Source organism: Rhipicephalus sanguineus, chromosome 1 (genome assembly GCF_013339695.2).
Source record: "Rhipicephalus sanguineus isolate Rsan-2018 chromosome 1, BIME_Rsan_1.4, whole genome shotgun sequence".
In the NCBI taxonomy this organism is placed as follows: Eukaryota; Metazoa; Arthropoda; class Arachnida; order Ixodida; family Ixodidae; genus Rhipicephalus; species Rhipicephalus sanguineus.
In genome coordinates this window covers 246,464,373-246,525,320 of record NC_051176.1, presented here as the reverse complement: position 1 = coordinate 246,525,320, position 60,948 = coordinate 246,464,373, and the positions used below count along the sequence as shown (strand labels likewise).

The window sequence follows — 60,948 nt, the reverse complement described above, 5'->3', positions numbered from 1 at the left end:
GTGCTCGATTGCTGACCCGAAGGTCGCGGGATCGAATCCCGGCCGCGCCGGCCTCATGTAAGAAAAGGCTGTATTTTTTCCTCTTCCATGCTTTTCGCCTGTTCTTTTATGGTCATAACTGGAATCATAGGCGTGCGCTGGTTCCCCTTCAGGAGGGGGCGAAGCATGGGCGAAGGTTCATCGCAGCCCCCCCCCCCCCCCGCCCCAACTCGCCGTCACGTCACAGATTTGGACGCGTCGATCGTTACATAATTCTTTATTGGTGAAAATGAACATTGTGAAGTTTTAGGAAATTTTCTTGAGCCAAGGCGGGTAAAAGTTCGAAGAAGAAAAAAAGTACATTGAAACCCATGACGTCCCTAACCACGTTCAGCTGCTGGGATTTGGCGGGAAATTCAAAAAATGCTCTTTGCTCAAAAAATGTCGTGCCCACTGGGACAAATGTACAGAGAAAGGGGAACAAAGGGAAAGGGGACGACATATCTTATCAGGGGCACCGAAGGTCAAAATTAAGGTATCTGGGAGCACATTTAATTAACTTACGCTTGAATTTGTGCGTTTTCTTTTTTCTGAAGCTGGCATCATTATACTTGCCATGCGACGAGAGACTTGCACATCAGGATAAAGTTTACTAATAATCGCGAAACGCGTGTGCAGACCACTCGTGACAATATGACATTCGTGTTCTGCGCGTAATACTCCTGTTGCCTTCTTTACTTCCTTATTTCAGTTTAATGAGACTTACCTGCAGTGCATACAGCGCAGGTTGGTGCAGGGACTGCGCCACTCCAGAAATTCTGTTATATTAACCTAAGAAGGGAATTATTGAGGGCTAGTTTCTTTGTTTGATACATTACCTTCATTAAGATTGTATGTTAACCTACTTACGTACGGGCAGTTAATCCGCGGCCTAAAAATTGCAGATCGCGTGCTCGATCGCGATCAAAAGTGCCAGGGGCGTATAGCCAAGGGGGGGGGGGGGGGGGGTTGGGGGGGTTCAAACCCCCCCCCCCGAAATTTTTTCAGTTTTGCTTGCGTATATAGGCACGCACACATACAAACGCACGCACGAACATACATAACCCAGGTGAAAATGAGTAACTGGGAATCCAACTGGTTTCAACTGGTATCAACTGGGACCAAATGGTTCCAGTTGGGAAACAACTGGTCCCAGTTGATTCCAGTTGCAACTGGTCCCAGTTAGCAGCTGGTCCCAGTTACAACTCAACTGGTCCCAGTTAATTCCAGTTGCAACTGGTCCCAGTTAGCAGCTGGTTCCAGTTACAGCTGAACTGGCCACCAACGGGAACCATGACCAGTTGAACTGGAAGAAGCTGATCCCAGTTGGAAACCATAACCAGTTAAATTGGAAGCAAGTGGTCCCAGTTGCGCCCTAACTGGAAGTGCGACCAGTTGTCTTGGTTGTACGGTTCTTCAAAGTGAAAGAAGAAAGATAATTGAACGCATACGCAGAATTGCTGCACTTGAGTAAATGGGTTTTATCTAAGAGCTTTTTGTGTCCTATTCGCAGAAGGGTACCATCACTGGCCTAGTAATATTCCTAGGACAATGAGAGAATAAGAAAATGGCATCTCATGGTTTGCGAATGAATTATCTTTTCTTGTTTAGACGTCATCCTCTTCGTGTTGTTTAAACCCCATTACATTAATATATACAGCCTTACCTCACCTGATATATATGTATTTTTTAAAATCATATTATCGTGGATTATTCCGTTGCGCAAATGCGGAACACAGTGCACACAAGCGTACGCTTGTTTTAGCATCGGTACATTCAACTAACATTAAAAAGCTGTTGTCAATCTTTTTACGTCCATCACGGTGACAATACGCGCAACCGAGGCGGGCCCAATTGACGTTGGGGTGTTAATATTGCCGTCGTCTCGCTGGGAGCATGCCATGCTTAATAGTCTTGTGTGCAGCACAGCGGTTACTTCCGTACGAGAACGAAAAATGGAGTAGTGCCAGTGCCGAAAGCTACCACAGCTGAGACTGCCGACATGCTGCCGACACAAACCCACCCACAAACCGCTGCACAAACGCAGCCTCTCTACATCGACTGCCGTCACATTAGTCCCGTATCTCATAGGCTCAAACATTGAACGAAGCAGTAAAGCAATCAAGCATAAAGATTACATATAAAATAAACTGAAATGAATTATTTCGTGCCAATTTGGCAATATTTAATGGAAGAAAGAAACTGGATAACAAAGACATAAAATTTAGAAAAACAGCGATGCTAGTTTCGTACACCACATGGGACGAGGGCTAGCTACCGAGCGCTCGGTGGTCCGTGGTCGCGCTGCTTAGTTGTGCTGTTTTTCAAAAGGAACGTGCAGTCATGGCGTGCGTAAATTAGACTTTGTCGAATTAGTGTTCGGCAGCTTCATCTGTGGAAGACTTTGACTTCAGGCGAACGCCGGACAAGTGTTTACGCCTGTGACAAGACGGATATATGGACCCATTGTGTGAGGAATGCTGCCTGCCAATTGTCAGCGATGCAGCCGTTTGAAGGTAATTATACCATTTATGCTTCGAGTGCTAGTTGTTCAGTATCCTAGAGAAGATGTAGATATAATACAGGCAGAGTGCTTTGAGTGTTGAGACGATGGAACGTTGCATTGTAAACAAATGCTTTCTATACTGCTCTAGCTAAGTTTGTTTATGGGTTTGTGCGGAGTGCTCGCAAACTTGCTGCCATTTGTTTGGGAGCATCACAGAAAATGAGTGCCGTGCAATACTTGTGCTTTGAACGGCATGCTAAATAACTATGAAGTGTACTCGTAACTCTGTACGCGACGTTCAAAGAAAGCGCTAAGGGCCCGTATTTGCACTCTAAATGAATATTTCTGAACCTGTTGCAGGTGTAGGCATATGAATTCGAGTGAAAATAATGGTGTTTTTTTATTATTTTTTGCTGATGATATATAAACTCGACTTCTAAAAATTCGGAATAGATGCAGCGCATGATCTCTGTAGACACTGTTTGTCGTGTGAATTGTTAGAAGGTAGGTCTGCTGTGTATATCTATAAATTGATATGACTGTTCTGAGACATGCATGAAACATGTTACCTCTTATTTTGCAGCAACGCTGTTTCATTGGTCTCGGGTGAATGGCACAGATTCATCAGCTGCGCAGCCCGAAACTTCACCAGTATATTGGTTGAGAAAATACAGCACTGCATGAAAGCCGAGCGGAGGAAATCTTTGCACTGAATGTGCACCCACGCAATAGGAACCTCGGCGAAGACCCCAAACCCGCACTGACCCCGGAGAAGGTCAACGTCGTTGGAGGTTGGTCTGCTGTGTATATACCTTGTGGTGAATTATTATTACTAATACTTTTAATCTGTTTAACAAGGTATGAACTCTTTATTTTTCAGCGACCCTTGCCCATTGGGCCCGCTCAACAAAAAATGAAGCGCTGGCGGCAGCAACCAACTTGACCAATGTGCTGTCTGAAAAAATCCAGGATAGTGTGAAGGCTGAGCGCCGAAGAGAAAGGGAGGTTGTGCGCAGTCCGGCATTATGAACATTTTTTTTTCCCGCAAGCTTATTTTGAACTGTAATTTATTGGTTTCAATAAATATATATTAAAACCTTAAATGCTTCTTTCGAATGTCTTAGGTGTTATCACAGTAATCCACAAGTTCAAGTGTACTTGAGCTGACTGGAGTATGATTACATCGGTGGAGACAGGTCCCTGATGGCATCTGGAACCAGTAGGCAACTGGAACCAGAAGGCAACTGGAACCAGTAGGCAACTGGAACCAGTAGGCAACCGGAACCAGTAGGCAACTGGAACCAGTAGGCAACTGGGACCATTTGGCAACTGGGACCAGTTAGGTACTGGAAATGTGTTCCTTAAACCATTTGAACTGGAACCAGTTGAAACCAGTTGGATTCCCAGTTACACATTTTCACTAGGGAAAGCATGGTTGAACCCCCCCGAAAAAAATTTCTGGCTACGCCCCTGAAAAGTGCACATTGTGAAAGTGTACCGATACGTATATATACGACATTGACCAGCTCATTGGCATCGTTACTCTAAACATTCTCGGACCTTTTGGTCACGTCCGCTTGCTGAAGTTGATTGAGAGAAAGGGAAACTGCTAAATGAAAGTGTAATACAAAAAAAAGCGTATACGATCGATAACCACGTGAGAATGTGTGACTGGGAATCCAGCTGGTTTCAACTGGCATTAACTGGAGTTGGTTCTCAACCAGGGAACAGTCGGTTCCAGTTATTAGCTGGTCCCATTTACAACTCAACTGGCCACCAACGGGAAGCAAGAGTTGAACTCCATGGAAGCCGATGGATCGTTTATTATTGCAGCGGCGTAGCCAGAATTTTTTTTTCTTGGGGGGCTACTGCATGAGGGGTTCGACTCCCCATCATGTACGTTCGTGCGTGTGTCCGTGTGCGTGCGTAATTCGTGAACCCCTCATACCTTTGGCTATAGTACGCCACTGGTTTATTCTGGCTAGAGACACGTGTACGCTTTCCAGGATTTCCATGCCGACCCCTCCTCCTTCTTTTTATTGAACATTATCCTCTTGACCAATGAAGGTAGCGTGCAACGATGCAGCTTGACGAATTGGGACTTTTGAGAACGAAACGCGACAACAGGATCGCGCAGCGCTCCTCTGTGCATTTGAACGAAGAAATGACAGCAATGGACGGATGGGCTTTACTGCAACACTATTCGCGCATAGCACACAAAACAAGAACAAACGCGCGGCCAGGGGATTTCAACTGGCATTACATGTAAGACCTGACGTGACAAGACGACAGCCGTGGCCCGTGTGCTGCGTGTGCTGCCATCTATGGGAAGTGCAGCACTACAATATGTTTATATTTTTTCGCCCCTCACTAGCTGTGCACTTGGTAAGGCGTGTACGAGTATTTATCGTCCTTATCGTTGTGCATTCGCTAATGCTCGGAGGTCACTTTGAGTGTAAGCTCGTGTTTAGCAGAAGTCGCTTACTTTAAGAAACCTCGCCCCTTTTGCCACTGTCAGCTGTCACGGTATGCATATTACACAGATATTCTTGACGCGGAGTTGTGTGCTGTGCCCCAAGTGCACGTAGTGTCGATTGGTGTTCTGAGGTATCATCGTCATCCTTGAAGTGCTTGAAGTGTGTGTCCGTGCAGTAGGTGACTAGAAATTCATGTTTCATGGGGACGAATGACGTGCGGTGTTGTTTCCGCAGTGATGCTGGTGATGCTATCTGTTGTTGCAGTCCCCCTCATCATAGATGCTTCGTCGAGAACCCTGAATGCTGCTGAGTGAAGTTCATTTTACTTGAAAGTGGGAGAGGTCATTGCTCCAAAAAGTTTATTTGTCGGCGCGTCTTCTTTCTTCACAACAGGATGGCGTCACGTGTGATGCTTAGGCGGTCTCTGAGCGTCACGGGCGCATTGATGTCTCGACCCAACACCATGGCGAAGGCACGCAAACAACCCAGCTCAGACATGGCAGCATTTCGCGAAGTGTTCAAATCGGCCCAGCACGTAGTCGCACTTACGGGAGCCGGCATCAGTGCCGAAAGCGGTGTGCCAACGTTCCGTGGTGCAGGAGGCCTCTGGCGAAAATATAATGCGCAGGTGAGTTCTTTCGCTTGTCCATGAAGCGGCTGCTGTTTGGTGCGGTCATAATTTTGTTTTCAGTATACGCTGTAGAATAGCTGGCTATTACTTTGTCGCTTGCTGTAAAACAGCGATGACATTCAAAAGTCTGTTTATAAGTGACAGAAGTTGCGGGCGTATGGCCTTCATATTAGGGAGCTTTCGAATAGTTGCGCGAAAAGCCAACGCAAAGCTTTGCGTACGCTATTCGAAAGCTCCCTAATCTGCCGTTACATGGATCTCGTTTGCTTGTTGCGCTATTCGCGAATGTCGTAATGTTCTGTTACCACATAGTCACTTTCAGCGTCGTAATATTCTGTTTCCGCGTAGTCACTTGCAGTGTACTTACTACCTTTTGTTCATTTGACTTCATGTAACGTCTGCCAACATCTTTTTTTTGTATAAAAGGATCTTGCTACGCCTACCGCTTTCTTGGCTAACCCGTCTCTGGTGTGGGAGTTCTACCACTACAGACGAGATTTAGTGCTACAGAAAAAGCCTAATGCGGTGAGATGTATGCTCCTTCAATGTAGGTTCTTATAGTGTCTGTGTTTGCGAGATGCGCATATGCCGAAACATCTGCACTGATCTTGCATTTTTAATGAGGCAGCTGTGCGCATTCAGCTGTGGTAGCTTCTTTCATATAGAAAAGTATTTCCTATTGAGCGAAGCCCACATTAAGTGCAGCTGAGAAATGTCTGCCCATAAAAACCAGATTTTGCTGTGCCCCAAGGCAAGGGGCACATTGTACTATGTGATACTGTGACTATGCTATGATGACTTATTGTATGTGTGCTGCTAAGCACGAGGGCGCAGGTTCAATTCTAGGCCATGTGGCCGCATTTTGGTGGGGCAGAAAAGCGAAAATGCCTGCAAAATTAGATTTAGGTACATGTTAAAGAACCCCTGCTGGTCAAAATTAATCAGGCGTTTCCACTATGGCATGACTCACAATCACCTTGTAGTTTTGACACAAAATTTTGAATGTAAATTTTTTTTATGTACCACTGTATACAGGGTCACAGATAGGCGTGACTTGATGACTGGCATGTTGAGACATTCTTATTATTAACATGCATTAGCTTTCATAAACATGATCACATTGCTTTCTTTCTGTTAGATGTAGGTGGCATATTTCTTTATAATACCAAAACTGTTGAATTGCGCAAACAGGACAAGGACTACAGTAAGGGACGACGACACACAGAGCACAAGCATTTGCGCTCTGTGTGTCGTCATCTCTTCCTGTAGTCCTTGTCCTGTTTGTGCAGTTCAACACTTTTGATCATCAAACAACATGCCCAATTGTCTACCATTCTTTATAATATGTTTCTCATCTTTCCATAACTCTTTGAACCCCAAGGTCTTCACGAGGAAACTGCAGAAGATTTCCACGTATTTTTTTTTTTTTGCCAGGATTTTACATGTGTGCTCACTGAAAAAAAAGCGCACATATGTATATGTGTGTCTGTGTTCTGTATTCCTTGCACACAGTGAGAACATTGAATGGCAGACCATCTTTTGAGAGAAACAGTTTTTCATACAACTCATTACAACCTTGAATAACATTTTCTCAGGACATGACAGTAAAACAAACCTAAACTGTGAAATAATCTGCATAAACTTGTTGCTCAATCTTGGCATTGGAACGTAAACATGTGCATCACTTGTTCACGGTGATTAAAGCTGTGAAAATCGTGTGTGGATGATTAGGGCTTGTCTTTGGCGATTTTGGTATAAATGGGTACGATGAGTTTAGCTTAGCCTCACGTTTTAAAGGACTCATGAAGAGTTTATTCTTTTGTCTCTGCGAGAATATGTACCCCATGTGTGTCTGTTTTTTAAATAAATAAGTGTAAAAGTCATTATTAAAATGCATTAGCTTTCATAAACATGATCACATATCGCTCTTCCTCTATATTGCTTTTTTCCGTAGGCACACAAAGCTTTAGCAGAAGCAGAAAGTCACTTTGAGAAGGAAGGACGGACATTTGTCGTTATCACACAAAACATTGATGAACTACATAGAGCAGCTGGAACTAAAAACCTGTTGGAGCTTCATGGTACGTCTTTGCAAATATATTTTGGCAATCATTGAATGCCTAGGAACTCCACTCTCATATTACACTGATGCTGTAGTGTTGTAGTTTTGTAGTGAATAAATATTGGATGGGAAAATGGGCACCTGGAATTGGCAGTGGGGATTCCAATGATGTTACTTGCTTTATATTTCTAAATCAGGCATTGCATAAAGTGACTCATGCGTCAATCGTTTGTGTGTGAAAAGAAGTGGAGGTGTGCGAGGAAAAAGCCACAGATGGTGTTCCGAATAATCTTCAGCCTTTTACTTGCAACCATTGTTGTAACCCCTGAGAAAGGTTGGTGGTAAATGTGATGGTTTTGCCTTCTTTAGGGACTTTGTTCAAGACCAGGTGTACCAAGTGTGGGCACATAGAAGTCAACAGGGACAATCCAATCACTCCTGCCCTTGCTGGCAAAGGGTGGGTGTATCTGTTTCATCTTAGGCTTGTACTACAAGTGTTTAGTATATTGTATTTAAAATCGATGTGGAAGAATTCTGGCATGGCAATATATGCCAGTACATATTCAATTTAGTAAAAATCTCCCATGCAACGTCACTGACATCTTAACTTGTTCATGACGTTTTTGTAATCTCAAGTCGTCTCAAGTTTCAAGTTTATTATTAGCGAAATAACGATACACAATATGTAAGGAGATATTACAGACTAGGGTCCCATAGTCCAAAGATCATTGGGGGATCCATGATGAAAAATGCATGGGTTGCGAAATGCATGGGCAAATGGCAAGAAACATTAGTGAAGCAGTGGTACAACTGCTACACCAAAAACTACACTATAAAAAACAGCAAGAAATACATAAACTAAACACTACAATAACTGCATCTTAACTGTGTTTTGTGAAGTGGTACAACAGCTGTGTGCTCAGCTGAACTGATACTAATGGGTTGTGCTAAATAGCGTTAGTTGCACACGGCAGCTTGTTGTTCTTGCAGCTCTCCCAAACCGAAGCTGAGACTTGTCGGGAATAAACAGACTGTAATTAATTATCTGTCATGCGCTGCAGCAAGTGATGTGTAGTGTTATGACTAATAGGCTTCCAGCAACATATTGCAGCAATCAAGTGCCATACCAAAATTTTTGTGTCAATACTAGGGGTGTGTGAATATTCGAAATTTGGAATATTTTTCGAATAGTGTTTGCTATTCGATTCGATTCGCACTGGAATTTTACTATTCGAACTATTTGAACTATTCGAACTTCCCAAAAACAAGTACAGTCAACGTCCGATTGAAAGTGACCCCTTCAGATTTTCAATATGCTTCACCTCATTGCACTCTAGTATTGCGGCAAAGCAATACGAGAGTGTACTGTGTCTTGGCAAAGCAACTTTGCCAAGACACAGTCAACGTCCGATTGGAAGTGGTCCCTAGATTTTCAATATGCTTCACCTCGTCACACCCCGGTATTGCGGCAAAGCTGCCTTTCAAGCTCCGTTACGGTCGAGCTTTGCCAAGAGACAACGTCCGATTGAAAATGGTCCCTAGATTTTTCAATATGCTTCACCTTATTGCACCCCTGTATTGCGGCAAAGCTGCCTTTCACGCTATGCTACAGTCGCAAATGTCTTAACTCAAGAAAACACCGGTTCCAACATGGAGATGAAAGATGAGACAGAGTTGAGGGCTCAATTAATGCCATTTTGGACCTGAAATTTGGGCAGGAAGTCTGAAAAATCGGAAGCCGAAGCTTTTTAGCATCCGAAATTTCAGATGTTCTTTTATATCGACGTGTACGACGCAGAATTGGAACTCTGGACTTGAAGGGAGCACACCCTTGTCCGCCACATCAGTTGCACTTCTACAAAAGCTGAAAGAGGAGGAGAGCCTAAGGAAATGGCATCTTTGCCTGTCACCTGTAAGGTGTTGTCAGCAACACTTTGGTTGCACCAAATCATGTACATAAATACAATTCGGCCTCTACATTGCCTCATTCTTGATAAGACAACTATGAAACACCACCCCGCCAGCGCTTCATCAACCTAGCGAAAAGAAATACTTTCATGTTGGTATCTCATAAGAATATGCTTAGATATCCTCTCTAACTTTTTTTGTGCAATTTCGCTTTGAAGTATTCGAAAAATATTCGATTCGATTCGCACTCGCACTTTAATATTCGAATTCGTTTTGCACCCAAAATATTGCTATTCGCACAGCTCTAGTCAATACCCCTTTAAGTGAGCTAGCTCAGTGCATAGATTACATGACTCTAGTGATATCTGCCGCCTACTGCAGCGCTGCTGCAGTTTAATTTTCATATGTTAAAGTTATGTTCACAAGTGAGTGCCCTGTAATCATAAAACAAGTTTTTACGTTGAGAGTTGTTCGTTGCCTTCTAGCCACTATTTAGCCACATCGAAGCTCAGCCTTGCTAAACGTATGTGCGCAATCTTCATTTTCAGGGCTCCCGATCCTGATGCTCCCGAGGCTGCGATACCAGTGGGCGAGCTGCCAAGGTGTGCATTACATTTTTATGCATGCAGCAGCTCTTTACAACTTGCATAGTGATTGCTGGCTGCTGCTTTTTCAAACATGAATTATATGCCCATCAAAATTGAAGTACAGTAAAATATTGTTAATTCTGATTTTGCAAGACAGGAAAAAGAATGTCCACATTAAGGGGGGACACTGATCTTAAAATTGTTTTCTCATTTCTTGATCGATTTTGATGTTACTTGGTGAGTTTACGTATATTTGTGTGCTGATTTCAAATATGCAATTATTTTTCTAGTATAACCGGTAGTTTTTAAAATACAATATATTTCATGTGCCTTTTGGTAAGGAAGATTTTTTTTTTAACAGAGAGAGTTACAAAGTAAATCAGCATATCACAATAACCTTTAATCAGAACTGAGTGCAATGAAACAAAAACTGATGTTCTAAGCCCATTAGAACAAAAGTTATGGTATGTTGAACATTCGCAAAGGAAATCGCAGCTTGAAATTGACGCACTCGTAAATCTTCAACATATTGTAACTTTTGTTCTAATGGGCTTAGAACATCTATTTTTGTTTCGTTGCACTCAGTTCTGATTACAGGTTATTGTGATACGCTGATTTATGTTGTAACTCTCTTTGTTGAAAAAAAAATCTGCCTCCCCAAAAGGCACATGAAATATTTTGTATTTTAGGAACTACTGGTTACACTGGAAAAGTAATTGCATATTTGAAATCAGCGCACAAATATACGTAAACTCACCAAGTAACATCAAAATCGATCAAGAAATCGATCAAGAAATGAGAAAAAAAAATTTTAAGAGCAGTGTCCCCCCTTAACTGAATGTTGAATCTATCGGGTATCAAGAAAAGCATAAACAAATGTCTTCTACAACACATTTTTATTTATAGAATGAATCTGCAAGTCCTGTTATTTTTCATAAAAGCAGTGTGCATGCTGCGATTCTCGTCATCTTGCAACTTCCTTTTTGATGCGACCGCAGAGAAAGACTGCCATGTTTTCATCTGAAATGTGTTCTTCATCAGCTCCCACCTCCTTTTCCTTACTACTGCCTCCACTACCACCACCACTGCACATAATTTTTTCAGTGGTAACTTATCCAACAAGAGATATTTTATTAGTAATCATAATGTTGCTGGGAAACTTTGTGGCAGCTTCAGACCCTGTGCAGTCGAATCATTCTTTCAACATCTTCCACTGTGTTTTGTGATTTTTGTGAAATTACGCACATTGTACAGAGTCAAAATGAAACTATTAAGCACCATATTTATAGTGGAAGAACCGTGATATCTGGTAACAGGATCATAGATAGCTTCCACAAAGTTCACCTACGCTGAGTCAAAACGAAACTACCGTTTGCTGCAGCCATAGCGAATGAACCTTAGGCTGCTAACAACGCAATAATGGATAGCAGCCGTTCATTTCTGAAGGCTCATACAAATGTGATGACAGATGCAGTGGTAAATGCAAATAGGCACGAGGCGTTCTGGCTTTCCTGTTGTTACCATGTGGTTCACGCTGACAACAACGATGATGCGGTCTTTACCCCTTGTTTTTATTGCTTGCAATGCAAACAAAGCGACTGATTTGCGGCGACCATCCGAATTAAGAGGGTTGCGACCAGATATATCCGAATTAACAAGACTGATACCACTAAGTAACGCACATTCTTGTTGGCACCGGAAACAAGTCCGAATTATTTGGTTGTCCAAATTAGCGAAGGCTTGATTAACAAGCTTTTACTGTACTTGCATACGTACAATCTAACAGGCCAAAGCTCGAGTAGTATACCATCGCGTTGCGGGACTGCTTGTGAACCAGTTCATAATGAACCATTTAAGTAATTATGTAAGCCAGACTTCAGAGACACTAATTCTGTGAACAGCACTCATGAGCCCCAATTTTGTGATGTGTTTAGACAATGCCACACAACGTTGAGATGAACGCCCTGGTACAGTAGGACCCCGTTGTTACGTTCCCTGGTGCTGCGTTTTCCTGGCTGGTACGTCATCTTCGGCCGGCCCCGGCATAGCTCCCATAGAATCCAATGCATTAGGAGCCCCGCTGTTACGTCACAGCTGCGGGACTATTCCTGCATTGTACGTTGCGAACCGGCCTTCCGAGATGGCCCAGGCGGCCATGCTGACTTTTCATGTGGCCTGGCTTAGTCTGCTTGGCGGCTCGACGACCGAATTGGTCATCGAATTGGACCGAAAGGGCGACATCTATGATGCATTTTTAAATCCCGCCACCGGAAACACGACCTCTGAGATCCGTATTTTCCATCGACGATATCGTGGCCGACTGTGCCGATGTGTGCGTGAGTGATGACGACGTTCAGGAGGTGGAGCAGGTGCCGGAGCAGTTACTGGAGCCAACGGCTTCGTCGGCCATAACAGCGCTGAATTTGTTGCAAAGATATGCGCGCACTGACAACGCAGAAAGCCACATCGCACTGCACGTGCTTGAGAGACGGCGTATACTGATCGGGCATGAGAAAATGCACCAGGCGACGCTGCACGATTTTTTCAATCGAAAGGATTGAAATAAAATTGTGTGCTTCTTGCTTCTTGCCACTACTCTTTTTCTCCCCCCCCCCGTTTTTCGGCTCTTACGTTTCCCGGCTCTTATCTTCTTTTTTTTTCACGATCCCATCAAAAGTGTATCGGCGGGGTTCTACTATACACCAGAAAAACATCCAGGTGCTCCGATGCCACAGGTAGAACACTTGGAATCTCTTGGACAGTCCTAAGCGGCCCTTGTGGGAAATACAGTGCTAATACTAATTGTTAACTATAACATTAGTGAATTTTGTGACATTAGTAACATTAGTGAATTGTAAATTTTTAGCATGTACTTCTCAAAAACTGGTAACACTCGCAGGATTTCTGCTTAATTCATTTTAATTAACTACTAGTTGGCTCCAATTTCACTTGTGCTGTAGCTAATTCATATTTCTATTAATTAGCTAATGCTAATCTGCAATTTTATCTTGGAAGGAGTGTTGATTTAAGTAACGCAGTCAAGGTGATGGAATGCTAATCTGCCTCAGGAATCTTTAACATTGAAAAAGAAAGCCCATTATGTTTCTTTGTATCCATGTGCTACTTCTGGGTGTACTACCGTATTTATTCGAATCTAAGCCGATGTTTTTTTTTTTTTTTTTTTCCGAAAAAACAATGTGCGAAAGTGGGGGAGTCGGCTTAGATTCGAGTACAATGATTAAGTTTTTTCTTTTTTCTGGCCTTGCAAATTTCAGGGATCAGCTTAGAATCGGGGCCGGCCTAGATTCGAGTAAATACGGTATTTACCAAGATTGCCAAAAATTTTTGAAAGATCACCTTTGGCAGATAGTGCCATTCTAGCCTCTGAGCTGGATTGCTCAAAGAATAAGCTATTTGCTTGACAAATGGAGATGCATAATTGAAGAATTTCTAAAGATCACTAATTAATCTTTGACTGATTACACATCTAAACGATGACATCATAGTCACCATTGCCCTTTTGCCGCGCTTGGTAGCAAATGGTAGCAAGCGAGTTCACAAGGCAGATTCACGTGGAACAAATATATACAATATGAAGCCAGTTTGTACATAATTTCCAAATTTTTTTTTTATTATATTTGAGCAAACAGTTTAAATTTGACATGCGATAATAGGCGCATAGGTGCTGACAAGTCAAGTATCTTATTGCATGGTTCAGTGCAGAATATGTGACAAAATATTTGCTTGTGTTTTAAAACAGGTGCAAAAAGTGCACTGGACTGCTGAGGCCACATGTTGTTTGGTTTGGAGAGTCACTAGAACCCGATGTTCTTGCCAAGGCAAACGTTGAACTTGAGAGGTGTGATCTCTGCCTTGTGGTGAGTGGCTGGATGGAAACTGCATTCTGAATTTCTTTGTCGTTTAAGCACTAATGAGCGACCCTATAAAAAAAAATGAAGAAGCAACTCTGTTACTGTGGTGAAAAAAAAACCGGCAACTACTTATGGTGTAAAGAAATGTGTACAGGTAACAGGAAATACATCTTCTGCATAGATATGCAACATTTAATACGCTGCATCTGTGAGCTTTAGTTGTAAGCTGAAACTGCTGGCACTGCAGCCACCTGAAGTTAGTTTGCTTGGCACCAGCGCTATCTGGACGGTGCACCTATACACAGTGGGCATTTATGTTTTCCTATCCATGTCTCGCCCCGCCACGGTGGTCTAGTGGTTATGGCGCTCGACTGCTGACCCGAAGGTCGCGGGATCGAATCCCGGCCGCGGCGGCTGCATTTTCGATGGAGACGAAAATGTTTTAGGCCCGTGTACTTAGATTTAGGTGCACGTTAAAGAACCCCAGGTGGTCGAAATTTCCGGAGCCCTCCACTACGGCGTCTCTCATAATCATATCGTGGTTTTGGGACGTTAAACCCCAGATATTATTATTATTATTATTATTATTATTATTATTATTATTATTATTATTATTATTATTATTATTATTATCCATGTCTGAAAAGGGAAGGAGTTTGGCACATAGGACTATTAAATAGTACCTTGAACTAGCCATTGTCAGCAGCACAATTCGTGTTTATGATGCATTGTTTGTTTTTCTTGGTATATGCCACTGTAATTGCATGCATTCTTTTGTGAGCCGTGATAGTGAGACGCATACCTAAAGCGTGTAACTACCTTGAAGAAAGCATTTTAAAAAGTATTTTGCCTTATTGTTAATATATTTAGTACCCCTAGAAATAGAAAATAAGTGTTAGAGAAACAATTTTTCTACCTTCTTACCTTTTTGTTAGGCCTGTGTGACAGTATCAAATTTTTATTGCAAGGTTAATAAAATAACATTTGTTAATAATTTCAAAGTGAATGATTTAAAATAGTTGCAGGGCTTGCATAAAATCTTGACCAATCTGAAAAAAAGTTATACTGACAAATTCTTAAAAGAAGGCTCTTGCAGATGAAGTGTCATCTCTGAAATCATTTCATTTTCAGAATTCTAATATTCAAATATTTTCTAGCAAAAATGCTAGTTGATCAACATTCTCTGCAATATGAGCAGCATAACATTAATGCACAGGCCTCTGCTCAGTGTTGTGTTTAGTGTGTTGGAAGCTTTGTGATGGTTGATGGGCTGATAAGATACTGTGAATGTTGACCACGGTACATAGGTGGCACCAAGTGCAACGGCAAGCATGTGCAGTCATTCGTGGCACAAGTGCCAAGGCACTCAGTGTCAGCCATATCCATGAGAAAATAGCATCTAAGCTCGAGGATGTGGGTTCAACTCCCAGACGCCATGGCCACATTTAAAAGGGAGCAAAATGCAGGAACACCCGTGTACTGAGATATAGGTGCATGTTTAAGAAATCCAAGTGGTCAAAATTAATCCGGAGCTCTCACACTAAAGCCCCTCCATCGCCTCTGCTGCTGCTTTTTTAAGTAGCGCCATCTATTGTTTTGTCGCCGCCGGCCATTTCCGATTCCGGAGCTTCCAGAAGGAAGTTCTTGAGCCACTTCTTTCAACTCTTTCTTTCCATCGTTTTCTGCACACGCATGTGGACACGCGAGAAAGCAAATATTTCCTCCTCCGTTTCGCAAGTGCTGTTGCTTTGAGGTTCGTCCTAAACTGCTCGCTGCCGAGTGAGTTTTCGCTTGGTGTTTCTGCATCGCGAGGGCATGGGCGGCCATGGGGCAGTTGCATCAACTGGAAAAGCAGCAGAAACATCATGGCGGCACTTCGGCTTCCGCTGGGTGGGGAACAGTGTAACGGGAGAGGGGGAGGACGAGTTGCCGCTACTTAACCTAGCCGGCGAAAAATGCATGGAGGGGCTTTATCTCAGACTACAGCTTGCCTCATAATCTTATCGTGGTTTTGGCAGGAATTTGTATGCGACTTCAGGAGTTAATGAAAGAAGGAACGAGAGCCTAAATTGCGATCACTTATTTCATTCAGCAGCGCTCTATGTTTACAGTGTTCTGCAAAAGATGTCCATTTTCCTCTGGGTAACCTGCTCCAAGATCAAGATAATGTCGTTCCAAAATGAAGATCTTTTTTCTTCTCCAGAAATCGCACCAAAAGCTGTCTAAGCTATCCCATCCCTATACATATTCAAATGCTGTTGAATATAGGTAAATAATTAAAGCTGGTGTTTGAACACTTCCAAAATACCCGCACAAATTTTCACTTTGACGGGTTTATATAGTTTCATCTGCCAGTGAGAGCACCACATGATAATTGTGTTAAGGCCATCTTGCGCAGTAAAGACAGGCCATTTGGGGTTGAGAAACACAGCCATCTGCTAATCATACAAAGAGTGAGGCCAGCTGGTAGATCATTAATGAAAATTAAAAGGAGAGAGTCAAGAGCTGACTTGTGCAGGACACCGAATATTGATTGCGCTTGTTGTAGTTTGTGAATTGAGACGATTGAAACGCAAGCTTTGAATCTATACTAAATTAGGTGGTGAGGGACAGGCACGCAAGTTTGTTAATTAAGTGACAGTCAAATGCCTTTGAGAAGTCTAAATATATGACACTAGTTTGCTGGAGGCACCCAAGTGCCTGGAAGCTTCGAAAATTTGGGAAAATTAAAGAGACAATCAAGACGACTTGGTACACGCGAGTAGATTATGTGCCATGTTAACTTGCAAGTAATGCGGGCTATAAATATGGGCTTCCAATGACTGCAGTCAAAGTAGCAGTTTAGCTCGACTTATTATTTACTGTTAGTTTTCTCATAAAGGTGCACTGATATGCTTTCCAATTGTTGTTTTTTTATGTGTGCACTGAATAATAGAGCAAGTCCTCTAATTCCTATAAAAATAATGCATTGTAGTGTCAGAGTGCCCTTGTGATACATAGTACTTAATTTCAAGAGCCAGTTTTGGTAGGTCTATACCCAGCATGTCGATACATCGTGACACATTGACTTGCTCTGTCACTGCACTTGCTGCGTCAGCCACATGCCTGCACACAGCCAGAAGGAATGCGCACAGCACTCTCATAAAATGTTTGATGAGCAGCGTCATCATATCTAGTCTTGCTACACAATAGCATTTTTTTTCTGTGTTGTGAACTGCAAGAGCATGATAATGTTGATGATGTCTGGCATTTCAAAGCCAGCTTTGTTATCAAAATAAAATGTCTTGTTTCCCAACGTTCATATTTGTTAATTATGCATGAAATGCACGAGTGTAGTTTTTCCAACTTCAGAAATCTGACATTACTGCTAAAGTATTTGACATAATGTCATTGAAGCAATTTGAGTGCCACTCACACATTGTACACAGAAAAATGCATGATTTCCACACAAAGTGAAAATTTTAACATTGAGTGTTCCTTGTTTTTAACGCATAGAAATCGTGAGATAACTGTCTTGCAGTGTTTTTAAATAGGTGCGTTGGTAACAGGCATTCTGCCCAATCTAGTTATTCCATCTGTACACCCCCAACTGTGCCAGAGTGTTTGGTGCATTCATGTGTGACTGTTTCAATAGTGGTGCATGATAATCATGCTACTAAAAGGTTATCTTGGAAAGGCATGATCAAATTAGCACCTAATTTGTTAGTATGTGCTCGAAAGTTTGCTGCACACCATAATATGCAAAGCATGTAATACAGTAGAACCCCGCTGATACGTTTTTGAAGGGACCGTACGAAATAAACGTAAGAGACGGGAAACGTAAGAGCCGAAAAACAGGAAAAACGGCAAAATATTTAGTGGTACAGAATTTTATTTCAATTCTTACGAGCAGCACGAAAATTGGCTCGCTCAGCCGCGATCTAGTCGATGGATAGAAACGCGGAGCTTAGGACGGCCTTATCCACAGAAATGTAATCAACGTATGTGATTTTTTTAACACCAACAGCTGTAGGCATGAATGAACTAAGCACACGCAATCACGACCGGCGCGGCGAGTCCGACCGCGAACCGCACGCACGACCCTGCAAGCTCCAACCAGCTCGAACTCCTCCCGTTCTCCGACAAATAACGATGATGATGAGTCTACGCGAACGCGATGGCAGAAGTGAATGCCAATCTCGAAGGCCTTGTTTTCGCAAGCAATTACGTCATACACGCCATGTTTGTGCAATGCAAATCTCAGAGGCTATGCTTTTGTCAATAGTAAATGCCAATCTCGAAGGCCTTGCTTTCGCGAGCAGTTACGTCATAGACGCCATCTTTGCAATTTGAATCTCGAAGGCCATGCTTTTGTTTGCATCAATTGAAAGATTCTGTTGCTTGTGCCTCTCATGCGGCTAATATTACGGTCAAACAAGGCCAAGCTGCGTGAAAATGCACCATGGCCGCTCTCTTTGGTAGTCACTCGGTCGGCTCCGGGCGCACTTCGCGACGTATCATACGGGAACGGTCCGACAGTTACGACGTAACAGCGGGGTTCCCAGTACATTGTATCCTATGGGAGCTATGCCGGGACCGGCGGAAAACGACGCAACAGCCGGGAAAACGCAGCAGTGAGGAACGTAACAGCGGGGTTCTACTGTATAAGGCAAATTCACCGACAACTCAAAGCAACTGGACACGTATTTTTCAGCGACTAAGAGGCTTTATTTCTGAGAAATCCGTATGGGATTTCCTTGTGGCTTCGTGCTACAAACGGGTGGTTGTCTATTTTCCCTTTCTCACGTAATATATGGTTTAATACGAGTCATTGACGGGCTAGGTGGTGCTTATACATAGTAAATTTTTAATAATAATAAAAAAAATGGCTCAAGAAAGACTATCGCACACAGTGCTACTAGTTGCAAGTATCGCTGTGTCCTGTCGTCTTTCTTGTGCTAAAAGTCACTGTGGATATCATTGATGTTTGTGCTTATTTGGCAGTTTTGGTTTGTTTCAGATTGGTACTTCATCTGTAGTATACCCAGCAGCAATGTTTGCTCCTGAAGTTGCGGCTCGAGGAGTTCCTGTTGCAGAATTTAACCTGGAATCTACTCCTGGCACTGAGAACTTTGGGTGAGGAAAGGTGCACTTTGATGTAAAGCATATGGTATAAAGCAGATAGTTATAAAGTAGTAGTAGTAGTAAGACTTTATTTCGGGTGGGTTTCAAGAGGTGGAGGCTCCCCGAATGGGGGCCATGGCTGGGTGGGCTCCTCCTTACAGGAGTCCATTGGCAGTAGCCGCCACCCGGGCGCGCGTGACCAGGGCCTTCTGGCTGGCCAGGTCCGAGCAGTCGAGCAGGGCCGCCTCCCAGTCCTCTCGGGTGGGATGGGGTAGGGGGGGGAGGTCTGGTGTTAATTGACACGCCCACACCATATGGAAGATGTCCGAGGACCCTTCCCCACAGTATGGGCACTTCCCTGAACACGCAGGGTCGAAATATTTTTGGACTGCCGGGCACAGTATTGTTTTGGTGTACAGACGGAGGAGTAATCGTTCCTCCTCCCTCGTGAGCCCTTTGCAGGGTTTATGAAAAGTTGCATGCTCTAATTGGTAGTAGTTTATAATTTCTCTGAACGTGAAAACTGGATTGAAATCGGAGTCCGCATCGGAGTGAGGTGAGGGCGTGGCCCGGTAAGTAAGCCCGCAGGCCGCGGCGTTTGCCGCTTCATTACCCTCGAGACCCACGTGTGCGGGAGTCCATACTATCATTCGGGGCGTAGGTGCTCCGGTGTAGTCGCTGTTTTGCAAAATTTTATACGCGAGGTATGGGGCGTATCCTCTTTCAATGTTTTTACAGGCTCCCCGTGAGTCAGCGATGATGACTCTCGAATCCCGATTAGCGGCTGCGAGAGCAATGGCCACTTCTTCTGCATGTGTTATATCTCGTGTTTTGAAAGTTAGTCCGTTTATTACTGTATTTTGGTGGACTACCGCGGCCGTGTACCATCCCCCGTGGTGTGGGCCGGAGGCGTCCACATAAAAAACACCGTGTTTGTCCCCATAGTGGTGCGCCAGAGCTTTGGCTCTTGCTAGGCGCCGACCACTATGGTTTTCTCTTGTTATGTTGTTAGGAAGGGGGCATACACCGAGGGCGCGTCTCCAGGTTTCCGGGAGGCGCACTCGTTCTTCCTCTAGTGTTGGGTGATGAATGTGCAATCGTGAAAGAAGGCGGCTTTCTGATTGTGTTTTTGAGAGTCTCGTGTACTGGTTTGTTAGGTGCGCTTCCCTGAGCTCCTCGAAGGTGTTAGTCATTCCTAGGCCGAGTAGACGCTGGGTGGATGTGTTAATCGGTAGGTCGAGGGCTCGCTTGTATATTTTTCGCAAAATTACCTCAGTGGCATTTTTGTCGAATTTGCGAAGGTGTAGGTAGGGGGTCGAGTACAGAATGCGGCTTGTTACGAAAGCATGCGCTAGTCGCAAAGCGTCTTTGCATCGCAGTCCACCACGTTTGTTTGATACCCGTCTAATCATGCGGCCTACTTGGTCGCTCACCTTCCGTAATTTGGTCAGTGTTGTGTCTATTTTCCGGTGTTTATGTATAAATAGGCCTAGAATTCTGATCTCGTCACGTTCGGGGATGGGTCCGTTCGCTAGGGATAATTCAATCTTAGTACTACACTTCCGTGTGGGACGAATGTGTACAAACTCGGATTTTGTTGGGGAACATTGAAGGCCACAGCGGTGAGCGTAGGTTTCTACGATTTCCGCCGCTTTCTGTAGATTGGCTTCAATTTCACCTAATGAACCGTGTTTTGCCCAAATGGTTATGTCGTCGGCATACAGCGCGTGCTGTACACCTTCGACTGTCTCCAATTGAGCTGGTAGTTCCATCATTGCAAGGTTGAAAAGTAAGGGTGAGAGGACTGCGCCCTGTGGTGTGCCCCTCGAGCCCAACTGATACGGACCGTAATCCTCGTCTTGTATTCGTATGTAGGATTCTCGGGCCGTTAGGAATTGCTTGACGTATTGAAAGGTATTGTGACCACATCTAGTTTGGGAGAGATGTGTTAATATTACCTCGTGAGCAACGTTATCGAACGCTCCCTTCAGGTCTAAGGCCAGTACGACCTTGTCGTTGCGGGGATGCTCGATAGGGTTTATGATTTCGCGGTCGAGTTGGAGGAGCACGTCTTGTGCAGCCCTGTGAGGGCGGAAGCCAAACATTGTGTTTGAAAAGACGTTTGTTTTCTAGATAGTCTGATAGTCTATCCCGTACCATGGTCTCCATTAATTTTCCTGCACAGGAGGTAAGGGAGATCGGCCGAAGGTTATCTGTGTTTATGGCTTTTGGGAATGAACGTTACTAAAGCTGTTTTCCATTCAATGGGTAGTTGTGTTTCTCCGCGCCAAATTGAATTTATGTATTTCAAGAGTGTTTCGTAGGCTGAATCGGGGAGGTTGGCTAGCAACTTCACCGTTATTTTGTCTTTTCCGGGTGCCGTCCCTCGTTTCATTCTGCTTAAGGCTGCTTTTAAATCGTGAAGTTGGAAGGGTCGATCTGGTTCTGCATTGTCAGGCCCTGCATACGAGTATGCACGTCCCTGTGGGTCCTGATGTGCGCAGAGGTACTGATCCCGTAGTTTACTTGCTAGTTTCTCGGCATTTCCTTCAAAAGCATGTGTGGCTCTTTGAAGGTGTTTTTGTGTTTCTGTTCTGGTTTGTGTAGGGTCGATTAGTGCGCGGAACAAGCGCCAGGTGTTCTTGCTGGACATTTGTCCTGCTGCCGTATTGCACCTGTCCACCCAATTGGAGTCGGCTAGTTGAGCGGCGTATTCCGCTGCTTGTTGGGTGATTTCGGCGATGCGTGTTTTGAGTTTCTTGTTGAGTTTTTGTCGCTGCCACCTGTGGACAAGGCTGTGACCCGCCTCCCAGAGGTGAAGATGGTTGTCCACCTCCGGAGTTGCTTCGGATAATTTGATCTGAGTTTCAGTTGAGTTGACTCTATTAACGAGTGTTTGTGCCCAAGTATGATATCCCTGTTCGTGAATGGAGATCGAGTTTGTGTACTCTTGTCGGAACTTTGTCCAATCTATAAATACCTAGGGGTAGTCTTGTCATCCGACTGCTCGTGGAATGCGCATGTAGATGATGTGGTTTGTAAAGCTGGAAAGGCGCTCAACTTTATCCAACGTAATTTAAAAACTTCGGAACTGAACTTAAAAAAGACAGCCTATTTAACATGTATACGACCTATACTGGAATACGCTTGTGCCGTGTGGGATCCTTCGCAAGCCACATTGATTGATAAAATTGAAAAAATTCAAAACCGGGCGGCCAGGTTCGTCTTGGGACGGTACAAGAGAGGGGAGAGCTGCACTCAGATGAAAAATGAACTTGGATGGGAACTGCTTTCCTCACGTCGGCAAAAGCTGCGACTGAAGTTCTTTTTTCAGATATATAATGATAAAACAGGAATTAATAAAGAAAAATACTTTAAGGAACCTCATTACCGTTCATCTAGAACTGACCATGTTTTTAAAATAAGAGAATTACGCACCAGGACGAACCTGTTCGCGAATTCTTTTTTTGTTAGAACTGTTCAAGAGTGGAATGGATTGTCTGCCATGCAAGTGTGCTGTAAGAACGAAGAATTGTTTATGTCGTTTCTGTAACCCCCCTGCTGTAACGCCTTTGGGCAATGCGGGGTAACCTTTGAATAAAGAATAAATATAACTGCTGACATAAAAAGCAACCTTGCTGTTAAGCTGAGCTTTAGCATCAGTTTTCCCTTGTGGTTGCCAATCCTGTTCTATTTACTCAAGCACCCACTGGTGTGAAGCGATTTTCGAAGGATGGGAAATTTTGAAACTTTGCTTTTTAATTTTATTCTGCATTAAAGGGGTACTGACACCTTTTTTCGAAGGCGAGTTTACTCCGCCATACAAATTTCCTGTATGCAGAGACTGCTCTGAGCAAGTGTGAAGCTCAGCAAATGCTAAGATATTTTATTTTGACATAAAAGTCAATTTTTCCATGGCGCACCTACCGTCATCGACACTAGCTTGACGTCAGGCTACAGTACTAATTCTGGTGACTTCACGCAGCAGTCTGGCTAGTTGTGATGATGTCAGGTACCAAAACTTCCAAGATGGCCGCTTGTGCGTCAACAATAGAGCCACGGTGCGGAGCGGCTGTGGAAACGTCACTATATATTGTGTGAGCACATGACGTGAAGCTCATACCGTGTTGTGACGTCAGGGTACAGTAGGAACCGAAACTAGCTTTTAAAAACATACTGTAATTACTTTTTCAGGGTGCACTCGCACTTAGCACTACCTTTTCTGGGGTCTTGAGGGCTCGGCCTTTCATTTGCCGCAATATAACTGAAAAATTTTCGTGTCAGTACCCCTTTAAGTGGTAAAATGTTTGTGATAGCTTAAAAGATGATCGTATGAAAGCTTTTTCAGTATTGCTGGGAAGTTCCAGCTGGTAATAATGAGTTCAATTTTGCTGTTTTGCACACATTTTAACTGGTTTATTGAAATTTTAGTAAGTTCTTGTGAAAGGGACCACCTCTGAACAGAAAGTATTTGACAGAACATAGTTTAGGTAGTTCCTAACATGAGTATTAAGAAAAGGTGATTTAGAGTTTATAGTAGAACCCCAGTGATATGGGGTTCTGCTAACCAATAAGAAAAACCATGTTTTTGGTCCAGGTTGGTCGCCGTGCCTGGAACTTTCTGTTCAGTTGTTGCCTACACTTCTGGCTCTACTGTGCTACCTCATTCGCAAATGCACACAGGCTTGCTGTCATATTAAAGTAGCAGCATCACTATTAGCAGCAGAGTTGCCAGATTCTACCTAGCTAAAAGCAAATATTCATCACAAAAGAATCCCCAAAAAAGCGGAAATTTAATGAATTTTCCTATTGAAAATATTTTTAATTATAGTAGAAAAGTGTCACTCAAATACCAAGGGGATTTGAAAAAATCACTTCAGTTATTTTGTACAGCAAAAATATATGCAACTATGAGTGAAAGCACATATTTACTTTTAACATTGTCCCCAGGGTAGTCTCCATTCGGTTGAATGCACGTTTGCCAGTGCATGATTAACGTAACTTGTTGATTCCCCCAACGTATGTTTGACTTCAACACTCAACTACTTAAAGTCATCGACAAACTCGCTATTAGTGAACGACAAACGTGCCATTGATGAACGTGATCACTAAAATAACTGCATTTGTTGGAAAAATGCAAATAAGCCCAAAAAACGCAAAAAGCGGCTGTAAAATTCTACAAGCAACTCGGCGAAAAAAAAAAAGCCCAAATCCGCTTATTATAAGCGGAACTGGCAACTCTTGACTAGCAGTTGCCAACACGAATTGTTGGGAGGAAGGAATACTATTAGTATAATACACTTTGAGAGCCTGATATTGGTGACCATGAAATAGTAGTTCTCAGTTTGTGAAGACCGGTATAATTGCTGGAAATAAAAGTTAGATTTACAAGATATGTTGTTGTGCCATGTGCATTACTGGCTGCATTAGTTACGCAGATCTCTCACTGGATTCATCTGCTTTACTCTTGTTCATAGAACTTATTTCGCTCCTGTGTAGTCTGTTGTGTGCTTTAAAATTTGTTGCCAGGATTTAATTGCTCTTGAGTTTCCTAGAGGCTATGACGCTATACATTTGTGTCAAAGTATGCGAAGCAAGATCTGGCCCAAATTGGCATGGAGAAGCACCAGATATTCTCATACAGCTAATGAGGAAAATGAAGCATGTGACGGCGCTGAAGCAGATGCTGCTACATGTGATCCAACTTTACATGTTCAGTTGCTGCCAGCAGGCAGCACCATCGGATATTTTTGCCCCCAATGTTCTTTCCTTGAACCAGCATTAAAAAAAAAAGTTTTGATTCAGCATGCTGGTCACAGTGGACATTGACTATGAATGTTGTGATAGCAATTAATAGGGATATTTAAGCAATCACACTTTTGACTGCTTGTCACAGTTATACTGTACTGCTATTTAGAGCGCGTGTGTGGACCGTGCGTGTCGAGTTAGAAGGCCTCCAGAGACATGCAGTTCGTTAGCAAAAAATTACAAAGCCAGGTGTACTCATAGTCATACTCCGTCATTCTGTGCATGCCATACCACAGTGCACATGCTATTCTGGGCAAAACAGTCAACACCAAGCTCTAGCTAAATCTGTTTTAACCTTTTATTGGGTGCTGGCCCAACATTTTATTGGGTGTGCCATTGAGGTGTGATGCCTGCATGTAATGTCACTGCCAGCATTCATCGTCATGCCAGCTTTGATGCACATCTTGTTTCTAGCAGGGTGCTGTTCCTGCTGCACAGCAGTACGTTCACATGTTGTGTTGTGCTACATCGCATATGCATAGTATTATTAGAACAACATGGGAGGAGCTCAAGTGCAATGCTAAACCTTGCTTTCGCTAATAATGCTTCACATTCGAGGGAAACTGAGCCTATTTCTTTTTTCTTTTCTGCCCATGTGCTCATGCTGGCTCTCAATGTTGCTAACTTAACATACGCAACTGTGTTGTCTATGGAGGTAGTGATGACCCAACAATGCTATTTTGTACAAGATTACCAAAATAAAACATGTTGTTGGCCATGTCGGTTTCAAGGATTGTTTTATAACAAGTGTGGCTGTAAAAGTTAGAGAAGTTATTATAATGTTTATGATGTGTGTTGGATTATGCGTCTGTTTAGCTGTTGTCTTTTCCAGACTTAGTTGCTAACAGACATTGTTATATCCAATGTTCTGTCTTCTCTCTCTCCCAGGTTTCATTTTGATGGGCCCTGTGGCACTACGCTACCCAAGGCTCTTGCTTTGTAAAACTTTTACTCTGCAGAAGATCGGCGAAATGCTGTCAACGCTAATGTTAGCACACATAGTGCTGGACTTTGTGCTCCGTGACGTTCACGAGGACATGAACGAAGCTTTACAGTGCGAGTTGCAAGTGTACTGTGACACTTGTTGAGGACTTAATGGTTTTAACAATGGCAGCCACTCTAGTGAGGCAGAGGTAGCGTTCTAAGACCTGCGTTGCAAGGCAAAACTTGAAGGTCTTTATATGTTTATTTTACTTGTGCTTATTTACGAGTGTTCAGAGCGGCTTCAATGTCACGCAGATTGTTTGCAAGTTACTGGTCATGCAGCTTTGTGTTGGTGGCATAACCAACTTGTAAGCCAGGCTAATGCAATAAGCAGACTTTTGTGTGAATACTGGAAGCCTTCTCTTGCAATGCCTGTTGGTGTGGTACACAATAAGATGGCATTTGTTACGATATATTTCCAAATAGCAAAAGAGAGGACATTGAAATGCTACACTAAGCTGACCTATGTACCTAGTCTCTCTCTGCTGCTTCTCTTAATGGGCCCAACCTTAGTCATATTGACATTTATAACTCCTATTTTATGTGTATGGCAGTTAATCTAGATGCATACATTTTTTTCTACACATTACTTCTTGCAGAGTTACTGCTCTCATTTGGCATACAAATAAGTTGTGGCATTCTCACTTTTCTGGAGGACCTCATGATTTTTTTCCTTTTTTAATCTATTTAGGCTAGCAGTGGTGCACGCTCGCGAGCAGACAGAACTTGTTGCATTGCAGAAGCATGGCAGTGGCATTGATGCAACTCAGTAGTGTCTTCATCTGAAAGTTTGCACGAATGAATCCTTTGGTAATAGGTCCATTGCATTGTATCCTATTGTCACAAGTAATGCTATGTCAGCACTCATTCCAGATTGATGAAACGAATGGAGTGTAATGTTGCCACTAAACATGTACAGTCACGAGCAAGTTTGGGGACCGATTGGTGTGGCAAAGAATTTTCTTTGCAGCCCGAGTATGTTGGCTGAAATCGAGTCATCCAGCCTATAGTCGGGTACAACTTAAGGCAGCGGTATTTCCACCTCAAAGGTTATTGCACACAAGCCTGCACCAATGGACACTCATTCTAGACTGACATGTTGAGCCATATGGCTGGTGACCCTGTTGCCGGAGAACATGAGCAAGACTATTTCCTTAGCTGCAGAGGCAGTCGGCTGCCGCGCTGTGTTCATCTGCGCGGGCCTCTCTTGCCTTAAGCTGTACCCAGGGTGTCAGAACAAAATTTTTTTCCTTTTGGTTTTAGTTTCGTTCTACCGCAAAAAGTTCCAATCCGTTTCTGTTCCGGAACGAAAAAAAATCTTTCGGAACTGTTCGTAATGTTTTTTTTTTTTTATGCAAAAAATTTGAAGTTAGGGTATTCATTAAAAAAAAAAAAACACTGGATTTGTGATAAAGTTACTTGCCCTCTTAAGAAAGTGGGACAGGGGTAAAACATGTTCTTCAGAGGAGTGGAAGCAACTGTACCATGAATTCCTACCAACTAGCACAAACCAGTATACCCTTCAGAGTCGTAGTATTTTCTGAAAAATCAATTACAATTTTTTTTAGCGGGCTCAATGCTTTTGTGTCAAGGGAGTGAACACAATCTCAGAAGCAGCACGTCATTGAGTGTACTCTTTGTTGTGCGAGACCACCGTTCTGATAAAAAAAATCGCTTGGCCTGCGCGGAATACGCAGCACAGTCGCAGTGAAAGCTGGAAGAGCGGCCTTTCTAGAGCCCGTTGTAGACTCACTTGGGGCAACTGCTAATACAAGTACACATGCGAGGCACCCACTACGCCATATGTCATAGTAATTTTTCTGAAGTAGCGAAGCACTCACTATGCCATTATTCGTCATTCTTCGGAGAATCGTGGTACCCGCTACACATCTGTAAGGCATTATGTGCACTTTGTGCTGTGGCTGATGACGATGAAGAATTATGGCCGAGCCCTTTGTAATGGGTTGGAAGCATCCAACGACCGACTCGTTGCGCAATTCGCATTGTGCGACGCCAGGTTGTTATTTTACTCTTCTGTCGTGCTATATTACATACATGTTATCCCAATTCCTTGCCCGACATGACGCTTGTATAGAGTATTTTTGCGAAAGAGTTACAAGCAACAGCATGGCACTGTGGTGGAATACTCGACTGCCACTCAGAGGGCACGGGTTAAAAAACACATCCTATCCTAGGAATTTGTTTCTTATTTCATTTTTTCTTATTTCACGCGATAGTGGTTACGGACACCGGCTGCGGCGGTGGACAACTATGGCGCCAAAATCGGCTGTTGTGATCTCATAACAGCCCTCACTGTAACAAACTTCAGCACTGACAATGCCCTCTCCAGGCTGGCCTGCATGACAGGCGCACAGAAGTCTACCTGCATTAATATAAACATCTCTGGTTGCCACTGTTTTCGTTTTTCGCACAATTTGAACATTGCTTTGGAATTTCTTCCTGAGGTACGCGCTAATACTGTACTCTAAGATATGCATAATTGCTCAGTTGACCTCAGTTGTTCTGGATTGCGAAGTTTTCTCGTGAACCGAAAAACGATTAAAAAAATTTCAGTTTCACTCCGGAACGAAATAATAGATAATGTTTCAGTTACATTTTCGTTCTGGTCAAAAAGTTTTTTTTTTTTTTTCGTTTTTGGTTTTCATTCCGTTCCGACACACTGGCTGTACCAGACTATAAGTGTGCATTTTGGCCAATGCGACGTATTGAAGCAATTGTACACTGTGGAGCTGTATTTTAACTTTTTCTTGATGCCGTGGTCCCCAAACTTTTGCTTGCGACTGTACAGTATAATGTTTTACAAGTGTATAAAATGAACACATTGATAAACATGCAGTGCTTTTATGGATGCCTTTACTTGAAGGGACACTAAAGGCAAATATTTAGTCACGTGGACTGCTAAAATACCATTCCAGAGACCTTGCAGTGCTTGCTTTCATGTCAAGAAAACATTGAGTTCTAGAGAAAATTGCAACTAAAAGAGGCCTGGATTTTTAATGTAGTTCAAATCGCCCACCACTAGCAATGCAGTGTGATGCTACACACGTCATTGCTCCCCCTTACTGCTGGCTGTTAGTAAAACAGTGCCGAAGAGCCAGCATTGTTTTCCTTTTTTTCCAAGCAGAAAGGCATGACCAGAAACAGGGCCAGGACATCACACAAACTATTATTTCTAGCTGCTATGAGCTTTGTGAGCTCGGAAGATCATTGCTGCGTTACGCGACACAAAAGAACCAATCATTAGCATGTGCGCTGCACGGAGCCAAGCAGAAACAATATCTTTTTACCACCCGCATTGTCAGGTGCAACGTCATTGAGTGTGTTTCTGAAAATTGAACAGCAGCAGATGGATAGCATTTCTTTCCTCTTATGATGAAATGCAATGATCTTTTTTTTTAGTATCAGTGGTTGAAAAACAGTTTCACAATTACAATGATACGTTAAGCCATTGAGCTAGTACTGGAATGATCCAGCAGATTCTCAGTGTGTTCTACATTTACCTACGTTTCTTGCTTGATGCTGTAGACATTTTGGGGGTTTTCTCACTAGTTTCATTTTGACTTAATATTTGGCACTAGTGTCCCTTTAAAGTGATGTGGAATTGAAGTAGGCATGTTTACAGCTTTCTCGTGTCATTTTTCATTCAGACCATGTAAACTATAGTAGCTAAAAAAAAAATTGCATACTATTGACAAACTGTGCAGCCGACATGACCTTTGCTTTCTTACGCAGTGTCTGTCATCCAAACATGCAGATGTTATTCTTTGCGACTTTTTACAAATAATGTTACGATGATTATTTTTTTTAAGAATGCTGAACTGCCTTTCTTTCTCATAAATGTCTTCTGCCAAAAATAGATGCACAAGGAAGTATTGTCAACTCTTTCATCAACAATTGCCTGTCTACAATAAAATATAGTGTTTTGTAAAATTTGTTCTTTGTCTTTTTTTTTTCCTTATATGCTTTAGAAGTGATGCATAATGTCATAAAAGCTTTAATCTGACTCATCGGCATTTTAAAAATATTTGGGCTCTCTATTCTAAGTTTGGGACCCCATTGAGTTTTGTGTACATGCAATACAGCTACATAGGAATGGCAAGCCCTAAATTTGGATGAGGTACTTGCACTGTGAACTTGCAGCACAAGTGTGAAGCACGGACTTCGCTATTCTGCAAGAAGATTTTGCTCGGCTACTGAACTCAAAAATTGGTGAAGCTTGCACTAAGCTGCGCAAGGCTTGAAACAGTGAAACTGGACAATTCTGAAGACAAACCTGGTTGCTTCTAGGCCTTAGCTAGATGATGCAGGTTGTTTCTAGGTAGTTGCTAGGCTTTAGGTAGGTGATGCTAGGTTGTTCCTACATTGATTCTCAGCGCAGAGAGGTTCGAGTTAAACCACAGACAGTCGCATACACTGCACAGATGTCCAAACTCCAGAGAGAAACTCGTGCTAAAACCAAGCGTTTGCACCTCGCAGATTTACGGGCACGTTGTTGTTGGTGTAGCCCTTCCATCACTTCGGGTTCTTCTCTCAACTGCCATTGCCTTTCCCGTTACCTCGTATTCTCTCATACGAACTCGGGGTCTTCGGCTCACTGCTGTCGCTTCGCAGCCATTTGTTGTTGGGCTAACTTGCCTTCATTTTTAGTGGATCAGTGGTGAGTAGTGGGATCAACCCAATTTCTGTGGCACAAACCAGTTTATGATGATGACAGTTTTTTGGTTCGTCAGACAAGGAACGATTTGCTAAACAGCTTCACTGTTAAAACTGGTTTGATCCTGGCCACAGTGGCCACGTTTCAGTGGAGTCAAAATGCTACAGACCCGTGTACTGTACGATGTCAATGCACTTAGAATGACTGCCAGTTGGGCGTGTTGGTATACGTTCAAGATGGTGCTTTGTCCTGTGTTCTTCAAAAGTCTCCTCTTTCTAGTGCTTCACCATCATGAATGTCAGTGCATGTTTAAAGAACCCCAGGTGGTCGAAACTGTCTGGAGCCCTCCACTACAGCATCTCTCATAGCCTGAGTCGCTTTGGGACGGTAAATCCCATAAACCAATCGTAAGAAGTTTTATGAAGCACCACATGCATGAATTGAGGAAAAATTGTTTGTTTCTTGCTAAATAAAGAAGGGCATAATGAAAATTGCTGAGCAAAAGTTGGTCGGCCACTCCTCACCCGTTCCGTTAAAGTGAACCTCACCTGTAGAAAATTTATAGTGTAGCTGTCGTACATTCTTGAATGTAATCAAAAATGTGTTGTAAACTTGTGGCTCTTTCTAGGACAAACACGGAAAAATTATTACATAAGGTATTAAATGGATTTCAATACATGCAAAGTAACTTGTACACCAGCAAAGTAACTTGTACACCAGCAAAGTAACTTGTACACCAGTTTTATGATGAATTCATAACTTGGAAAAAATGACAGGACCCAGCCCTAATTAAATGAAATCTTAATAGCTTGTCAATTTTCCTCTTTCTTTTTGCACGACTATGCCCCTGCCTGTGGCATAAATTAAATGAAAATGGCGAGTGGAAACATGACAATGCTACAGATTGTAAGGCATTGAAGTGAACTGTACAATTCACTCAAGAAGTGCCAGAAACTTTTTACTATAACAGACGGTCACAAGCTCGTGAAATTTGTGGCAATTGGTAAAGGTGGGTATGTTGGGTAACAAGACTACACCAGTCATTGGCAAGAGCTACAGTTTCATAGAAAATATTCTGCAACAAAATGTAGTTTCACTTCTGTGTACGATGTAAAGTGCCCCTAGAATTTAAAACAAAAAACTTAGGCAGTACTTCCTACATTTGTATCCAGTTTATCTCAAGTGATCCACACATTCTGAGACAGTAATTTACTGTGCATAGTATAAACTGCACCAATCACTGGCATAGCCAGGTGGGTGGGGGGGGTCCAGTCCCCCCCCCCCCCCCCCCAAGGTTTCAATTTTGAATGTGCATAATATATACAGGTACACACAAATGCACGCACACAAATACATAAAGTACAGTTGAACCCCTCGAAAAAAATTTCTGGCTACGCTACTGGCACCAATAACAAGTCCCTTCGCAGCGATACGAAATTTTTCATAATGAAATGTGCATGGATATTTATCACAGTACTCTCATTTCCATATGCAAATTTTAATGTTGCATCTTTTATGATGAGAAATGCCTTGCATCCTATATTTTTGAATATTATCCAATTTTAGTTTACAGGGCTTCACATCTCAACGCTGCATACTTGGGTGTTTTGAACGCGCAATTGTGTAAGGTGGTGATGAAGTCAGCTGGATAATATGAAGCCACTTTAATGCATCATGCACAGTGGTAGTGGTGTACAATCGTGGGTAGGAGCTTGGCAAAAAGAGTGCTATCAAGTGAGATGAAAGAATGGGCACAGAAGAAATGCGCCTGCACATGCTCCTCTTTTCCTCCTATCTGGCACTGCTGCTCTTATCTATGAACCTTGTTTACATGTTTAGGCCTTATTACTACCCACATTAAGATATCCAGTGTCTGGAAGGTAGGCAGTAGCTGTCCCCACTTGTTGAAAGGGCGCCCTGCTCTAGGCTTCAATGTGCGGAAAGCAGCTGAAAATAATGTTTCACCTTCTGAACAGTCATGAAGCACATTGTTTTTTAAAGTTCCAAAATGCTCATAAAGCGTTTTCAACCAACTTCCAGGGTTCAGTCACCCTTTACACATCCAAAATTTAATTTCACTTCAATAATATTTAGCATTACCACAGTAGGAGATGCATTGCTGTACCAAGGCTGTGGTTGTGTGTCGCTGTGCATAAAGTGAATGCTCATTGCAACAGATTTTTTCTGCTTTATACCATGCTATTCCAGCTGTGCTTAAAAGGACACTAAAGGCAAATGTTAAGTCGACGTTGATTGTTGAAATAGCATTCCAGAAACCTCGTAGGGCTTGTTTTGTTCCAAGGAAATGCTTATTTTGAATGAAAATCACATTTTAGTGGTCTGCACAGCGTTAGCGCACTTCCAATTGCGTTACTGAACAGGCCGCCTGACGTAACATTTGCCTAGCCCAACGTTGTCCGCCTTTCTGCCCAGCAGCTGACGCTGTGGCTTCTGCTCTGAAGGGCACATTACACAACATCACATGGACACGGCATTTTGTCGAACTTTCCGTTAGACTTTCATGAGCGTGCAAGGCACACGCAGAAGTATGCGACAACGAAACTACCACTGAGACGCGATTGCGCGAGCGGAGCGCAGCCCTGTGGAAACGGAACTTTTGCAAAGCCCGCGCTGTTCTACACTGTAACTTCCAAGTTTTTTCCAAGAGTCAAACAGAAATGCACAAGTAGCATTTTATTACATCTTGCAATGTTCTGAATGTTCTTTTTTTTATCATAAGTAGCTTGAGTACTAGTGATAATTTGTACTCGGGACTCTTGACGTCATCGGGCTCGTTCCAAAACGTCCCACTGGTGGCGCATATAGTGTCTTACATTTACTTTAATTTCTCGGTTATTAGAGCACTGCTATTGATAATATTGGCATTGGCAGAGCATTTTCTTTCTGCTGTGACATGCAGCATGTATGACAAAACTTCCCATTCATGAAATTCGCTGTACTTCAAGAAACCGAACGACACATTGACTATACCTGGCAACAACTTTCGGTGGCAGCACAGCCAAGGCTCCGGAACCAAAGCACACACTTTTATTGCGATAGCAATTATATGGACAGTCTCGGCTGGATTTTGCCGTCGCCGCCGTCATGCACCGTATATGTATAAGTATGTATATACATACAAAAGCCCCAAAGAAAAATAAGTCAGTAAAATGCTTCCGAAGCGCGGAATCGAACCAGGGACCTCTTGCTCCGCAGCGAGTGGCGCTAACCACTACGCCACGAAACGCAGATCCTCCATGTAGCTAACGGCGAGCCCTTTACCGCTGGACAGACTCAGAGATGGCAGGCGTGTATAAGCGTTTCTTCATTACCAGCGAGATGGCGCTAGGAGCGCGACGGGAGCCTTTAAAAGTCGTCGGCGAGCTCTCTCGCTTCTTCTTATATTTGCGCAGGGAGAACCTTGCCCTTCTGCTGTCTGCTCGCGCGGTTTTCTCGTGGTGAGGGGAAGAGAGATGTTTCAAGCTTTCACCGTGAGGTCCGCGCTCATGTTACGGAGCGTACGAAGGTCACTCGAGCTCAAGGGACGCCGCTAAACGAACAAACAGAAGATGAGCGCGAACTATCAAGTGTCACAGCTCGACACTTGAAGCACGCTAGTTTCCTTCGCTGCTTCGGCCGCCTTTGCAACAGGAGCGCTGTTCAAACTGAGAGTATCCATTGGCGAGCCTCACTTCGTATAGCATCAGTTTCTTGCTATCGCATTCATTTTTACTACGCTGCTGCACATGTAGTCCGCGAACGGTAGATTTTGTAGACTACATAGCATAAAAGGAAACATAAAGAAAAGAAATAGGCATTATGCTCAAGATTTATTGCATTGCAAGTAAGAAAGCTTATTCCATGAAGGATTTTCGTTTTTTTGATATTTCTAGTTTTCAGGCAATCTGGTGTCAATTTCACGTTTTTCTGCAGCATAAACAATCGCCTGCAAACAGACTACTTGGCATAGTAATACATGTGCAGAAGCTCCACCCACATAGCTTTGGCTGTGCTGCCACAGAAAGTTGTCGCCAGGTATATAGTGTTTTCGCAGTGCCATCTAGGCCAATGTAACAGGCCTATGTAGAGGTCAGATTAATTTTGACTGGCTGCAGTTCTTTGACATGCAGAACAGTGAACAGTTGGGCTTGTTGGCCGAGCATTAAAGCCGCCGTGGTGGTGCAGTGGTTATGGTGCTTTGCTGCTGACCTGAAAGTCCAGAGTTCTATCAGGGCGGCAGCAGTTGCATTTCGATAGAGGCGAAATGCTAGAGGCCTGTGTGCAGTGCAATTTCAGTGCGTGTTAAAGAACCCCAGGAGGTCAAAATTATCTGTAGCCCTCCACTACAGCACGCCTCATAATTATCACATAGATTTGGCTTTTGAAACCCCAGATATTTTTAAAGAGCATGATTTAAGTTCCAAATGCCAGCACAATAAAAAGAGAATGGACAGAGAAGTGGATAGAGTACTGAATGCACCTATACATGATAATTATGCAAATGTTTCGTATTATAACCTTGCAGTTAGGTATAGAGCACTGCACGGGCCTGATTTTACGGCCCGGGCCCGCTTTATGAAGCCCGAGCCCAGCCCGGCCCGGGTGTTCATTACTAAAACTAATCCAGGGCACGCTTGTTCATGACCAGGCCCGACCCGGGCCCGCTAGAGGATATTAGTTGATGATGATTATTAATGATGCCTGGCGCTTTGTAGTGGGCGATCGGACGGAAAATCCAGTGTGTACATGCATCGAAATGTCGCTTTGCCCACGGTGGTAGCTCAGCGGTTAAGCTGTTTCGCTGTTAAGTCCTAGGACGCGGGTGCGATTCCCACGGCCATGGCGGCCGCAATTTGGTGGGGGCGAAATGCAAGAACACCCGTGTATATACTTATCTTTAGGTGCACGTTAGAGAACTCGAGGTGGTCGAAATTGATCCGGTGACACTACGGTGTGCCTCGTAATCATATCGTGGTTTTGGGACGTAATACCAAGGAATATAAATGAAATGTATCGTACGTGTCAACCTCGAATAAAAGACCGAAATCTTTATGCCTCCCATGGGAACAACCGTGATCTGGCCCATTGTTAGTGCTGTTTATATATATATATATATATACGTGTCATTTCAGCTTGGCACAGTATACCTTAGACAGTGATGCTACCGAGGACTTCTGACTTGGAGCAATTTTTGGAGCAGCAAAATTTCTGTTTTGGAGCACTTTGGAGCAGCAAAATTTTCATCTTGGAGCACTTTGGAGCAGATAATTTTGCATCTGGGAGCACTTTGGAGCAGCCAATTTTAGATCTTGGAGTGCAATACAGAAGCATATTGCATTAACATTCAAGCACCTGAGTATTATTATGGGGCTCTTATGAAGGCTAGACATATTTCGATTCATTGCAAATCTCATGGAAAAAATCATCCCAGGAGCATAGGCGTGCGCACAGGGGGGGGGGGGGGGGGCAGGGGGGGGACAAAATCTGCCCAGTCTTGCGATAGCAATTATATGGACACTCTCGGTGGATTTTTGCCGTCGCCGTAATTTTCCGTATAAAGTTTAAATTAATAACATCACCGCGCGCATTCTAGCCGCGGGTAAAAGCTCGCGAGCGCTGGCGACGAACGCGGCTGAAGCGGAGATTAAACTAGCCGGCCGTCTGTCTCCGCCGCACGGACAGCGCATGAGATACCATCTTCCCGCGTGCGCGCCTGCCGTCGATTGCTCATCAAACAGAGAGGAAACGCCCCGCCAGTCTTTCGTAAGGAGCATGAAGGGACGCCAGGGGAGCGGAAGGGGGGGGGGGGGGCCGCATCGTTCGAAGGGCGCAGTCGCTTGCGCGCGCGCTATCTCGAGGCATCAGGAGACGGCTCGTAAACTTGCTGTGCTCTCAACGCTTACTTCGCGTTTAGAGAACTCAGAGCAAGAAAACGCTTCGGTTCCTGGAGGGACCATATTCCCTTAAACCAGCGTTTTGTTGAGTTACGCGAGATCGGATCCAAAAGAGTTAGCTGCTAGTCTTACTTCGTTTCACAATACAATTTTTTGGTATCGCATTCATTGCTTCGCTCTTAAGCGAAACTGAGTTTTTTTTAACCGTTAGCTATTGACCCCCGAAAGCGAGGGACGGACGTGTAACATGGCGTAGCCGCTTCACTGTGGGCCGTCCGCGACGGGCCCGCTACTGACAGCTGTGCATTTGCCGCTGCTCCGACCAGGAGATATGATTTTACTAATGAGATGACATTTTTAAAAAAAGCAAGCAAAACATTCGAATTGGAACCCTAGCACGTGAGCTCGAAACGGCAGGGCCTTTTAGGGGGTATTTACCGCAGAGGGATTACAAACTCGGACGTGCTGGCGGAAGGAATTACGAAAAAGCTGTTCTGGATGAAGATCCATGGATAAAGTATATCTGAGGAAAAGTGTCAACGCGTTTCCACCGTTCGCGTGCTCCCATAAACGCAAAGCAAAGGAAAACTCGATATTGTCCCATATATCTACTGCTAGCGATCCCAGATTTCATTCCGCGATGTCCGGAAACAGAAGTGACAGACATTTTAGCGGCACTCATGTATACTTATTACTGAACATTGCTTTCCTTACGTGCCGTGCGACGCTTGAATCGAGCTATCAGCAGCGTTTCTGGAACAGGCGACGTCCGCCGATGAATCGCCGTCGCACTTTCTCGCTACCGATAAGCCTAGACATCACGAGCTTCTGCGGAGCGCGCGTTTTGCTGTCGAGCCGACTTGCAGAACAGAAGCTACGTCGGCACTGTGCATGGCATCGTGGCTTACTCGGAACGCACGCACGAGCGCTATTTATTCAGCTGATTAATTCTTGGTCCATGATTGCGACTTTATTGGCAGCCCCAAGATCGAGCTGCACATGTTCTAACGCGCCGGCGGTGCGATTGCCGGTGATAGACGCCCCCGAACCCGAGACTTTGGCGCAGTTTGGCGCAAATTTCGTCGATATTATCAGGATGGCGCAGTAAATAGAATTTGGCGCACTTTGGCGCAGTTGGCGCAGGAGTGGAATCACTGCTTAGACCATGGAATGCATAACATTTGCGTGTGCTCGAAGGCCAGACTTACGCCTTTTAATGAGCGGGTCTGAGTCCGGCCCGGCCCGCAGCCTCAAACCCGGGCCCGGCCCAGGCCAGCGGCTTCAAGCCCGGGCCCGCTGGAAAACGCTTCGGACGGCCCGGCCCGCGGGCCGGCCCGGGCCCGTGCAGTGCTCTAGTTAATAATAATATCTGGGGTTTAACGTCCCAAAACCACGATATGATTATGAGAGACGCCGTAGTGGAGGGCTCCGGAAATTTCGACCACCTGGGGTTCTTTAACGTGCACCTAAATCTAAGTACACGGGCCTCAAACATTTTCGCCTCCATCGAAAATGCAGCCGCCGCGGCCGGGATTCGATCCCGCGACCTTCGGGTCAGCAGTCGAGCGCCATAACCACTAGACCACCGTGGCGGGGCGCAGTGCTCTAGTTAGGTAGGCCAAACACCACTCAGTGTACATACTTGTTTTGGGTGACTTGCAATGAATATAGTAATGCCCCTATAACAAATTTCTAGCATTAGAAAAAAGTTGTGGCAGACATCAATACTCTGCAGTGGTCGTGCATACAGAAAGCATGGGACCATTGAGTAGTTGCAATTTTATGTATATACGTACTGAAAAAGTACATGCACATATAAAATACAAACACTGTTACATAGTCCACAAGACCCTGATGGACAACACAGAATGTCATAGCACCATTGCACACTTCATCACAAGATTCAAAAGGCATGCTGGACAATACAATGAGACGAGTTTTAATTCCACGTAATTAGCACATTGACAAGAATCAATCCATGCAGTGTACTACAAAACATCACATATAGGGTATAGTAAATGTGCTCCAAAATATGCTCTCCTGAGCAGTTTACAGTGACAAGCCTTCCAAAGGTTTCATGATAACTGGCTAGTGGCAGCATATGGGAGCCCTTCGACAACTACGTAGGCAACAACATCCCAGTGTCCTGGAATATGCTGCAATGCACGCAACCGTGAAGCAGCTGTGACATTCAAAAGCTAATAACCTACATGTAAGAAGTATAATTCTGTTCCAAAATAATTTCTGCAATTACTATGCGAGGCTGCATAATGTGAAATGTTCTATGAAAATAAACACTTCTCAGTGACCAACCTTGCTGCAATGTGCCGAATGAAGGAAGTTCAAACAAGACGCAGCACACCTGCAACAATTTGTAGGTCCACTACGTGAGACTACTGTGAGCACTAGCAAAAAGGCGCACACCATTTTGCCTAGCACTTCTGCCTGAATTATCTTTCTATAAGAGCTGAAAGAGTCTAGACATATTGTAAACTAATTTTAAACCACAAGTGTACACATTACAGAAAATAAGCTACTAATTTCAGTTACTTCCTTTTATGAACATTGTACAAAATACGGCAAGCTGGTCTGGTTATTTCACTGTGTATTCTGCGGCCCTTCACACCTTATTCGTCTTCACTAATAATTGCCTTTAAAAATTTTCAGTGGGCATTTTCATAGCTTATTTTTTAAAACAGCAGCAGCAACACTGAAAGCTCACTTGAAGTGTATGCTGGACGGAAATGAGGTGTTGTAATGTGAAAACTTTGCATATGAGATCGTGGTTACATTATTGCGATGCTCGAGCCTGGGTCCTCTATTAAGTGCGCAATTTACTGTAGGTAGGGCTTGAAGAAGGTGCTCCCATAAAGCCAATGAATAGCTGAAGTAGCCATTGCTATTGAGCCACAGCAGAGCCAGTTTAATTAGTTGGCCAATGTTTGAGTAAATAAAAAAATAAATATAAAGCATCTGTGCTTACCTATTCATTATGTCTTCTAAAGGATACTCCTGTATCATAAGGGGGTGTCAGGATGGGATACTTAAAGGGACTGACAACAGCCCAGAATGTATGATAAGACATTGGTGGAAATGAGAAGACCATAAATTATAGTGAGAGAATTGATCACACTGTTCACAGCTTAGGTTAAAAAAAATGTAATCCTAAATTGGCACAGTAGTTTCAAAACATGGCATGTCGTGCAAACTCACAGAAAAACTTTGGTACTATTCAGTGGAGGCATTCAGGTTACTGCTTGTAGCCGGCTGTTATTTAGTGCACCATACTTGGTGTTAGAACTGCAGTCTTTATATTACATGGGCGTTCATACCTTGTGAGTATTATGAGATATAAGAGACAAATGGTGCTACCTCTGCAGCAGTGAGTGCAATGAAAGGCCAGTGATGTTCTTTACTGCATAGCGGCACACTTGAGCACGAATTTGCAATTGAGTACCCATAGTTATGCAGTCTTCAAGCGACATACAAAAGGCGTCGACCAACCCTGCGGTGGATAGATGCCAGCACCACAGTCAAATCGCACACACACGAAAAAAATTGATGGGATAAGAAAAAATTCGCTGTCACAAAATTTTAAAGAGGCCACACAAAGAAATACAGTAAAACCTCGTAACTGCATGTCGGCAAGCTTCACTGCTTATGCACAAGGATGGGCTTAGATGCAAGTACCTCGAGTTCTCGTCTCCCTGTGAATACAAAACGTGTTGACTAATTCTTCTATTAATAGATCCTAGAAAAACGCGAATAGCACCACTACTGGCATATCCTCACAATGCCGGTGTATAATCGAAGCTGCACTTACACATAACCCTTTCCGACACGTTTCCAGTGTATTTCGACATTAACATTGTATGGTAAGTTCTCAGTTGCACTAAGAGAAATTGGTAGTATGAAAAAATTGTTTTTCAGTCCACTTAAGTGGAAGAAGGGTGATGCGGTAGTTTGGCCTTTCTGCTGTTGCTTTGATGGGGATTAAAAGGTCTTCACATAAAATCCCAGGATACCCACATGGTAATTAGAAACTTTGATTCAACTTAGGAGGTGCAGCTGGATGTGGGGAACTTGCAGCCCACTTTCATGTCATTGGATAGGCAGTCGATGCATGAAGGCTGCGGCTTCATACGAGCCGAATTGAACTAAGGCCGTTATCCAGCACATGCGATTACAAAAAATTTCATCATCAATATTTTTCATGGACACTTCTGACCCATATCTTTCTCTTGCATAGTTAGTTTGCATTAATTAACTTTGTTTAAAAGTCCCAACAAATGGGTGTGTGGCAGCACACTGCGCACAAACCGGCGCAGCCTCCGCCTCGTCACTTTCCAGCCCGGCGTGACACGGCGTCATGCTACACCACGCCTCCGATAAGGGACAGCGCCACCGCAGCGTCACCGGAGGCTTACGTCACCGACGGTGGCTTTAAAACCTAGCTGCCAAGCTCGGAAGTGATCATTCCTTCGCTACCCGACTGAGCGCAGCGTCGGTATGCTCGCCCCACTGCTGCCACTCCGTTAATAAACAGTTGTTACGTTTTATGTTGGGATGCGTCCTTCCATAGACACGGCATCCCACATCTGGTGACCCGGAAACCGAACAAACCGCACCGCCATGGCCGACCCGGAAGCTCTCACCGCTCTGCGCCAGCAAGTGCAACAACTTCAACAGGCACTGCAGACCCAGCAACAGCAGCCTTCCCGCAGCGCCTCCACAACAGAGGCCGTGCCTGCCGGCTCCGCTGAGGACTTCAGAGCTCCCGCAGAAGGCATCCCGCACGCTGCCTCATACGACGCCTGGCGTGTCGCCGTCAAGCTTCCGCCGTTTTGGGCGGACTCGCCCGAAGTCTGGTTCGCCCAGGTCGAGGCCCAGTTCTCCCTGGCGCGCATCACGCAAGACCGCACCCGCTACGATTACGTCGTCGCCCACCTCGACGCACGTTATGCCAATGAGGTCCGCGATATTCTCGCCAACCCACCAACGGCCAACCACTACGAACACCTGAAGACTCAACTCATCCGCCGCCTGTCGCTCTCGGATGAACAGAAGGTGCGGCAACTTCAGTCCGCAGAGCTTGCCGAGCGCAAACCATCGCAGCTCCTGCGCCACATGCGTGCGCTCGCGGGAAGCTTGCAAGTCCAGGATTCCTTCCTGCGAGTGCTTTGGCTCCAACGACTCCCGCCGCACGCCCAGGCAATTCTGCAGGCCCAGGTTAGGCTACCCCTCGACGAACTTGCGGAGATGGCTGATCGCGTCATCGAGGTCTCCTTGCCGCAGTTGTCGCCCACCATCCAGGCTGTCGCCGCACCGCTGAACACCGCGGAGCTTGCACGCCGCATCGACGACATCGATCGACAGCTCAACTCCATTCAACAACGCTTGGGTGAACGTCTTCCGATGCACCAGCGCCGCCACTCGCAAAGCCGCGAGCTTAACACCAGTTCGTCGCGGCAAACCGACAACAACGGCCCGTGCTACTACCACCGACGCTTCGGGGACAGAGCCCGGCAATGTCGACCACCCTGTTCCGCTGGGCATGCGGAAAACGCCAACGGCAGCTCGTAGAGACGGCCGCAAGCTGCCAACCCGGAGGCCGTCGCATCTTCGTCACCGACCAAATCACGAAGCAGCGGTTCCTTGTCGACAGCGGTTCCGACATTTGCTGCTACCCGCGATCCCATCTTCAAGGTCCTCGTCCGCCTACGTCTTTCGAGCTCAGCGCGGCAAACCGCTCTACAATCAAAACGTACGGCTCGCTCTGCCTGCACATCCAGCTCAGAAACATACGCCGTGACCTTCGCTGGAATTTTGTCATCGCCGACGTCGCCGAGCCAATCATCGGCTCAGACTTTCTGGCCCACTACAACCTCCTTCCGGACTGCCGCAACGACCTCCTCATCGACGCGACAACGGGACATTCCACACCAGGCCAGCGAACGACCGCCCAACAGCCAAGCATCAAGGTACTCAGTGTTGACAATCATTCGCCGTACCACGCCATCCTCGCCGAATTTCCCGGATTGACGCGCCCCAGCGGACTGCCACGCAGAGTGCAGCACACCACCGTGCACTATATCCGGACCACTTCAGGCCCCCCGGTTTTCTGCCGCGCCCGTCGCCTTGCCCCGGACCGCATGCGCATAGCCAAAGCAGAGTTCGAGGCCATGCTCCGCGAAGGAATCGCCCGCCGCTCTGACAGTCCATGGGCCTCGCCACTCCACCTTGTTCCGAAGAAGACCGAAGGCTGGCGGCCCTGCGGAGACTACCGTGCCCTCAACGCGCGCACCATCCCGGACAGGTACCCCATCCACCACATACAGGATTTCGCCCATCGCATCTATGGCTGCCACGTGTTCTCCGTGCTAGACTTGGTGAAGGCGTACACCCAGATACCCGTCAATCCAGATGACGTCCCGAAAACGGCAATCATCACTCCCTTTGGCTTGTTCGAGTTTCCCTTCATGAGCTTCGGCCTGAGGAACGCTGGACAAACCTTTCAGCGCTTCATCGACGAAGTCGTCCGCGGCCTCGACTTCTGCTTCGTTTACCTTGACGACATACTGGTATTTTCCCGCGACGCCGAAGAGCACCACAGGCACCTTCGTCTGCTGTTCCAACGCCTCGACGACCACGGTCTACTCGTCAATATCCAAAAAAGCACGCTAGGCGCTTCCGTCGTCCGCTTCCTTGGCCACGAAGTTTCATCTGAGGGAACTCGGCCCTTGCCCCAACGCATCTCAGACCTGCAAAGTTACCCTCAACCCACCACCGCTAAAGACCTTCGCCGTTTCCTTGGCATGCTGAACTTCTACAGGCGTTTCTTGCCACACGCTGCCGACTACCAGGCTCCCCTCCACGATGCTTTGGCCGGCCTACGAGGAAACCAACCCGTCACGTGGACACCGACGTTAGCGAGAACTTTCGAAGATTGCAAAGCCGCCCTCTGCACCGCCACGCTCCTCACCCATCCCGTGCCAGACGCTCCCTTGGGACTGTTCACGGACGCATCCAGCTTCGCCATCGGCGCCGCCCTCATGCAACGCGTGGAAAACACCTGGCATCCCTTGGCGTTCTTCTCCAAGAAGCTCGAAGCTCGGAAAACGACCCCTTCAACCGCCAGTTCCACTGAGGAAACCACGACCACCGCCCCGACAATGTTGCCAGCCTACTACAGAGAACTTCTGGCGATATACGAAGCAGTGCAACACTTTCGCCACATTCTCGAAGCACAGAACTGCACCATCTATACAGACCACAAGCCTCTTACCTACGCCTTCTCTCAACGTCGCGACAAACTCCCGCCTGTACAGCAGAACCAACTATCGTTCATTGCACAGTTCACCACCGACATCCAACATGTCAGCGGGAAAGACAACGTGGTCGCCGACGCGCTTTCACGTGTAGCAGCCATCAGATCTGTGCAGATAACAGCAGACGTCCTCGCCGAGGCTCAGACTACGGACACCGAATTGCAGGAACTTCTCAAGGGCACATCCTCACTTCAGCTGCAACAAGTCCCCATCCCAGGGTCGACAACCACAATCTGTTGCGACATGTCGACAGGACGAAGCAGGCCCTATGTACCCCTGTCCCATCGCCGTGGCCTTTTCAACCAGCTCCACAACCTCAGCCATCCCGGCATACGCGCCTCGACACGCCTCGTGGCTGACCGCTACGTCTGGCCCTCCATGCAGCGGGATTGTCGCACCTGGGCGCGCTCCTGCATTCAATGCCAACGCGCTAAAGTCACCAGGCACGTCACGTCACCACTCGGAACATTCCCTCAGCCCTCTGGTCGGTTTGAGCACGTCCACCTCGACATCATAGGACCCTTTCCCCCGGCTGGCCCCTACCGCTACTGCCTCACCGCCATCGATCGGTACACTCGATGGCCCGAGGCATGGCCCCTCGAGGGAATCACCGCGGAAGACGTCGCCTCAGCCTTCTTCACCGGCTGGATTGCTCGTTTCGGCGCCCCCCGCCGCGTAACCACCGACCAAGGACGACAGTTCGAGTCGCACCTTTTCAGGCTCCTCGGGCTGACCGTCGGTTTCGAACGCTTGAGGACCACCAGTTACCACCCCTGCGCCAATGGAATGATCGAGCGTTTCCACCGACAATTCAAAGCAGCCATTATGTGCCACCCGGACTCAACCTGGCTCGAGGCCATCCCAGCCGTCATCCTTGGTCTTCGCGCCACCTTCAAGCCGGACATCCACGCTACACCAGCAGAGCTCGTCTACGGGGAACCACTCCGTCTCCCAGGTGAATTTCTCGCTGCACAGCCATCCAGCACTACGACGTCAGATCCCACCGACTTCGTCGCCCGGCTCCGACGCACCATCGCCGCCTTACGCCCGTCACCTGCAGCCCACCACTGCAAGCCTACACCTTTCGTCTTCAAGGAGCTAGCATCGTGCACGCACGCTTTCCTCCGCGACGACACCGTCCGCAGGCCTTTCCAGCCACCCTACACCGGACCCTACCCGGTCGTCCATCGCGACAACAAAAATTTCACTCTGCGCCTGAACGGGAACGACGTCCGCGTCTCGATTGACCGGCTCAAGCCCGCATACATCGCTGCGAACGAACCGGGCAGCGCCACTCTATCCACAGGCATACATCCACAGCCGCCGACGTCGCAGCCCGCTCCGGTCACGACACGCTCTGGACGTCTGGTACGCCTCCCAGATTTCTACAGACCCTGAGGGCTCTGTACTCCGCGGGGGGGTGATGTGGCAGCACACTGCGCACAAACCGGCGCAGCCTCCGCCTCGTCACTTTCCAGCCCGGCGTGACACGGCGTCATGCTACACCACGCCTCCGATAAGGGACAGCGCCACCGCAGCGTCACCGGAGGCTTACGTCACCGACGGTGGCTTTAAAACCTAGCTGCCAAGCTCGGAAGTGATCATTCCTTCGCTACCCGACTGAGCGCAGCGTCGGTATGCTCGCCCCACTGCTGCCACTCCGTTAATAAACAGTTGTTACGTTTTATGTTGGGATGCGTCCTTCCATAGACACGGCATCCCACAGGTGTATTGATTCCTTGATATGATACAAAAAAAGGTTAGTACCTCTAATGTATTGTGCGGTAAATTCTGGATAATTAGAAAAGGAGGGACTCACAAATTGCCAAGTTACCTACAAGCACAACCTGTATTTATGAAGGAGCTAACAGCGATGTTTTGTATATCTGCTACCTCTGACACTCGAAACACAAGTAGTACTTGCATAAAATATCAATGCAGTCTTTGTAGGAAAAAACTGCAATGACGTAAAGAAGACTGGGACGAAGCGAAGACACGAACAGACAAACACGGGCGCCAACTTCCAACTGTTTATTATCAGAAACCGCGTCGATTTATATAGGCTGCCGAACAAGGTAATCCCATAACAGAAATTGAGACATGGCAGAACTAACAATTCATCATGAGCCACTAATACAGAGTCAAGGCATGCGCCGGAACTGCACTAACGTGATCGAACTATGAAAACATCATGGACACTTCTGACCCATATCTTTCTCTTGCATAGTTAGTTTGCATTAATGATCGAAGTATGTTTTCATAGTGCGATCGCGTTAGTGCAGTTCCGGCGCATGCCTTGACTCTGTATTAGTGGCTCATGATGAATTGTTAGTTCTGCCATGTCTCAATTTCTGCTATGGGATTACCTTGTTCGGCAGCCTATATAAATCAGTGCGGTTTCTGATAATAAACAGTTGGAAGTTGGCGCCCGTGTTTGTCTGTTTGTGTCTTCGCTTCATCCCCGTCTTCTTTGCGTCACTGCAGTTTTTTCAAGTTATGAACCAACTTGCTCAGCAACAAGCCCTGCAGTCTTTGTAGTCATGGCTGAATAGGCTGGATTTAAAATGATTCGAGCACAAATAATGACTGCTTTAATATGTATATCAATATTTTAAGATTGTTAAAGGTATGCACTTTATAGATCAGGTCAGCACAGTGAAACAGTTCAGGAAAAGAAAGGCCTACTTTACAGCAACGCAACTGCAGGGGGCCTGGGTGTGTACATTATGTGGGTGGAAGTGGGAGTGAAGAGGAAGGGGCATATTGGGAAATCAAGGCCTAAGGTTTAATATGTTAGGTGGGGGCTAGTTCCACTGTGCACTGAAACCTGTGGGGATGCTGCTTGCCTACATTGGCTGCCTCTCTCTCTCTCACCCCCCTCCATCCCCCTGCCCAGTACTAGAGCTCTTGGCAACTTCTGATTAACAGCAGTCAACAATATTTTGCCCAGTTTGTTCAGCTTTAACCAGACTGAAAGAATTAGTTGGTCTTTTCAGAGTTAGTATAAAGAAAGTTTTCACTGCTGTGCACTGTAAAAATAAAGCTCACACACACAGCTTGTGGTTAAAGGGTCTCCGAACCACCCTGGGCTTTGAATTTAAAATTAGACTGATGAGTAATAATTTAGAATGAAGATATAGTTTTTTTTTTTATGTGATACAGTGATACAAAGGTTATAGGCATTCATTGAGCGACTATGCTGCCGCCGTAATTTCTTGCTTGCCTTCACTGCCCTCACACTGGCGCTCTATCTTCCTCACCAAGCATTGGGTCATGTCTAGTCTCTACAGCAGAATTTTCCATTGCCTACTGCTGATCACTCGCTGGAGACTGAATGCAAGCTTCACGAAAGGTTCAGTGGCACGCAATGACCGAGCTCCTCTCCACTCTTGGAACACACAGTGGGCTCTTCTTACATTGGCACTGTCATTCCTCATCGACTGTACAATTAACTGCTTTTTCCCATCAACTAGGACACCCTGATAACATCACGACACGTAAAGGAGGCACCAGAAGCCAGAAAAGGAGCATGGGATTATATTTTGAATTATAGTAGCGTTCCTGTGGTACATAGCGCTGCCGTATTTGCCAAGGCTGATTGTCACGACATTCTGCACACAATGTGGGCATTTATTTGAAATGTGTAAAAAATGTCAGAGGTGGTTTAATGATCCCTTGGCAGTTACAGCCACTGCTGTGGCCTTCAAAGCTACTTTTTATAGCCAATGCTATGTGCAGCTAGAGCCCAAATAAAACGTATAGCTGTACAGACAGTAAGTCAGCCACAAAATACATAGTGACAAATAAGCTATTACACTGTACTAGCATATCTTAGCACCATGTATTTATTATGAAACCTCAGTGTCTAGAAAGGCTGTCATAGGGCAAGATAACTAGGCATTGAAGCACGAATATGTATGCCTTGCAATAACGTATAATGCAAAACAGTCAACAAGTAACATCACAGACACCTTTGGAAACATTAAAAAGCAAAACAGGTGAAAATATTGTGCACATCAATAAGAACGCTATTCTCTGTTGGCAGTAACTAAACAAATGACCCTGCTGCTTTTGCAGCACAGATAGATTGCATAAAGTTGCCAGTTTTGCCACATATGTTCACTTACTGGCAACAAACAGTGTAATAATAATCTAAGACTCTTGGACTACACTTCGGCACGCGACATGGAGTCCAAAGTTTGTCGCTTCAAAGGCCATGCCTTTCAGGACTAGGTCACAGACAATGCTGCGGGCAAGTGTAAATGTCTTGAAAGCCCATGTAAACAAATTAACTTTATCACAAGGCAAAACTCCTCTCCACAAATAAGCAGTTTTGAAAACATGCTTCCAGCTGTTGCTTTTAACTAGTTTTCTTTCTCCTATGCCTTCTCACTGCACTCAATTTTACAATCATTTCAACACATAGCACACACTCATTTCAACATATATAGCACTTTTCCAAAATGTTTGAGATCTGCATAATGACTACACACAGCTTATTTACAGCACTAGTGAATTTTTTTTTTCTGACAAGATGTAGCTTTGCTACAAAGCAATGCTCAATACCACTATGCAGACATGTGCTGAACGGCCGACAAAAGAAAAAAAAGAAGAAGACAGAGAGAGTGAGAGATTGCATACCGTGCACAATATAACAGGGACTGTACTGGCAAATTGCTTCCAGAAAGACAATTGTCAAAAAAAAGACAAAAAAAAAAATACACACAACAGATTCTGTGATGCCAGTGCAGTATATGGTAAATTGTTTACCTCTGCCCCACGTATAAAAAACACCGACACTTGCACATGACACTTCACAATTACACTAGTTAACACTTAAACAATTTGGTAAAAACATCCAAACAGTTTTAAAATCTTATTTTAGAGCCAGGGCTTGTACGATTAACAGAATGGTGGTTAGCCAGGCTTGTTCATATGAAGACACGCTACATTAAACAGCGCAAAAATGGGACACAGAATAAGGAAACACACGCATGTCTCGCGTTCCCTTATTGTTTCCCATTTTTCACACTGTTTTAAATAGTAGTTGGTATCGTATATGGTAAGTAGAAAAACACTACACGAATCACAATTCACCTGCCTATTGTAAGTTTTCCTTGTTTTCGGCCTTCCACAGCAACACTGCTTAAAGCAGATTTTGATATGGGTGCAAACATCATTGGACTCTAGACTGGGAATCTCTCTAGAGTATTTCAGTGACCACCATTGGCAAAGAACTACCCAGCCCTTTCTAATGTCAAACCATAACAGTGGCAGTGCCTGAAAATGATTAAATGCTTGCGCTTGAAGTATTCCATTCACATTTTCTTGCTCTTCGTTTTCTTGTGCTTTCCTCTGGTTTTGGAATCTGATGTTGGCAGCCTTTTGATGTAGCCCCGCTGCTCAAGAAGATCCCTGGCCACTTTGTTGATGTGCTTGAAGCGATCTGGACCCAGGTGAATTCCACCATACCAGCGAGTAACAACTATGAGAACGTTCGTCACGTTGAGAATCTGAGAGAACAAGGACAAGCATTACCTCCTGAAGAAGGGCAGGGAGAGAAGTTTAAGAAGCTAGAGCAACAGCAACCATGCAAGGCTATATGCAGCAGTTTGTAGTGGACAAATGGAATGGCATCATCATGTGATGTGCATGTAGCAAGATGCACTTAATTGCCACACAGTAATAAGATTAACAGTAAGCATGAAAGATCATCATGGAAAATTGCTTTGGTGCAGACAAAAAAAACCTAGCGCAGGAACACAGAATTTGAAATAGCATTATCAAGCCACTTTACAAATGCCAATTAAATTTCACATTTAATCTTAAATCAACCTCCAAACAAGCATCACTTCAGTACATGTCAATGAGCACACAGATGGGAGCAGACGTAAATGAAACATGGCATTTCTAGCAACCTAACTGCAGTGGCACAAGACCTTGTCAAAACACAGAAGCAGCAATAAACAAAATTAAAGCACTGCATATCTTCTGAATTCTAAAGCATTATTCACATCAGAGCATCAACTTCTATATCCCGATTTTCTTGTACACAAGTCTAGCTGCTACGCTGTGAGATCAAAACAGCTTACATCTAAAAGATGAAGAAGGCGATTTCCGGCATATGTTTCCCCATCATCCTCAGAGTCTTTGCACAGCACAGTGCGTGGCTCTGTTTGAAGAATGCTAGAAAAAAAGAAAAAAAAAAAAAACCACACTCACATTTTGTGAATAGCATTATGCCCCCAAAATATTTTGAAATAATTAATCAACATACCGATATGCCCAAATGTTGTGTGTGGCTTCTGCAATCTTTTTGCTTGTCTTCAACACATCCAAAACTTGTTCAACCTTTGAATGACGAACAGGTACATCATCGCAAGTGTTTATGGTTAGCAAATGTAATATAAAAGAAGAACAATCAACTGAACAGCTTTGGTGTAGCATGAAATGACACACGGACACAAGAGGGCACATAAGGACACCAAACAGCGCTTCTCATGCCGGTGCCTCGTGCTTCTCACGCCTTCTCATCCCTGTGTGTCATTTCACACTACATCAAAGCTCTTCAGATGACTCACCAAGAAGCCCACATTGCAACCCTTGTCAACAACAATCAAGTTGACTAACCTTTTAACATAGCCTGAACATTTATTATAGTAAGTAAAAATAACTGTCCCTTCGTCCGGATCCATATTTACTACCACTAAAATCACAACTAACAAGACATCGCCATGCTGCATCCTTAACTTCTTTTAGAACCAAAATGAATTCTTTCAAATATACTTACTTCTCTCGCACAATTTCCGAATGGATTACTTTGCCACTCAGATCGCTACAAAGCACTGTTTTAATTGCTCAGATCAGGCCCCTAGCCCGGTCGAGGGGGGGGGGGTAATAATTACTGAAAAATAGGTGCTTTCCTCATACTCAAGGCCTTCAGCAAGTGTACCCCCCCTCTCCCAGAAAAAATTCTTGGCTATGGGACTGGCTCAGATAATATAATAATTTCTGAGATTCTGTACAATGCCTCAATATACTTGCTTCAATGTTCATCTGCTGTATCGTGCAACACTCATTACTCTGGGGCTTAGCTTTACGTGCAGTGTTGTTTTGTTTATCATTACACACCTATATTGTTTTCAATGTCTATTTTATTTTGTTCTTACACGACACCCTTACTGCATGGGCTCTTCACAGGTATGCAGTATGTTTGTAAATAAATAAATAAAAAAAGAACTCAATATAATGAACTTCAATATACTAATAAGAGCCAGTGTTCACAGTCCTATGGCTGTGAACATTGGCTTTCACACTGATGACGATATGAACACCTCAAGCAGAAGTGCAATTCCATCTCGTTGTTTCTTGCTCCTTTGAGATAATTCAACCTCCAACATTGGAGGTTGAATTATCATTGGAGGTTGTGCTCATTCAGCCTTTGTGACCATTGCCACCTTTTATGATCATCACTGCACGGAGTAATGGCCCTGCCACTCCCCACTCAGCTTACTGGAGGAAATGTGTGACTCCCCTACTCCACAAGCCCCCTCTACTATGAGCCCCCTCTCCACTACTGCATACACCTTTACAGCACATCCTCTCCTGCCTTGTCCATGCATGCTTGTCTTCCCACCCCACTCCTATGCCACACTCATCTCAATCTCATCTCCCTTCCTGCCCAATGCACAAAGACAGTGCGCTCCCTCCTCACACACTTTCCCCCAGTCCCACAGTGCAGCATGTGCAAGGATCTTATTGTGCTAGGACTACTATATATGGAACATCACAATGACGCTGATGGTGAACTTTCACTTGCAATGTTCCTATACTGCTATCATAATAAAATAATAAAAGGAAGAATGGCTACTTTAGGGCACCCTCAGAGACAGCTTATCACAATGGTGTCAGTACACAACAAGCACCAATAGCTATTGGCACATTCTGAAATGAGTGTGCGTGTAGTTCTCTTTTTGTGGCACAACACCTTTGGCAATACCTTTCGTACCCAGTGAACTATTTAAGACCTTAAAAAACCAACTAATTTGAGACATTACTTTATGATACAGGCGGGAATGCAATCACACAGTATTTTTCATGTTTTAGGGGCTTTCTAATTCAGCTGGAAGAAGTGAGCACACTCTATGTATGTTACATAAAACATTCTGGTTGAATGGTTCTTACAGCTGTCGACAACTCCACAATTGTTGCCATGTAAATTAACAGAAATTGACGTAGGCAATTAACCCTTTGTGCAACAGTGGGACACATACGTCCCACTTTTCCGTCTGCAGGAAAAATTTTCTCCCACATCACCCATTGCATTTAGCGCAATGCTAAGTCTTTCATATCTTACCCAAGTTTTCGTAATCCCGAGGAAAATTCTTTTACCACGCTTTCAAAAGTTGAAGTAGTATTAAAATGGCGCTGAATTTCAACAAATTTTTTATGATAGGTTCTGAATTTTCCTCTTCTTCAGATAGAAAGAACCTACCAACCTAAATGCCAGATAATTTCCTCTTTTTTCTGGTTTTCCAGATAGGCGATTTTAGCGTCCAGTCATCACATATTTTTGTAAGTTTGCGCAATAACTTGACCGATAAATGCATCGAAATTGCCACGCTCATCCTTCAGCGTAATTGCAGATTTTGGTGCGTGGAAACATTTTTCTTTACATGATATGCCTCTTGAAAAGTAGGCACATATTCAGGGACAACAGCCGTACTCAAAAATTTCAAAAGCCAAAGCAAGGACAGGCAAATGGACAAAAAAAAATGGTTGGTGCATGCGATGAAGTAAGCTTTACAGGAACAGACCACGGCGCTATGAAGGCTCACAAGAGGCGCAGCTGCAGGTGCTATTCTACTGCTGGAAATGAGGTCCGCACAACTTGAGAAGCGATACCCTGTGCCACTAGCTTCGGCCGTTTCCATCCCAGATACCCGTTGATGAAATCACGAGATGGTGCCTTCATGCGACAGTGGGACATTTTTATCCCACTTGTTTTCAAAAAACTACTGGCTTGATTTTGATGAAATATGTTTTATACTATTTCTTTGCAGTTTATATCAGTATACCACAGCCGGTTTTTACATCATCGTTTCAAAAATATAGGCAAACCTATAAAGGGTCAATTATGATCGATGAGTTGAATATAAAAAAAAAAAACTGCTAGCTTCTAGATATGACCGCAGAGCTGATTTGCAATATGACTGGGAACTCATAGACAGTTTCGTTCAAGCAAAATGATCCTTCTTACTTAAAAGGGCCCCTTACCAAGCCCCACTGCAATTTTGGCTACACGTTGGAGGTTGCAAGGTGCCACCTAGGAAGCATTTCCCTGAAAGAACTTATCAAATCAATTCATTATTGAGTAGTTAGGAGATATGGAACTGTCCTGTTGCAATGCTGCCAGGAGGGGAGACCCTCCATTTGCCTTGGCTAGCATCTGCAAATTACATACCTTTCCTGGGTTCTCTCATGTGCAGCAACCGAGGGAGCAAGTCACATTTGCATGACGAGCACCGCATTAGATCAAGAAATGAAGTCACATGCCATGGCCTGTGATGTTCCAAGCAGCGCATGTTGCATAGGGCATTTGTGAATATTAACTCTCACTCAAAGCACAGCTTTCTCGAGAAGGGCACAGCTTTTGTTTGAACTTCGACCATTCCTGCACCATGAAGCTGTTTCATACTTCACAGACACAATTGCTGCAGCATGATTTATACACCACGCTTGTTTGTTTGCATTACTCAAACCTGAGTGGCCCTTTAAATCTCATCCATGTTAGCAGAGACACTGCATATGCATCTACACCACCAGAAGCAATCCTGGTCTCGGATCAGTCTCTACAGCTACATTTCAATGACAATGAAAAAAATAAATAAAAGTATGTACAGCAGTACAATGAATACAGACCTACACATAAGCAGACACTAATCTCTAAAATCTTTGGGAAAAATTTTGCATCCAGCAGTCATACGTAACACAGAACGGCCTGCACAAGATGACACTGTGTTTGGCATATGCTATGATAATATGCCAAACAAGACCTTGAGAATTTATATACCACACACACCTCTCTTGCACTGTGAACTTCAGCAAGATGAGCCTGGAATACACTTCTACGATCTTCGAGTGTTCCACCGTGGAAGATATTCAAGCCATCTCTGAGATCCATGGCTGAAATCAAAACAGACAACATAAGCATGAAAATTTAGCTATTGATCACATTAAACTGCTGTCATCAGTAAGAAGATACGCTATACTGACATCCTGCAATGGCTTAAGTTTCATGAATTAACTGAACACAGCAACTGATTAGCCCTCCAACATTAACTTTTCTGTCCGGTTTAAAGTTCACCCATTTTACGGAAATCTTTGATGTGTGCAACTTGTGCCTCTCTGATGCCAAGCATAGTATTGCGATACCCCATCTTCTTCAGTTTACCAACACATTGTTATTCAACAATCCTACATTATTTGAGTGTAAAGGCACGTGACTGTCTTCATTTGCATATTGCACATGGCTGAAGACAGCTCAGCTGTTACTCACTGCCGTCCCTCTTTGAGCTGTCGTAATCTAAGTAGAGCCACGTAACAATGACAGGACAGAACTACAGTAGCGTTCTCTGCATACATTTCTGAATCTTGCACAGGAATAATATCTTCGGATATCAATTCATTTAAAAACATGCATGACTTGCAATGCAGAATGTAGTCATGGTTGAAAGCTCGTCATCGTGGTTGATGATCAGCTCTGCTATTAGAGAGCAATGCACTGCACTTGTGTAAAACATTGAAAAAGGGCTGCTCTTGATCACACAAAAAAAGAAAATACTCTGCCCCTGCATTGCAACTTCCTTATATGTAAGATCAAAAATTTTCATCCAGCTTTTACATATCATGACTGCATGATCTAGTGGTGCAGTAAAAACAATGTTATTTTAGAAAATAGCATTCTTCAGTACTGCAACGAAGGGATGTATTGCTGAAACTTGGTGCAGTGTCAAGATCTAATTTATTATGTCACAAATAAAGTATTTCATGAAAGCTTGTTAACATCTTTCTTCCTGAAGCTTCACTAATGCCACTTCAAAATCTGTACTAGTTTCTACCCTGGTACAAAACATTGCACTTTACCTGATGGTTGATCAGATTCCAGTGTTAGCTGCTCAAATGGTTCCACCACTTCAGGCGTTTCGTCATCACTAGTCACTAGTGGTTCGCACTCTACAGGGCCTTCATCAAGTGCTTTGCGAGCAATCTCAATCCAGTCATAAAGGATGTTTTCACCCAGATGATTACTGCAATAGTAGATGTGAATAGAAAATGAGTTATATTGAATGGCAGGCTATTCGTCATGCGGAAATTGCATACAGCAGCTCTTTCAAAAGGTACACTAGCTGTGAACCAAAAGGCCACATGTCCTAAACCTTATAACACTTGCAACAGTGCAAGGTCATCAAGGTCAATCTGGAAAATTTATTATGCAAGAGAATTTTAAAATAAAATTAAAAAACACTGCATTCATTACAAAAAAAAAAAAAACTCATAACACAGAGTAAGAAGAAACTTTGTCAAATGAAACTATGCAATGTAAACTCTGTCAACTTCCACAAGCTTCTAAGGCATAGACCTTAAATGGTTGCAGGCATGCAGCCATGGCTGTCCACGGGGGAGGAAGGGGTTGTTGGGGGGGGGGGGGGGGGGAGAGCTGGCGGGCATGTCAACATGTGTGTGTGTGTGTAGTTGCGTTTGTGTGAACATGCTCGAATCGCAATTCGCTAACAGTTCAAAAGCATATGCTTAACAGTGGCTAACTATAACAAAAGTTCAAAAGTAAACAAAAGCTGGCATACGAAGAAGAGCCAGAGTCAAGCAGTCCCGCAGAGTGCTCGCGAGTCGTCTTGCATCGGATGGGATTGCAGAGCTGTTTTTCCCGGCAGTCTAGTTTTGCCACCTATGCAGGTGGCATTCTGAGTATACACTGGCAACAAATGAGTGGAGATCAATCAGTGTCACATACGTCCTTGTAAACATCCGGTAGGGGGCCGCGGTTGTTGTTGCAAGACGATGGTTTAAGACGAATGAACCATGATTCCAGAAGTTTTCTTTTGCCCCACTTTTGTTCACGAGCCAACGTTGTCACATTGTTTATGTCAGAGCTACGTCCTGTGCAGAGGGCACAGTGGGTACCGTCAACAAAAGCCCCAACTACAACAGCGTGGTTTTTAAAACGTTTTCTCTCCTGCTGATCTAACGAGCAGCGTGGCCTCTTTTTTTATTTTCTCTCTCTTTTTCTTTGTGGTGCTCATTTAAGAAAGTGCAGATAACTGCGGAGGTCACGAACCACCTAAAGAACTTAGTGCGGTGCCGTGTGTTATCTGCATAACTTTTCTGCAAAGTGTCCTTCAGAGCAATGAAATCGGCTTACTGTGAAGTACTGTACTTTTTGCCCATGTGTGAGGGGCATTAGGTAAAAAGACCACGACGTCTGTGTCGAAAACAACTCTCCCGCTGTCCGTATAGGGGGTGTCAAGAGAAAAAAACATCCCCGGCCAGCTATCAAAGATGACCAACCCCTTTTCACGCCCTCCGCTAGCACGATATAATCCTTTCATGTTCAAAACGTCCCTGGCGCCGCAACGGTGTATTCACAATACAATTTCTATAGCTTAATCCCGAGCGTCTGGCTAGTCAATAATAGTTACTCGGTCGCGGTAGCACGGCTCAGCATGGGAGAGCGGAACCCGTTAATCAGCGTGTCGCTGCACCGCAAAATGGCAATCTATGGCACTATGCCTCTGTTTGCAAGGTATTTCTGATGGTCATGCGCTGCACAACCAGTTACAGGACTGCCATGGGCGTAGCGAGGTCAGCCAGCCCAAATCACCAATGTTTGCACCGAAGTGTTTTTTCGACTATGGAAAGGAATTCTAGAAAAAAATCCAGATGATTTCCGGTGCAGGTGGCTGTTTCGGTCAGCGGTACATGACAGTGCGAAAAAACTTTGAGGGGTGCTGTAGCCTAGTCAGGCCCCTCAGGCTATGCCACTGAGCTAGACCAGTGGTAGGGCACATTGTTGCAAAACTAGAATTGTGCCTTCCTTACATTGTGTGCTAGAGCAGAGTCCTGCTTGGACTCTGTTCAAGTACAGTACTTACGGATTGAAATAGGACATTTTAGGGTTAAGTAACGCACATACTTTCGTCTCTACTGTCTTCAGTTTGGGTCATATCTGCATAATTTTGACTAGAACGCGTACATCAGAGCCAATATTATCTTTAGAGACCAGAGTCGTGGTGACATGACGGTGTTATTTTGAGCAATTGCGAATACCAGTCGTTACACTAAAAAATTTGATGTCTCATTTGAATCCGCGAGTACTGTACATATTCATGAACATTCGTGAATGTTCATGCGCATTCTATCAGCAGCCATCTTGGCCATCCAGGGTTTTACAACTATGCACAATATATTGACATAGCTGTCAGAAGTGCCCCCTCTGACAGGCCAAAAAATTGGGTGCTTCAACATCACCATCACAGCTTAACCCAGATAGCACAATCCCAGAAGTGGAAAACTTGGTATGCATGAACGTGGGAATGTACCATATCCAGAATCTACCATATCCAGTAGTCATTCTAGCAGTTTGCCAACCCGCCTTGAATGAAGTTCTCATCTGCGAATAACTCTGGGAAGTCAGACTTGGTGTGCTTCAGGTTATTGGGAAAGTCTAGGCTTTCATCTTTCAGCGAAGCTTGTTCACAGCTAACGGGTGGCAGTTTCTCACTGTAAAGGTTGTGTACTGTGGATAGTACACCCTTCAAGACTGACTGTGGTCTTTGACATGCCAGATGCTTTTGTGCGATTTTTCACACTGAGCACAAGGTTTCAGTTGATTGTTTGGTTCATTCGTTGCACAGTTCCATTGTTCTTTCATGATCTCTTCACTTTCTGTGCTTGACAGTATAAAGCGGCATGCAATGCGTTTCTTGAAAGTCTTAGCAATGCAGCACATTCACATTTTTTGTAGCCAAACCAAGCTGTAATTTGGTGGTACATCTTAAAGGCATCAAACGATTTGAGTATAGGTGCGCTCCTGTTGTATGTATCATTATAAGGGTTATGACTTGTTTACTGTTCTGTGGCTGTACTTGAATGCCATTGTGGTACAAGGCAAATGCAGCCAGTCATCTTTACTACCTTTCTGCCGGGACAAATGTTTTGAAGCTCTGCATTTATTGCAACAACGATGTACAAGGCACATGCATCTTTCACTTAAAACCTTAAAAAAAAATCCTTTCACACTTCCATAAGAAGGTTGCCATAAAAAGGCAAACCTCTCTAGCAGGTATCTTCTGCAGCTGCCGGCAAGGGGTGACACAAGTTCACGCTAGCGCTGTCTTTGCAGCAGATGGTCTTTGCAGAAATTAATGCCAGTTCACATTATTTTTTTTTTAAACTCTATAAGTAACTGGTGCCAAGTGTTACACTGAAATATATGAACAATAAAAAGCGAACATTCTGTGAAATTGGAGCACGAGCACTGCAGCAGTAACCATGAAATCTTTTTTCCAATGTTTTCAGTGAAAGATGCACTGCCGTGTAGAGCAAGGAGTAATCATGTAAACATTGCTTGATGCGGCAAATACACAATTCCAGTAATGCGAGCACCGGTGATGGGCTTCGTTTGTTATCTTTGTGCCTTGTTTTGAAAACAGACATGCATGAACAAATCTGAACATACGTAGCACTCCATAAGAAAACTGTAGTTAACACTTTTGCGTGTGTCAGATCACTCTGAGCACTAAGTTGTGCAGCTCATTCCTAAAAGCAATGGTTCATTTATGGTACATGTAACTGCACTTGACAACAGTACATCAAATTGTGACATACTAAAAATGGTCATCCAAGGCAGCCAAGAGCCTTGCTTTCTTTTCCTGTGACATCCATGGTGCGCTAAAGAAAGAGAGCAAAAAATAATAATTGTATGCACATACGAAGATGACATGGCACATGCATACACACTAAATAGAGCCGCAACTTTTCCAATAATTTCTGCGGTTTTACGTGACAAAAACACGATTCATTGATTACGAGGCACGCCGTAGAGGATGGCTCCGAAAATTTCGACCATCTAGTGTTCTTTAACGTGCTGACATCGCACAGTAGACGGGCCTCTAGCACTTCGCCTCCATCGAAATGCGACCGCCGCGACCGGAATCGAACCCGCAACTTTCGGGTCAGCAGCCGAGCGCCAAACCACTAGCTGTACCACTGCGGCGGACTTAACCTTTCCAGGGCATTATACTTCAGCAACTGACTTTAGCGCAACATGCACATGTCAGCAATTAAAAAAAAAAAAAAAAGCTAATGCAATATCTGCAAATTGACTCCATACGCGAAAGAAAGAAAGGGTTGATCAGTACAATATCGCGTGCTTACCTTATCTCGTAAAACGGCGGCGCTTCCGAGGGGTACTCGGGTGGCAGTGTAACCTGAAATTTTCATTTAATAATACAATAGCCATCACACGCGCTCTCAGTCGAAACTTGCCTGGAAGCTCAGCTTTTCGTCGTTGGATTCGCTGCACAATACAATCTTGTAGACGCGATTGGCAGGATCTTCCACCTTCCAGTCGTCTTGATATATTGCGCTTAGCGCCTCTATTTCGTCAGCCTGAAAGTATGACAAAATCAATGAAACTGAAACTTGTAGCGCCATGTGTTGACATCGCCTAGTATGCTCGTAAGCGTCTTACCTGAGACGAAACGTTATCTGCTGCAACCACGGGATCCACTCCCTGCGACATGTCCAAAGAGTAATCGTGCCGATGTAACAAGCCTCTGACACATAACAAGTGACTGACAGCGTGCACTACAGATTTGCGGAGCAGTTTTTGCTGCGTATCTCGACCGTCTGTAACAGCTGCCCCTTTGGGCGTCGCTCCACAACAACCTCAGAACACGCACACGCCGCACGAGAGCGCAAAACTGAAACTATAGCTGTTGCCAACAGCGTTGAGCGCGCGCACGCAAGCGCCTAGCAACACCTGCTGCTGGGCTGGCTGGCTGGACCACGGGCTGAATCCAGTATTCACGGAGTTAAAGAAAAAAGGAAGAGAAGAAAAAAATGGCCCCAATAATAGAGTTCCCTGCAATATAACGTTTCTGAAGCCGGAAGTGCAGCCATATTGATACGTCTAGAATACTAATACCACTTCCTTTCAGAGTTCTTAAATCCAGACCACAAAATAAACCCACGCAATTTGTGACAGAAAACCGTCGTCAAGAGATGTGGGCTCAGGGAATATACGGCTCTGGGTGGGCTGTTTGGGCCACGGACCACAGCACAAGTCTATTTGGTGTGGTGCACAAAATAAAGCTGTGGTCTGGTTCACAGAACCGCGGCCGTGACAGAACAAAGCTGCAGTTTACCCTGTGGTCTGGTGCACAGAATAGATTGGGACTACATTCTGTGGTCTGCGCAGAAATCGTCGTCTTAGACGTCCTAGGAATACTGCCGTCATTTCAGTGCATCAACACGCTTTTCCTTTCCTGTCTTTCACGCAGAGTAGCAAGTCAGCGATTTGCATACGCCGGCTAAATTCTCTGCTTTTCAATAACGAGCTCTCTCTCTCTCACGTTTTCCACTTCTAGTATTAATCCTAGGACGTTTATTAATGCGACAAAATGAGTCGTTCACAACGATTGCTTGTGTTGGGCCCCCTTTTATGTTTCTTTCGTCCAGGGTTTTACCACGTGCAATTTTGACTACCCGCACGTCTTCGTACGTTTTTAACTTTTTATTAAATGAATTCTATCATTTGACTTCTGATCTATTTTTACTTATTTTATACAGTAACGGAAAAGTAACGGCGTTCTTTTTTCACAGTAACTGTAACTGTAACAGGTTACTTTTGAAAACTCTGTAACTGTAATAGAGTGACTTTTTGGATTAAGTAACTGTAACTGTAATACTGTTACTTTTTACTGGTAACGTGCCCGCATGACTGTCCGCACCATGTCCGCACTACAGAACAGAACAAAATACCGAAACAAAGCGAATCCATGGCGCGAGCCAAAGA

At 44.5% G+C, this 60,948-nt stretch overlaps 2 protein-coding genes and 1 long non-coding RNA gene across 4 annotated transcripts; 2 read left to right on the top strand and 1 right to left on the bottom strand.

Moving 5' to 3' along the window:
* The first annotated feature begins 2,212 nt into the window (after positions 1 to 2,212).
* Positions 2,213 to 3,621, top strand: LOC125756358 (uncharacterized). The gene is made up of 3 exons (XR_007414436.1): positions 2,213 to 2,534; positions 3,108 to 3,315; positions 3,405 to 3,621. It is a non-coding gene; the product is annotated as an uncharacterized LOC125756358 (long non-coding RNA).
* A 1,120-nt stretch (positions 3,622 to 4,741) lies between these two features.
* Positions 4,742 to 29,629, top strand: LOC119376209 (NAD-dependent protein deacylase sirtuin-5, mitochondrial). Of its 2 annotated transcripts, none has more exons than XM_037646137.2 (9): positions 4,742 to 4,909; positions 5,395 to 5,629; positions 6,059 to 6,157; positions 7,587 to 7,713; positions 8,064 to 8,151; positions 10,151 to 10,204; positions 13,950 to 14,067; positions 19,061 to 19,176; positions 25,861 to 29,629. In XM_037646137.2, the coding sequence occupies exons 2-9, from the start codon at positions 5,396 to 5,398 to the stop codon at positions 25,913 to 25,915; spliced, it is 891 nt and encodes a 296-aa protein (XP_037502065.1). In that variant the 5' UTR covers positions 4,742 to 4,909; position 5,395; the 3' UTR covers positions 25,916 to 29,629. The 2 variants fall into 2 exon arrangements, with proteins under 2 accessions (XP_037502065.1, XP_037502062.1); XM_037646134.2 differs by lacking the exon at positions 4,742 to 4,909 and adding an exon at positions 4,916 to 5,050.
* A 17,746-nt stretch (positions 29,630 to 47,375) lies between these two features.
* On the bottom strand, positions 47,376 to 59,943 carry LOC119376190 (protein IMPACT-B). The gene is made up of 9 exons (XM_037646123.2): positions 59,623 to 59,943; positions 59,418 to 59,540; positions 59,307 to 59,359; positions 58,758 to 58,820; positions 54,999 to 55,162; positions 53,935 to 54,038; positions 50,131 to 50,204; positions 49,946 to 50,039; positions 47,376 to 49,366 (listed from the first exon to the last, which is right to left on the bottom strand). Exons 1-9 carry the CDS (start codon positions 59,671 to 59,673, stop codon positions 49,172 to 49,174), a joined length of 921 nt encoding a protein of 306 aa, XP_037502051.1. The 5' UTR covers positions 59,674 to 59,943; the 3' UTR covers positions 47,376 to 49,171.
* Positions 59,944 to 60,948: the final 1,005 nt, after the last annotated feature.

Coding starts and splice junctions, on each gene's coding strand:
- LOC119376209 (XM_037646137.2), top strand. CDS start 5,396: ATGGCGTCACGTGTGATGCTTAGGCGGTCTCTGAGCGTCACGGGCGCA. Junction 10,205..13,949: donor CCAGTGGGCGAGCTGCCAAG/GTGTGCATTACA, acceptor GTTTTAAAACAG/GTGCAAAAAGTGCACTGGAC. Junction 14,068..19,060: donor GGTGTGATCTCTGCCTTGTG/GTGAGTGGCTGG, acceptor GGTTTGTTTCAG/ATTGGTACTTCATCTGTAGT.
- LOC119376190 (XM_037646123.2), bottom strand. CDS start 59,673: ATGTCGCAGGGAGTGGATCCCGTGGTTGCAGCAGATAACGTTTCGTCT. Junction 59,541..59,622: donor CAGATAACGTTTCGTCTCAG/GTAAGACGCTTA, acceptor TCATACTTTCAG/GCTGACGAAATAGAGGCGCT. Junction 50,040..50,130: donor CACAACATTTGGGCATATCG/GTATGTTGATTA, acceptor CTTTTTTTCTAG/CATTCTTCAAACAGAGCCAC.